We start from the raw sequence: 69540 nt of genomic DNA on the forward strand, positions 1-69540 counted from the left end.
GTGCAAAAAGAAACATCACTATAGATTAGACTTACCAAGACAATGCTTCGCAATATGTACCTGCTTCAGTCGTCTCAGATCTGCTCTGAATCAATGAAGACTTTTAAGCGCGCTTCAGACTCCGAGTATTGTACGTACAATATTGTATGTACAATATGTACGTTATTTAATCTATTGCCATTCTATTTCCAGTAATGTTTAAGTTCTAATGAATGTTTGATGACGAAAAATCGATAATATGTTACATGTAATATCTAGTAGAAATATATTATCGATTTTACGTCATCAAACATTCGTTAGAACTTAAACATTACTGGAAATAGAATGGCAATAGATTAAATAACGTACATACAGTACATACAATATTTTACGTACAATAAAAAGTCTGTATACTGCTTTATGGCGATCAAAATTTATAGCCGTAGCTTCAAACAATTAACTTAATGAAATCCTTATAAAAAAAACAAATACTGTTTTCCTTACCTGATTTGGTAACATGCATCTTTCAGTATCGTTTACTTTATAAACACAAACTCCTTTGTGGGAAACACTATTCAAAATAGGGATAATATTTTCTCTGTTCAGATTTCAGCTCGGTTTTTCGAGTGGGCAGACTTCCACATCCACTACTCCCTGATTATCATGATAACGCACTGAACATAATGTAACATAACATAGTATAAGGGGAGTCAAAAATGAGTCTTTTTGAATAAATACGAATATGACGAAAGGTCACAATTTTCAATTGATCGTCGGCATTTTATCCTAGCTACATACACTCTAAGTACATATCATTAGATTGATACAGTTTACTTCGAAAAAAATTATACATACCACAGTGGCGTAGCCGGGATTTTGGAAACCTGAGCTACGTCTTTGAATTAAAATCAGAGATGAACATGTTATTTTTATGGTGATATTTTAATGGCAAATAAATAAGTTTAATGTAAATGTTTGCCCAAAATGACCTAAATTTTTTGGTGTTTAAGGAAAAATTCCATATCTTAAATACGAAAGGTCAAAATTGTAATTGATCGTCGGCATTTCATCCCAGCTACATACACTTTAAGGTTAGCAACTATTTTAAGCTGTTGCGATTTGGTAGTTCACAGCATCTTGCGAATGGTAGTGATCTTTGGCAAAAATTGCATTGATCAATTCCCCGGGATCAATTCATAGCGGGTGTGTAGAAGAATTCAAATATCACAGATATACTTTAGTAGGTCATGTGGTTCTTGAGTTATGTTGTAAAGAGGGCTGAAGCAACACTTTTGTAAAAACGTACATAACTCATTTACAACAATAAATCAAGCAAGTTTTCAAAGCGTATGATTTGTAGAATGAACTTTTGCAAAACATCAAAGTGTTATTGTTCAAAAATATATTGATTAAGATAATGAAAATCGATATTTTGGCTGCTTCGACCAATAATACCGCGTCTACCTAAAGTACATTTCATTAGATTGTTAAAGTTTACTTCGAAAATGCCAGTTTTTAATCATTTGCGAATTGCAAAAAATATAAATTACTTGATATCAGGACATTCTTCGTATTCAGAATGCAATTCGATATGACTGATGTGCTCTCATGTCACACACAAAATACTGCGAGTGCCCAAACGCTGATAGCAGAGCCCTTAAAGGATAGTTTTATCTCTTTATCTGTATTGGATCTTGGGATGTGACAGCAAAGTACAGAAATACACTACTGTCAGTACCCAAAGACAGCAAACATTTTTACTATGTAAATTTGGTAACTGTGCCTTGCAGAACAATTTTACTGCACAGTAGTTAAGTGTTGTTCCGCATTTGCATTCAAATGTATAGGAAGAACACCCGCTATGTATAAAGCAGTAATATTGTACGTAAAATATTGTATGTAACATATCTACGTTGTTTAATCTATTGCCATTCTATTTCCAGTAATGTTTTTAAACATTACTTAAAGTTCTAACGAATGTTTGATGACGTAAAATCGATAATATATTTCTACTAGATATTTAACATATTATCGATTTTTGGTCATCAAACATTCGTTAGAACTTAAACATTACTGGAAATAGAATGGCAATAGATTAAATAACGTAGATATGTTACATACAATATTGTACGTCTAATTCTTGGAGTCTGTGCAGCGATTAAGGCACTTCGAGACTTACTCTATAAGCTGTTATGGCAGCGTGGAGGTGGTCACGTGCGTATTTATAAAAGCGCATTTATAAATATAACCGAAGTACCGCAGTGTTGGTAGCAGCTCACCATTACCGTACCAAGGGAAATCGGGTCCGCAAGCATAGGCATACTAAACTGCATACATGCACTATACATGTAATTTTGTGAATGAAGATTGAAGTAAATAATCTAAAATGCTTGGTTTCACTCGTAAATAGATATTTATGATATGCATGATGTTTTAAATGATAATATAAGGCCCAAAAAAAGTTTGTTTCATGTAGCACGCGCATTTTGTTTTTGACGGCTTATTGTGCGCATTTGAATTTTTTTCACGTACAAAGAAAAAAAACCGGAAAAATTGCAAAACAATAATATAAAACACTACTGGCGTAAACATTTACACATACACAACAAACGTGCATAGTGAAAAACTACTGCAGGTTGAAATTGGGTCATATATATTCTTGAATATAAAGAAATATGATTTCTTTTGTGTGTGTCAGAGAAACCCACTGTAAATTCCCATTCCAATTTGCAGCGAAAGGGGTATTTTTTTTTCTATTTCAAGACATGGATTATAAAAAACAAAAACAAAAACGCATTTCGCATTTGACTTTTTGAACCTGCTACAGGAAATAAACATGTTTTTTTATTGGCCTAACACAAAAGAAATAAAAGAACATCATTTAAACCAAAAGTATTTTATTATGATAAAATATTATTTATTAAAACAAAGCAAACCAACTGTGAAATTATTGAATGACAATGTTACAACATATCATATCAAAGATAATACTTTCAACTTGATAAAATTATTTCCCTGAAATAAAATCGAATGGAATTTTATACAGTCTAGTCCGTGCTTTTTCTGGTATTTTAAGGTCTTTAGCTTATTACTTGGTTACAAGTCTTGATGACAAAAAGGCACGACCTTTGGAAACCATTTTACTTTGCAACCGGACTACATCATAGGATAGTGCATACTCCGAGCTGTTGCTATTTGCCACTTGTACCACGTTTAAGTTACCAGCATCTAATATCTAATTTTAACCAATTGTATTGGGGTATAACGAAAAAAAAATTCTTCTTGTGCCAAACTCGTTTGATGAGTAGATGAGGGAAAATGGAGGGATCGGATGATAACTTTTGTACCGAGAGGGAGTGATCACTCAGTCTCTTCAACTGATCAACATAGTAATCAAATATAATGACTGCTTAAGGTTGGTCTGAACCCTGGAATTATGGAAACTTTCGGGCCTCATAACTTCTAAATTGTTGGTCTAAAGTATATAAAAGTATCATTCATATTTAGAATGGCAAAGACTTGGTAAGTTCATCTGTGAGGTCAAATTTGGGCCAAAATGCCATTTTTTTAAAATTAATTTCAAAAACTAGATCAAAATATCTAGGACCCGTTTTTTCATCAAAAAAATTTCACCAAAAATATTTGAAATTTGGGCCAAAATTTTTTTTATGATTTTTTTGACCATTTTTGGTGCAAATTTCTCAAAGTTGATCTTAGATATTTTTATCTAGTTTTTAAAAATTAATAAAAAAAAATTTGGCCCAAGAATTTTTTTGTTCCGATGTACGAAAAAGAAGTGGGCCGAAAACAGTTTTTTTGGGATTTTGGTCCAAAAATGGCATTTTTGCCCAAATGTGACCTCACAGATGAACTTATCAAGTCTTTGCCATTCTAAATATGTATACTTTTATATACTTTAGACCAACAATTCAGAAGTTATGAGGCCCGAAAGTTTCCATAATTCCAGGGTTCAGACCAACCTTAAGCCAAAATCTTCTCGGACCATTCGGGCCCTTGGGTTTGCAATTTACAGGCCCTCGTCAATTTTCGGCACGGCCGGAACTATTATTCGTATGTTATTCTAGTCCACATTCGGTGACCTTAATAAGACTCGACAATCAACACCAGGTAAATGCTATTGAATTGACATTGACGCGATTCTGTATTGAATCCCTCTTACTGACTTTGGTGACAACATTTCACGGATCCGCAGGTATAGGGTATTAAAGGATCCAAACTGACTTTCACTAGATTTTGGCCCGATACGTAAAGCGCCTATTTAAAATGCAAATTCCGGACTAGATGGAGCCAAAGCCTGGAATTAATTAATCTGAGAACCGTATGAGTAGTTTTGTTTCTGTTTTTTAGATTAAAACTATAAAAGGATCCGAATGTGAGAAAAGTGCTTTCCCCGCTATATCATTATATAAATGAAGACATCACGAATGCTCCGTTAAGGTATATAGTATTATTTCCTGGTTTTCTGGCAGCATGAGTCTTTACCACTTTGACCGCATTTGCATCTGGGGCAATGATACCCGTCATCACACTCTGAAAAGAAACAAGAACGTATTCTGTAATAAGAAATTTAACCGATCCACTTTCGTGGGTCTTTTGACATCACTAGCTGGAATACGTCTATATTACCCAATAAAAGCCATTGGCCACATACCCCACTATACGATCTTTTAAAATTAATTAGGTTATTATCATTATTATTAGTAGTAGTAGTAGTAGAAGTAGTAGTAGCAGCAGCAGCAGCAGCAGTAGCAGTAGTAGTAGTCGTCGTCGTTCCCACACATGTGTCTGAACATGAAAACAATGTAGCTTCCTAGCAAACACAAAAACGTTTTAAAAACGTTTTAAATAAGTTATATTTTGGCTTTTGGTTTAGGTAAAAACGTTTTAATAACATTAAAATGTTGGGTTATATAAAGGTCATGATAACGTTTTAAAACGTTTTGTATAAAAACACACTACAACAATATTTTTAAATGTTTTCAAAAATGTTATTTTTGCAAACATTTTTGGCAAATATTGTGTCAATACTTAAATAACATTATGTTAAAATATTTGAACCCAGCAAACACAGAAATGTTCTTAAAATGTTTTTTTTTTCAAAACCTTTTAATAACATTAAAATGTCGGGTTATATAAAGGTCATGAAAACCTTTTTTTTGGCGCCCTCTACGGAGGGCCACATATAGGCATGACTTTGTGAAAAGCTTCTAATTTCACTCTTGCTAGATTTACTCCTTAATTGTTTTGCTAAAATTATGCCCAGCTCAGAAATAAAACCACAATATGCTAGGATTTTATTTTATTATTGTTTTCTGATATGCACGGGATAAAATGATGTGTGTATATTCTTTGTTTCAAATACAAAATTAATGGACTTATAAAAACACCAAATAACCCGTGACCTTTGTATGGTTTAAACCAGTTTACCGCCTCTTAGAACCCGATAGACGGTGATATTTGACCATTCTAATTATGTATGTTTTGAACATGTTTGCACATGAACTAGTTGTTTACAGTGTGAAGAATCTACAACATGCTCATCTATCAGGGCACAGTTCTTTAACCCCAATACATTTGTGCATTCATTGAAAGGCCTTTGAAAATGTGAGTACAAAAATTCATACTTTGCAACTTAAGGTCAAATTTTGCACTATGATTGTTTAATTGAAGTTATTGATAATATGCCACTGGAATGAGGCCATTGTGGTCCATAGTGATTGCACACGGTGCACCTAATCCTTAAACCAACACCAATTAATTATAGTTGACCAACACAACCACTGACCAATCATGAAATCACTAATTGGTTTATGTGCTTGAATCGACTGCTAACTGATTGTGACCAAAGATATTAGAATACAGCTCAGTATCTTTGTGGTGACTATCTCTGATAAAAAACATTAATTAACGAAAATCAATTCTGGTCAGCAGAGAAAGGAATAAATTCGGAAGACATGACTGTGTTGAAGGTCAGAAGTGTATTTGCAAAAATAATATTTATTGTAATATGCCTAACTGCTGGGAAGGGTTCCTAGCAAGGTAAATTGAAAGAAACCCCAATGGCTATTTTGTCTGTTTAAAATAGAGTTCTATGGCCGACTTAAAGTCATAATTATGACGTAATTTTGTTATTTATTAATTAATTTTTAGCAGAATTAATAACATAAAAATGGGCTGTGCCCGTTTCATGAAGAATAAGTATTGTTTGATATGAAAGGAGGGTATGATTGTTTTGTATTAGTTTAAGTATTTCCTAGCCTCTCTTAGCCACATGGTTGGCTACAAAAGACACAGAGTATACCTTAGGATAAACTGGCATGAGTGCGCCGACCCCAAGTTTTCAATATTTCAGGATTGTTTCTGGACGGAGCTGAGGTCGGGTGAAAAACGAAATTACGTTTACATGACTTTGTCGAAATTCGTCGTGTGACAAGAATGAGTGTATTGATGACTAGGGGGAAGCTCACTTATTTGTGTATTCTAGTTATCCATCATATACCCTAGGCCCTGCATAACGAAATTCAGCAATATTCAATATCCAAAGCAATATCCTCACTACAATAGGCCCCCAAAACAGAACTCCCACCCACATAATCGCAAATTGATACGAAAGCTTCATTCCATGAAGCATTTCTCTCGCATTTGATCATCTTCTACTCTTCCCTAAAAAAAAATCATTATAATACCAAATCTAATCACATGGAATTCACCATATCCCGTCCAGCTCACATTGGGCGCCACATTACTTTTTTAAAGGAATTTTTATTAAATCGTTATTGAAAATATTTTGGGCAAACATTTTTCGCAAAATATTTTTCAACTAAAATAACATTCTGTTTAGAATGTTTTGTATCAAGTTTTCAAGAATGTTTTTGGAATGTTATTAAAACGTTTTTATACCCTTTATATAACCCGACATTTAAACGTTTTCTGACAACCTTTTATAACTTTTTGCGAATGATGTCGAAAACGTTTTGTGTTTGCTGGGTTACGACTATTTGGTGCGGACATCTTACTATAATTCACCGGAATCTGTGTGTTTGTTTGTTTGTCTGTCTTTCTTTCCGCCTATTTTCTCAGAGACTATGGGTCCCACCAGGTCCCACGTTACTCAAACTTGATGAGTGGATGCATCTTGACCCGAGAACAAGTTTGTTTTGATTAGTGGGTCAAGGTCACCCGAGCTGTCTGTCCACCTATTTTATCGGAGACTAGGGTCCCACGTTCCAGAAATTGGGTGAGTTGGTGCATCTTGACCCGAAACAGAAAAAGTTTGTTTTGGTTAGTGGTTCAAGGTCGCCCCGAGGTCACCCAGAGGTCATCTGATGTCAAATTAGTAAAAACTGCTTTTTCTCGGAGACTAGGGGTCACACGTTCCTCAAACTTGGTGATTGTGATCATTTTGACCAGAGACAGTAAAAGTTTAGTGGGTCAACGTCATTCGAGGTCATTCAGGGGTCATCTGAGGCCAAGTTTGTAAAACTATCATATGGGCATTAAACTTGGTGAGTGGGTGCATCTTAACCCGAGATGTAACAAGTTTGTATTGGTTAGTGGGTCAAGGTCACCCGAGGTCATCCAGGGGTTATCTGTGGTCAAATTAGTAAAAACTGTTTCTCTCGGAGACTAGGGGTCGTACGTTTCTCAAACTTGGTGCGTGGGTGTATCTTGACCGGAGACAGAACAGGTTTGTATTGGTTAGTGGGTCAAGGGTACCCAAGGTCATCCAGGGGTCAAATTTGAGGTCAAATTAGTTAAAACTGTCATGGGCGTGAAACTTGGTGGGTACAGTCAACATTTAGAGCTAAACTTTCGGAAAGTCATTTCGGGGTCACCAGGGGTCGTCTGAAGTCAAATTAGTAAAATCTGTCATATATGCAGAGCCAAATTTTGGAAAGGTCATTTCGGGGTCACCAGGAGTCATCTGATCTGAGGTCAAATTAGTAAAAACTGTGGTATGGGCATGAAACTTGGTGGGTACAGTCGCCATAAGCCAGGTAATTGCGACAGCCGAGAACCGCCAAATACGGGCGACCGCCTAGTTAATTTAACAAATGTGTACTCAGAACTGTAATGGGATTCGTTGGAAACTTAAAAATACATTTAAACCGCCGCCATTACTCCATTGCCACAAAAGTAACCACGGCGAAAGTTACTCAGTGAAAACAACACTATATTGATTGAAATTCCTATTATTTGATATGAAAAATTGATTTGAGGAAAAATGCAATTTATTGTAAACTTATAATGGGTACTGGGTATATTGACCACTTACTTGGTTGATAGAAGTCTCCTCCATCCGGTCTTTTAATGAGTTGCTTCATAAAGACGTTTTCAGAATCAGGCCGTTTTACAACACCACCTTCTGACGGGTACCGCTTATATAAGATGACCGGGGCAAGGAATAATTGTTCCTCCATATAGTCCGTGAACTCCGAAGATGATATATTAAAAATGCTTGCTATAAGCAGAAAAACTAACACTGGTTTGAAGAAAGCCATTTTTGATATTGCTTTCACCTTATGTAAAGTGAATAACTAAGCTGCCCTTTCCCGATGTCCTTCACAAGAATTTTACTGAATAATCAAGATGGCTAAATTCTGTGAAATAAATAAAATGAAACTGAATTAGTTTGTATCAAATAAAGTAATCAAACAAACAGTTGGTGGTTTGAAAGGCATTGGTAGTCAAAGAGCAGTAACTAAAAATAATTCGAGCGTCAGGTTTGGTGTTTGTGTTTGCAAATTATGATTGCAACAGATATTAAAAAGTAGTATAATATCATTAACTTGTGTGCCAATTCGGCGAAGATGTATTTTCGCCAGCCCATTTGCGGGCTGGTATCTGTTTCATAGATCGGGTTTGTATGCTCAAGAGATTAACATATTGGTATTGGAATGATTTATTTTATTTTACTTTTTGTGGTGGTATTTTTTTAAATTATTGTATAGTAAAGTATGTTTTGCCGTTTCAACGAACGAAAACGATTGAGTATTGCCAAAGTTATGTTTGAATTAATTATGACTTAAAAAGTTATCATAGGTTAGGCCTAAACAATAACTTGTTCAGCAATCAGCATTATCAACATGGTCAACAAGGTAATTGCCGCGGGGTATATCATCAATGAGGTTACATCAGTGGACTACTGAGCATAGCATGATGTTTGGTTGCCTGTGAGTAATTATTGATATGTTGATAACAGATCTAATAATGTTGTAGAATCAAAATCTTCATTATATCATAGACTTGTGATTGAAGTCAAAGTAATTATCTATCCTATCCTGTATCGTTTTATGGATAAAAATGACTCTAAATGTTATTGATGATTTTATTGCTATATTAAACATCAGTTTTGTCTTTTCAACGGGAAAAATCAGATGGAAAATAACGTTTTTAGGGGCTAGCTATAATATGGGCACAAGCCTATAGTATTGAACAATATTTTGACATGCATTTATAGAATATAAATAAATTATAAATACTGTAAAATGACATAAAACTAAAGTGAAGCCACTTTCTATCTTTTTTATTTGATTCATAAAATTACATTCAGCAAAAGACTGAGAAAACACACAATGCATACTATTACAGAATGGATAAGGTAAAATGCCATGTCCATAGCTTTGCAGGAGTTTTGGACTAACAATCAACAAGTTCAGAAAAATACAGTTTAAAAGTGAAGATTGTAGTGAGTGATCAGTCCTTTATCATGTGCTTGCCACTATCTACTTTTCAGTAAACTATACATTGCGAATTAATATAAAATCATTTAAAAATAAAATGTGCATGTAAGTTGAGTTTATATAGCGAATTAACTAACAACTGCAGTGTATATCTTGATTTTAATAATAAGCATGGGCAAAAAGCAGAAAAGACAAAAAGACAGAACAATTTGGAGTAATGAATTAAAGAGTTGACAGGATTTATAGGAATTAATGTGTTTTGCTATTTCGGTGTGCATGTTCTCATTGATGGTTTGGTGGACTGTCGTGTAACATGGATGTAAGCGTGATCCTAAAAATGCCTTTCACAGTGACCCAAACTAATTACAAGACCTCTTCCCTTTTAAAAGGATTTTTTATCTCAAGTATTATGTTGCTCCATTTAATTTTGAATAAAACAAAATAGACGCCCCCCCAACAACACCCCTCTCCGATCAGCCATATCTAACATCATACTGCAACAACTGCACGGAATACACGTTGTTTATAGCCGGGTGTTTGTATCCCCACTCTTGTAGTCGCACAGAGCAGGGTTACTGAATTAAGAGCTCGGCCCTTCGAGGTCGTTTTTGTAGATATCTTGTAGCTATAAAAAGTTTGTGAAAAAATTATCTAAATTGTCCCATTTTCATCTGGGAGCATTCCCCCGTCCAATATCTTTTTTCTCCTGTGTGGTATATACGATCTATTCCGGTAATCTACGCCTAATATGCTTTACATAACAAAAATCGGCACATAATGAAAGAAATCAAATTGATTTGTAAATCACTATAGATTAGACTTACCAAGACAATGCTTCGCATCATATGTACAGTATGGGGCCTACCTGCTTCAGTCCTCTCAGGTTTGCTCTATATCAATGAAGACCTTTCGTCTTAATTTATGGCAATCAAAATTTATAGCTATAGCTTCAAACAATTAACTTAATGACATCCTTCTAAAAACAAAACCAAACCCCAAAAACCCGCAAAATACTGTTTTCCTTACCTGATTTCGTTACACGCATCTTTCAGTATCGTTTACTTTCTAAACACAAACGCCTTTGTGGGAAACACTATTCAAAACAGTAGTGGGGCTACTTATGGTTATGGCTTGTTATCTGTGGGAAGTAATGGAACATTATATGATTTTGGTCTTAAAAGAGGATTTCGTGATCCTAGCATCCTCTTTTTATGACATTTTTCAGTAGATATCCACGAAAAAAGATTATTCCCAAAATATCAGTTGTTTCGGATTTTGCGTTTGCGAGTTATGCATGCTTATGTGTGTTATACAAGACACTGTTGTAATTTCGTTCTGGTATACCAGAACGAAATTCAAATTTGACGATATTTTTGCTAAACGAATTAATCTGCAAGAAATATTTGGTACATAAACATTATGTAGCCAAAGGTTTCCAGTGGTATAAAAATCTTATTTTGAGAAAAGTTGGGGGGGGGGGATGAGGCTGTGGATCACGAAATGCCCTTTTAAATGATAGATAGTTCCAGGAACTCAAATCAAATTGTTACCATTTCATTCTCCCAGCCCCTTGAATTTCAAAATGGCCGTCATTTTCTACATATTTTGGACTATAACTTGGTTTTTGAGCTCAAAGTCAAAATTTTCAATTGATCGTTGGCATTTCATCCCATTTACATACACTTTAAGTACATATCATTAGATTGATAAGGTTTACTTCGAAAATATAAATTTTCAATCATTTGCCATAAATTATATCGCGAATTAAAAAAAAAATCAACATTGTTTGATATCAGAAGGACATTCTTCGTATTCAGAATGCAATTCGATATGTCTGATGCGCTCTCATGTGCCACAAAAAATACTGCGAGTGCCCAAACGCGCATAGCAGAGCCCTTAAACATGTTAAATGATGGTTGTTATGTGTTTTCTATCTTGCATTAAAGCTATCTGTTTTTAGTTGCATTTTCACGATTTCAATGTACCCATAACCATATACGCCGTAGAAGTGACGTAGTTAATCGGATTAACTACCATAGCAATAGATGAATACAATTTTGACTATACCGCCCTGCACTACAACGTTCACGCGGTACTGATGCATTGAACCATAGATGTCAAAGAAAGGCTGATTACTCGCACCTGTAAGATAAGTATCTTTGAAAAGAACGGTATTGTATTCAATCTATGTTTGCTGACATACGCATGTGATTAGTGCAATCTGCTTGTAGTGCAGGGCGGTCTATTCAAAAATTGTATTCATCTATTGCTATGGTAGTCAATCCGATTATGACGTCACTTCTACGGCGTTATACATTATAGCAAGAAGCAGCTTTTGCGATTAAGGACCAGAATCAGCTTTAAGGTTATACGATATATTGTTGAGTCGAAGCAGCAGAAAAAAAGTAGTTCACAGCATCTTGCGAATGGTAGTGAGCTTTAGCAAAAATTGCATTGCTCAATTCATAGCATTCAAATATCACAGATATACTTTTGTAGGTCTTGTGGTTCTTGAGTTATGTTGTAAAGAGGGCTGACACAACAACACTTTTGTAAAATGTACATAACTCATTAACAACAATACATTAAGCTTGTTTTCAAAGTATATGATTTGTAGAATGCAAAACACCAAAGTGTTATTTTTCAATAATACATTGATTCAGATAATGAAAATTACTTTTTTGGCTGCTTCGACCAACAATACCTCGTATACACTTAATAGTATAAACCGCCCTAAAAGAATAGAAGAAAATTTGACGGCAAAAATGCATCTTGCACATTAACTTTAATTGTTTTTTACAAGACGAACAATTTGAGACTATTATGGTTAAAACCGGAACATTCGTTAGGTGTGCGACCTTTTACTTTTTTGCTTGAGGTCGCCGACTTAAGTACACTTTTCAGAATCGTTTTGACGAGATAAATAATGTGGTGTTGTTTTGAATAAAATTTGATCAATTTTGAGCCATCTTTTTGAGCCATATTTTTGTCACTTGTTTTTCTGGCATTTTAAGGTCTTCAGCAGAATTATTGCTTGATGACAAAAAATGCACGACCTTTGGAAACCATTTTACTTTGCAGCAGGACTACATCATAGGATAGTGCATACTCCGAGCCGTTGATATTTGCCACTTTTTATTACGTTTTTGTTACCAGCATCTAAATTTAACCAATCGGGGGCGTTAGAATTTATTGAGGTATAATGAAAAAAAAAGAGATTTCTCCTTGTACCAAACTCGTTTGATGAGTCGATGAGGGGAAATGGAGAGAGCGGGTGATAACTTTGGTACCGAGAGAGAGTGATCACTCAGTCTCTTCAACTGCTCAGCATAGTAGTCAAAATTATGTGAAGATTCTTCATAATGACTGCTCAAGCCAAAATCTTCTCGGGCTATTCGGGCCCTTTGGATCTATTGTTCAGTATTCTAAAACTTGTGAGTACACAATTTTTGGTCCTACATGTATGTAATCTAAAATTATGGAAAGCCGTGCCAGGTGCAATGCTAGTCATTTGTGACACGATCTGGTCCATGGGGGCCAAATGCGGCAAATTTGAAACTGAGATAATGGTAAAAATATGGAGTAAAAAACAATAGAATACATAAGAAAATAGGCATCAAAAAACTTCATAACTTTAGAACCAAGTGTGCTAGACCTTTGGTGTTTTCAGCAAATGATAGCCAATTGTATGTGTAATGTAATAATTACAGTAACCCAATTTTCAAAAATGCCTCCTTTGGCCCCCATGGACCAGATCGTGTCACATTTACACATAAACATTAAAGAAATCATCATGAGTTAATATTAGCACAATTATATTTGTTGCAAGCTGGGGGCACCTTTGTTTCCAATGGACAATTTATTGTGAAATTTCAGTGTACAAGGAATACATTAAAAAAAATTCCACATAGCCTCCGCATGAAAAGTATTTAATTTGAGCCTTTTTATTTTACATGGGGGTGACGATTAGAAATGGACGGCAATATTGAAAAACCCTCATTTTGGGCCATTTTAGACACTAAAATGTCCATAAAAAAAGAATAGCACCTAGTTCAGATGTAAAACACAATGCTACCTGAGTGAGTACAAACATAATTAAATACATTTCATTCGGGGGCTATTATAGCAAAAACAAAAAATGTCCTATACCTTAATGGTTATGGAACAAAGGTGGGAGGGGGCGGGTCGGTCATATAAGTAAACAAATATAGCTTTAAGTAATGCGTAATGTTAAGCCACAAATTATTTATTATTCAAGGTATGTCATCAACTCGACAACAGACACGCCCATGGTACAAACAGTTGTAACGTGTAAAAAATCGTGTTTATGGACAAAAAAATGATACTTTAAGGTATTGTTTTGTTAGTTTCTGTATTGCGCATCATACATACACATGTGTTGTGGTCAAAAAGGTAACAATCTTTATTTTGACCTTTGACCCATCTGCCATCAGAGGCAAACCCCTTAATTGACTGAGGGTGAGATCGTCCATTTTGTTCAACTCTTCATAATAATTACGGATCGATTGTAAAATGTTAATGTTATTCTGGTCCATATTATGTGACACTAAACTAAGACTTCAGATTCGCCAATCAACAACATAGTCAGACTGGTCCATTCTGGTCCACATTTTTGACACTTACTAAGACTTCAGATTCGCCATGCCCCAATCAACAACATAGTCAGACTGTCAGTGTCCATAGTTTTGTTCTTTGATAGAGTTTGCTTCTCGAGATCACCAATTTCAAAAATATATTTACTGGACCTCTATCAGCATTGAGCATTTTGAGATATGGAGGGTCAAAGTTCATACAGAGGTCAAAATTCAAAACTGCTCTAACGCTATTGAAACGTTCACCAAATCATTCTGCTGTCATAACGATCCAGAAAAAGTATACTTTTACACATTTGTGATATTCCCTTTAGGAGATATAGCAGAAAGGTCAAAGGTCGCCATTTAACCTCCACGGAAGTCAAAACCTGAAAAGACTCCGATTTGTATGCAAATAGTCTCAAATTTTTCGTCTGCTTCAAAAAGCTACAAAAAGGAATTGAAGCTAGGATGTTTCGTTACCATGGTATCATGGTGACCAAGGTCAATTTTCATTGAATCATACAGACCTGGCCCACAATACAAACTATTATTTTTCTGCATTGATTGCATGATGAACAATTTGAGATTTTTTTGGTGAAGATCGGAAATTTTTTCAGGTTTTGACCCCTGTTGAGATCAAATTGTAACTACAGAAGGGCATGTCACAGATAGGTAAATGTATGCTTTTTCTGGACCATCATGACGAGCGGAATAATTTGGTAAACTTTTCAACAACCCATTTTAAATTTTGACCTCCGTATGAACTTCGGCCCTCTGTATCTCCAAATGCGCAATGCTGATAGAGGGTCCAGTTAACTTATTTTTGAAAATCCACCAAAAACAAAACTATGAACACAACAAGCTTCTGTGGAAATGTTACGTTTGGCAGCTGGATTATCAGGTAAATGCTATGGATTGAATTGACGTCGACGCGAGTCTGCAATGACATGATTGAGTCCGTGTTTGATGACAACATTTCACGGACCCGCAGGTTTAGGGTATTGCCGGGTCCATAGTGATTTTCATGGGCTTTTGGCATGAGAGCCTGCCCGATTTCAAGCACTGTTGGCCCGCAAATGTCTGAAGCTCAATTATGTTCATTTTACTATTTATATATATAGTCTATTTATAAAGGTAAAGTCCGGCGCACACCGGATGGAGTCAAAGCATGGAATTAAAGCAACCTGGAAAAATGTTCTCCCCGCTGTATCATATGTAGATGAAGATCCAACGGCAACAACGAATGCTCCATTAAAATAAAATAGAGAACTATTTCCTGTTTGTGTGCAATAGACGTGAAACGTTAGCAGCATTTTCCACCGCAGCATCTGGGGCAATAATTCCCGTCCAGACACACTGAAAAGAAACAAGAAAGTATTTGTAGCACTGGAATTCTTTATTATTTTAGCCAAAATAAATTTGGCACAATGTAATCTTTTAAATGTACGATCTTTTTATAATTAATTAGGCTACTATTTTTTTAAACCTGATTATTTTGCATTGGCGTAGATCCCGGGGGGATAAATCCCCCCCCCCCCCAATATTTGCTAGGGGGTGGTCCATACAATCATCCCCAATGTTGACGCCTGTATGTGGATTGATTTCTGGCCAAATTAACCTCATATTTGGCCATTTTAGCCCCCAAAATTCCAATTTCTTGCGCGCTTCGCGCACATTTAATCCACTATTGCACAACATTTCATCAGTATAGCTTCGCGCGCATTTGTACCATAAACTTATACTGTAACCAAAAGGAGCTGCATTCACTATACTTCACTACTTCACTATTCCCGGCCGTATGGCATTTTCCATATACTCGGATAGTTTTGTGGGGTTCATTATCGAACCCCAACGGGTTTAGCTTGTATTTATATTATTTATTAACATAGGCCTATTTGTTTGTGTTTTTAAATTTCAAAAAATCCCATTCAATTACACAGTTGACGATGGAAATGTACTGAATTTAGAGTATGCACGTCACCACCTTTCTACATTAATTAAAATTCCTAATAATTTATTATGTGAAATTGATTAGAGCAACAAAAAAAAGAGTAAACTTTTCGTGGGAATTGGACATTGCCCACTTACCTTTATGAGAGAAATCTCCTCCACTCGGTCTTTTAATGAGCTGCTTCATAAAGACATTCTCAGGATCTGGCCGTTTTACAACACTACCTTCTGGCGGGTACCGCTTATATAAGATGAACGGGGCAAGAAATTCTTCTTCCATATAGTCCGTGAACTCCGCAACCTCCGAAAACGATGTATGGAAAATGCTTGCGATAACCATTACAACCAACACTGGTTTGAAGAAAGCCATTTTTGATGTTGCTTTTTCTTTATGTAAGGTTAATAACTAAGCTGTTCTTTTTTAAATATCAAGATGGCCAACTGTGAAATAAATAAAATGATACTGAATTAGTTTGTATAAAATAAAGTAATCCAATAATTAGTTGGTGGTTTAGAGTGGCATGTGCTGTCAAATAGCAGCAACTGGTTATTTTGGTTATTTTGAGCACCCTTTCCTCATCAAAACGCTGATTTTGAGTATCAGGGGAAATGTCTGTCCTATTTATCTCATATCTCACCCGGTGACATTTTAGGCCTGAAATCTGTTTTGATATTGCCATAACAACAAAAATCCGGAACCTATGTGTAGCAATCCCGGGGTAGCAATTTAACTTTAACTAAGTTTTTGGATATTATGGTGATGGGTCTTGATATGACGTAGTAAAGCACATTGTGTTAGTGTTACAATCAGACCACACGCCTTCAGTAGTAAACAAATACTTGAAAGACATAATTCCAATAGATATTTAAAAAAGTAGAATTCTATCATACACTTAGTAACTTGAATGCGAATATATATTTTCTCAAAATATTATGTTGAACCCTTTTACTTTCAAATAAAACGAAATGAAGGCAGAAACAAAGGTGTCCAATAGTCAAGACTACGGACAACGGTCCCCTCGCCGATCAGCCATGTCTTTCTTGATGATGCAACCACTGCACACAATGATATGTGTTGTTTGTATCCAGGGTTTGTATCCTTTCTCTTGGAATTGCACAGAGCAAGATATAAACTGATTCAAGAGGCTTTCAAAGTCGTTATAGTACCTGCGTATAATCATTGGTAAGTTTGAGATATCTTGTAGCCAAAAACAGTTTGTGAAAACAATTCTAAATTGTACCACTTTCAATTTGGAGCACTCCGTCCAATTTCGTTCTTCTCCGGGGTTCTTCTCCTGTGTGCTCAATATAGACGAGGTTAGGCTTGGTATTTAATACATATATATCCGATCTAACACAACATTAAATGTACCGGCTACATTAAAATTAGTGTTCTCAATCAATTTCCAGTGACTGTGGACTAAACTGCCTGGATACGGCACGGTTTAGGGAACATTCGATGACATTGTTGATCTAATCATCACCCTCATTCCTCACGTGTATTTAAAATAAAGCGTTAATACACAATTCGTAATCATTCACTTCAATTGAAACTTTAGCCATGAGATACATTCGAGCCCCACGTATTCAATCACTAAAGTATATAATACAAGGTGTCCCATAAAAAGGTTACATGTAGAAAATGAACCGCACTTTGCGATGGAACAAACCAAATACTGTATTTTTTTTCAAATTTGATTTATTTATCCTTTTTGTAATTGTCTGCTAAGTTTCAACTCCGTATCTTAAACAGTGGCGTACCGTGGCCGCCTCCCCAACCCCGGGGGCTGAAGAAGAAACAATTTTGCCGCCCCTTCCTTAACAGCCCGAAAAGGTTGACCCAATTTTTTTCACGGTCGTTTGAAAAAGTGAAGAGCAAAAAAAAAAAAAAAAAAAAAAAAAAAAAAAAAGGATTTTAGGCCCTAGCGCCCTAAAATCAACCCTTTTATCAACATTTTTAATGCTTTTTCAATTTTTGGCGCCCTTTTTCTTTTTTTCTTTGCTAATTCATTTTGCCGCCCCTTCGTTTTTGCCGCCCCTGTTTTTGCCGCCCCTTCGTCTAACGTCGCCCCTTCGCGCATGCCATACGCGCATGTTAAAGGCAATTAAACTTATGAGCGCAAGATGACAGGTGTGTCAAGAGTGATCAAAATATCGAAATGTGAACACAAAAGCGCATCTTTGTTTTCCTATTTTTTCTTATTACTTTTTTTTCATGGTTGAACAAATTACATTAAAGAAACATATTGAGAAATTTAAATTTAATATGACACATCAAAAAATATATTCAGGTTTAGAGCTTTTTGACTGTTGGTGGTAACAAATAAAGGAATGTGGTCATAAGAGAGAAAAACATTTTTGGTGAAAGCATCTCCTGCTATCAACACAATGAAATTAATAACAATCTTTTGCATAGGATTTGTTTGTGGTGAAATCGCTGCTGTGATATACTGTAAGAATATTGTTAATTTTCTGATTGAACTATTGACATAAAACTGAACGCAAGATGACAGGTGTGTAACACTCTCATTCTATGCTCATAGATTCTCAGAATAAAATAATGCCTCTTCCATGCTATGGTTGGGCGACTCAAATGCTCCACTAAAATGCTAAATACACGGTGGTAATGGATCTCGCGTTGCATTACGTCACGTAAACAGCTTGCTCAGGAATGCGTGGAATGCGGACTAAGTACGCAAATTTAACATTCACCGGCGGTTCTAGTAAAGAGTACATAGATTATGTTATTTTTGGGACACCCAGTACATAAGAAATGCAATTTTATGAAAGTGATGAATTGTCCGACGAGTAGATGTGTTTCCTATTAGTTAAAGATTCTGGTCGCTCAAGATTGATTGACCGCGAAAGTCCACTAACCGCGTCGCCCGATAGTGGACTTTCGCGGTTAGGCGATCAGAGTAGCTCAGAGTCTGATTAGATGATCTGGTAACTATTGAAGAAAAACAGGTCGTACTCGTCGGACTAGTGATGGATTGTAGTCTCACATATTTCGTCCATAAAAAGGGCATTTCGTGATCCACAACATCATCCCCCCACTTTTCTCAAAAAAAAGTTGAGATTTTTATATCACTGGACACCTCTGGCTACATAATGTTTATGTTCAAAATATTTCTTGCAGATTAATTCGTTTTATAGCAAAGATGTCATGAAATTTGACAATGTGTTGTCAATGTGTTGTAATTTCGTTCTGGTATATCAGAACGAAATTACAACACATTGTCTATGGAGCATATAAACACATAATCATGCATAACTCACAAACGCAAAATCGGAATCAACTAAAATTTTGGGAATAAGCTTTTTTCGTAGATGCTAGGATCACGAAATACTCCTTTAAACAATATAATTCATAAGATACAAACAATTAATAGCCAAGTAAAGAATGCGAGCCTCACAAATTTCCTCAAAGTGAGGAGTCTAGCCTCAATATTTGGCCGCCGCACTTTTCTGTTTTCCTAAATTGTGCCAAAGCTGTAACTGCCACACCCAAATTCAAATTATAGAGATAATAGACAGTAATATAATAGGCCATACCTACGTGTATATGAACGTGAACACGGTAGGTAACCTCGAGATGTCACGCGATGCCGTTGTACACCTAACAAAAAATCACCCACGCACGTACATGATCAGTAAAATGCGAATTTCAAAACGAATCCCCAATCGAGACCATCAGATCAGACTTACCGAAAAAATGCTTCGCAATGTGTCCCTGCTTCAGCCGTCTCAGGTCTGCTCTGAATATGTAAAGATCTTTCGTTTTATGGTCATCAAAAATTATAGCCATAGTTTTACAATTACCTTAATGACATCATTAAGAAAAAACGCGAAACACCTTCTTTTCCCTGTCGACGTAATGCATCTTTCAGTAATAAGTAATCGTTTATATTGCCTAAAACACAGATGCGTCTGTGCGGTAACATTATCCAATAAAGGGCCGAGATTTGACAGAAGTTGTCACCTTGTGTGCATCGATATCACTCATTTCCCCCCGAGTAGGCAGACAACCCATTCACCACTCCTTACAAACAACTGACGGAGAAGCAATTGGAAGCTCCTCCTTGGTAATAATCACTGCCCCCCCCCCCGCGATATGATAAGTTAGATGTCTATAGCCCCCTTTTTGACGATATTTGACAGATGATTTCACTCTTTTTTGCCCCCTCTCTAGGCATAGATCATTATACAAAATCTAGCTACCACTGGCACGTCAGACATAATGGGAAATTCCACGAAAAATAGCTTTAGTAACTCAGAAAAGATTTTAGAAAGGTGTTTTAAGTTTTCTTCTTTACACGTGTATCTGTGTAGCGAAAGCGACTGAATTGAGTTGAATCATAAACCATCTGGTCGTGATAGGTAATTTTAAACAATGGGGCATTTGAAGTAGTATTTTAATTTATGATTTTGAAATAAATATCATATTATTGAAAGCCATATTATAACATTTCTTTTTAAAATAGATTTGCATTTATTTTCCATAAAATGTTAGCTTTTACTACCAGATGTACCTACTACCTACCTATCCTCTTCGGGCCCTGTGGCCCATAAGGCTGCAGAACTTTTAATTTTGAGCCGAACAAGTGAGGTAAAGCAAAGAAAATTGGAATTTACTACTAGCGCTATTATATGTTACTCCGGCGGTTGTATTTATACAGTACGATCCTCTGGCGTGTGGGGGGGGGATCCCGCATGCCGTGTACGTAGTATGTCTATGGTGTTATGAACATCGCATACGCGTTCGACTAATATTTCTACCATAATAATAAAACGACGGTTCCGGCGGTTTATTCAAAATCTCGGATTTAGACAAAACTACGGCACCTAAAGTCTTGATTTTTTTAGAGAATCTTCATTTACTAAAGTATATTACCATGATTACAGTCGTGTAAAAACCTGAATTTAAATTTTTTTGAGGGCGTTCTCCTCAGCCAATGTTATAATATGGCTTTAAGTCAATTAAGTGAAAACAAACATGAAGAACCTTTGCTTTTGTTTTGACATCTTTGACGATAAGCACGAGACTTCATTTTATGCTGTAAAAACTTGATGTGCGAAATTAGCAAAAAGTAGCTCAACTCGGGCGATTAAGTGAAATAGAGTATAGCGTTTGAAAGACACTAGGAAAGACACCAAGTAAAGTTTTTCTGTACCCAAGATATTACCTATTCTACTATATATCACATTTATGCCATGATCCCTTTTATTTTTTCCGAAAAGTAAAAATACAATTGCTAATCATGAGAGTCATGCAAGCTTGATGCGCGAAAATGTCAAAAGTAGCCCAACTCTTTCTGGACGATTTAGTTAATTGAGCATAGCGTTTGAGCCTGAACTAGTAAAGAAGTTTTTCTGTTAGCCAAGGTGTTACTATACTGCTTCTACTGCTTATAACATTGTTGCCATGATCTCTTTTATTTTTTTCTGATAAGCGAAATTGCAATTGTATAATTTTTATTGTTACAGTCTGTATTCGATGTAGTAAAGTTGTGAACACCACTCCTCACATTTTATCCCGCCTTTGCGCAAAAGGATATTGATCGATTACAACGGCTCCAGAATAAAAGTGCCCGCTTAGTCTTCTTGTCGCCGAGACGCACTTCCATCAGTCCCCTGTTGAAAGAACTCCATTGGCTTCGTATAAAGGAACGCATTACTTTCAAAACTCTGCTTTATATATACAAGTCACTGAATGGGCTGGGTCTCAGGTATATCGATGAGTGCCTAACTGTTAAACGTCCTTATGAGGGCTCAGTCACCACACGTTCGGACCACGGTCTTAATCTTCGTGTACCAAGGACGAACAAGGGTGCCGGGGACAGGGCCTTTTCAGTGGTTGCTCCTTACAAATGGAACTCACTCCCCCTAAATATCCGCAGTGCCCAAACTGTCACCGGGTTCAAATCCCTTCTCAAAACATACCTTTTCTCATGATGTTGCTTTTGTTTGTTTTGTTTTGTTTTCTGTGTTTCTGCGCTTTGTATCCTCTGTCATTAGGCGCATTATAAATGCCGTGTTACTTACTTACTTTCTTACTTACTTACTTACTCACTCACATTTCTTCAAATGTTTCCAAAACATAATATATCCAAAGTAAAATTCAAAGGACATGAGAAATTCCTGTGGCATAAAAATAAATAGGATTCTGATGTACGTACAAGACAATGATATCACTGTGTATCACATCTATCATGGAGCCATCAAGCAAGGCTATCATTTTATCGTATCAATATTACTTTTATGATAAATCACGAAGTGCCATGTAATCGGTTCCCACCGCCAGTTTATTTGGGGGAATTGTCAGTTTACAAACGATAATTTAGTAACATGATCATACCCTATACGTTTCATGGGGAAGTGTATGATAAGCCACTTACATTACAACAATTTTGTTGTTGTTGTTGCTTTTATTTCAATGAAAATAAGATTTTTGGCGGTTCCACATGTTTAAAAATAATAAAATGAGTCAATTTACAAAATCGGGACTTGACTAGAAATTGAACAGTATCCGGTACCCCTGTCATGCCTGTGTTCCAGCACACATTTGCTGTACCATGGACAACGCCAGTAAAAATGAGCTGCTAGAATTGTGATTTTAATCCTACATGGTATTCACGAAACACAACGCACTATCCACTTGTACTATAGCAATCATGGTAATATCTCAGCACACATTTTTGACTTTATTCGCTCAAGATTAGAAAAGATTGCCAGAAAACGAGCAACTATCGGGGTATATAAACAGTGGCGTAGATTTCAATTTGAAATGTCGAGGATGAGGTTTGGATAAATTTCGGGAAAAATGTATAGTGAATGCAGGACCTTTTGACGACAGAATACTTTAATGGTACAAATGCTCTCGAATTGCGCCAAAATGTTTTGCATATTGATATAAAGCTAAACTAGTAAAATGTGGTGCAAAAGTGGAAATACATGCGCACGAAGCGCGCAAAAATTGGCACTTGTTAGGCTAAAATGGCCAAATATGAGGTTAATTTGGTTAGAAACACACATACAGGCGTCAAAATGGGGGGGGTGAGGGATGATTGTATGGCACACCCTGTTAAAATATGGGGATATCCCCATCCCCCGGGATCTACACCTATGTATATAAAGAGTATATGAAGGGTATAAAACGTTTTTATAACAGTCCAAAGCATTTTTTCAATCTACTGTAATAACATTTTTACAACATTTTAAAACGTCTCATGGCCTTTATAAAACCCGATATATAATGTTATATAAATGGGATTGCTTTTACCAAAACCCACCAAAGCCCAAAGTATAAGCCTTTTAAAACGTTTAAACGTTTTGTGTTTGCTGAGATACATACATCAATGCACAGGGTGCTGTATAGGCAATGTACACTGCCAGGTTAACCGCCGTCGTATGATCAGATGATAGATTATGATAATTGTGCAAACTGACTGACAATATTGGCCTGGCATATTCGGCGACCAGGTCAGCGGCGTACCGGGGCAAAATTTTTTCCGTAGTTAACATTTGATAGGGAAGCCTTTTAAGCAATACGCGGTGTCCCGCACACTATACACAATTGTTAATTACGGTCAAAATAATTCGCTGTCGGGGCCACTGAGCCAGAGGTGGAAAGATTGCCATGTAGGTCCGCAAAGACAAATAAGTCAGTAGAAGTAGACTGATTTGTACCACCCCCAGCCCCAGATTTTGTATCCGTCATAAAAATGCGCGTGTTTACACCCAAATGGCCTAAGCTAATCGTAGATTTACTCCATTAGATCGTTTACCCGGGCACCTTACCCGGGGGTAGAACCGGTCATCAAAAATGACCATACAGCTCTTTTAAAATTATTACAAGAGGTACTGACTTTTTACCTATTAGTTAGGTTGAAATGGTCATTTCTTTAGGAGAAAATTCTGTGACAATTGCATGTTCGTAGAATTTTTAGCCGAACAACAATATTTTGGTACATAGCCAGAATTTACCAAATTTGCATGGGCGCCCTCTCATTATGACGTCACAGCGGTACTGTGTGGGGAATGTTTGTACTTAATTGATACCACTGGATATAGGAGACCCATAGCTATTCATTGGAACCAAATATAATGATGTAATTTAAAAATAGAGGGGTTGCAACAACAACCTTCTTCGTAGTCAAAATATGGCACAGTAGTTCTAGGGTTAATTTAGCATTGGGTCAGATCTTATACTACCCAGCAAACACAAAACGTTTTCGACATCATTCGCAAAAGGTTATAAAAGGTTGTCAGAAAACGTTAACATGTCGGGTTATATAAAGGGTACATTAATGGTATAAAACATTTTCATAACATTAAATAACATTTGTTGGTAATTTACTGCACAGCAAACACAAATGTTTTACAGAAAACATTTAAATGGCGGGTTTTATGATTAAGGTTATAAAAACGTTTTAATAACATTCCAAAAACATTTTTGAAAACTTGGTACAAATCATTCTAAACAGAATGTTATTTTGGGGTTGAAAAGATATTTTGCAAAAAATGTTTGCCCAAAATATTTACAATAACGGTTTTAAAATGTTTTCACGAGCTTTATATAACCCGACATTTAAATGTTATTAAAACGTTTTGTAAAACACATTTTAAGAACATTTCTGCGTTTGCTGGGTGCAAATATTTTAACATAATGTTATTTAAGTGTTAACAAAATATTTGGCCAAAAATGTTTGCAAAAATAGTTTACAATAGCATTACGAAAACATTTAAAGAATATTGTTGTAGTGTGTTTTCATACAAAACGTTTTAAAACGATTTCATGACCTTTATATAACCCGACATTTTAATGTTATCAAAACGTTTTTACCAAAACCAAAACCCAAAATATAACTTATTTAAAACGTTTTAAAAACGTTTTTGTGTTTGCTGGGTAATTCTTTAGTTGTTTCTGACAATGTGGTTCTCATTCTTAGCCACTTAAGGGATCTAAAATGAGCGTTTATTGCGTTTCGACAGTATTTTTTGTGGCACATGAGAGCACCTCAGACCTATCGAATTGCATTTTGAATACGAAGCATGTCTTTCTGATATCAAATAATTTTCATTTTTTGAAAATCACAATATAATACAAATTTTATGACAAATTATAAAAATTTGATATTTTTCAAATTTTTGATATATAACAGTCCTCGAAGTAAATTATATAAATCTAATGACATATTCTTAAAGTGTATGTAGCAGGGAGGAAAAGCCGACGGTCAATTGAAAATTTTGACCTTTCATATTGAAGATATGGATTTTTCCCAAAAGACCAAATTTTTTTGGGTGTTTTGGGAAAAAAATCCATATCTTCAATACGAAAGGTCAAAATTTTCAATTGATCGTCGGCTTTTCATCCCACCTACATACACTTTAAGTATAAATCATCAGATTTATAAAGTTTACTTCAAGTACTGTTAAATATCAAAAATATCAATTTTAATGATTTGCCATAAATGTGTATTAAATTGCGAATTTCAAAAAATCAAAATTATTTGAAATCAGAATGACATTCTTCGTATTCAGAATGCAATTCGATATGTCTGATGTGCTCTAATGTCCCAAAATAAATACTGTCCAAACGTTCATACCCCAGCCCTTAATAACTACAGACTATTTTATTGAGCAAAAATTAAATCACCGTCATAAAACTCCCCTTGTACTAAAATGATAAAACTTGTTTATAACTTTAGATCTTCAGTTGGGCGCACTGTAAGCGTGTGAGCATAGACTCTGAATATGTATTCAGATTCTATGGTGTGAGTATGTTCAAAGCCCCTCGGATTCCATTCATTCATTCACTCATTCCATGGTTGCGTCGTAGATTTTTAAAATACCAATTATTCAGACTTACCGTTTGGTTAACAAGACGTCTTTTTTCGCATTTGCTGTCGGAATCTCTCATTTAGAGGTGATCAGAAGCTAGAAACCAGGTTTCGTGGTGACAAACCACGTGCTTACTCTTTTATCATGTTTGTTAATGTTGCGCATAATATTTGCCATAACCGCCTTCTACTAGATTCAGTATTGGATTAAAATGACCAGAATTTACAGTACTTAGAAGATGTATTAATATTAGTGATTTATCTACACATTAGTTTGGTATTATGTTGCATTTTGATATGGCAGTGTATTCCATAAGCACCGGAAATTAATCGGTAATAATTTAAAATGAACTGTACCCAACTTCAAAAATTAAAATAAAATACTTACCGACATTCAAATTAAAAGTTGTAACAGGATAGTATGTTTCCTATTATTGGTGAAAAAATCATGTCTTTACCTCTAATGGTTTCGGAGAAAAGTAAATTTTAGAAAACACACCAAAAACGATGTTGCACATGGATATGTATTTTATTCAAACTATCTGTTCTACATCATTTTGGTCAATTTTTACCACCATTTCTATTTGAATTCAAATTTCACTCTACAATTTCAAGTCAACGGGTCCTCTGTTCTGCATGTATTATTTAACATGTAATATTTGTAATTGAATATCAATATTATTGATTTAATAATGCGAAATAACATTTGTCTTGGTTTTGCTGTACATGTACGTAGTCATGGTAATTGCATTTTGTTACTGTGATAGAGAACACGGGTAAACTTAGTTCCATGTGTTGGTCTAAAAATGGAACGATAACTTGAAAATGCGATATCTTCTGACAAACAACACTTATAATCAAAATTCAAAATTTCTACTACAGAACACTTATGACTGCTTTCTGTGATAGTTTTTTGATATGTACAATGTCCGCAAATATATAAACAAAATTGGGTGAAGTTGGGTACAGTTCATTTTAAATCACCCTGTATTTGCCGTAGAAGTGATCATGTAACAGGATTAACTACCATAGCAATAGATGAATACAATCTTTTAAAGGGGTACTACACCCCTCAATAAATTTAGACTATTTTTGCATTTTCTCAAAAACTAATAACACCCTGGTAACAAAAGTGATGTATATTATAGGGGCAAGGAATCCAATTACTAAACTGGAATTTCAGTGACCCAAGACAAGCGGTTCGATACTTGTGATAGAAAATAAGGTACCTCTAGGATGTACCTCATTTCCTATCATATTTACTGAACCGCTTGTCTTGATTCACTGAAATTTCAGTGTAGTAATTGGATTCCTAGCCCCAATAATATACATAACTTTTGTTACCAGTGTATTATTAATTTTTGAGAAAAATGCAAAAATAGTCACAAATTTACTACAGGGGTGTAGTACCCCCTTAATATATCACCCTACACTACAAACATGTTGCACTCCATCACCTGTGTATGTTTGCAATCATAGATTGAATACAATACTGCTCTTTTCAAAGATACTGATACAGGTGGGAGTGATCATTTTATAGAATTACGATCCAGGTCTTTATCCCTGTTCTTTGACATCTATAGTTCAATGTATAGGTACCACGTGAACGTTGTAGTGCAGAGCAAGATATTCAAACATTGTATTCATCTATTGATATGGTACAGACTTGACATTTAGTATGGAATATGTCTTCGTAAAATTCCAAGATTGGTCTGGAAGGATCTGCATAAATCGCGCGGGCTAAATATTAATTGGAGTGTGTAAAATAATTGCTTGATAGAAAATGTGCTTTCCATGAGTTTACATTATGGCGCTTAAAATGGCGGATTTAAGGAGACTGAATTTGAGTTTTGTGGGGAGCGGGTTTTCCGAATTTTTACTAGATTATTCTTATATTATCAAATTGATTGATGTTTGAGGTGATATTTACTGAACCTTAATACCAATAAGTGTTCGTCAGAACTGAGATGCACTTGTAAACTACCAGTTTTGAAAGCGGGAGGACCTTATATATGTTTCTTAAAGGTGGTACGCACTCAGAAAGTTTGAATTGCCCCCTGGGGCCAAATGTTATAAACTTTGCTGTACACAAAGAAAAGGCGTGGGTTCATTGGACAACCAGGAATCCGCGCAGTTGTTTTTGTATCGTAAGTTTATAACATTTTACCAAAGGGGAGACCTTCAAACTTTCTGAGTACGTATAACTTTTAGGAGTCATATTTTAAGCTCTTCCCATTTTCCAAAAATTGAAAGTGTATTTCAGCTGTGATGAATGCCAATTGCTGACAGGAAATTAGGAAATATCACTTCAAACCACAATTGTGACTGGACGCGGCGAATCAGCCGTAAAGTCGGCCCGGTCAATTTTGTTTTATTTCGTGTTTAGAAAATATATACCATAAGCTTTAAAATGGTATATCATTTGACTTCAAACGATATCCAAAAGCGGGGTTATGATTTGTTGAACTCTGTTCCTTCGACAAAATCGTATTTTTTATCGGTTCTACGTGTGTCTCTTTTTCTACATTTCTGGTAATAAATATCCAACAGTCATAATTGGCGGTCATTTCAAATCATCCCCAAGTCAACGAGGTTCAGAAATATCCTCTCATTGTTCATTGTTGATTATACATACCTAGACAAAATACAATGCTTTGTTATCTACCACTTGAACAGGATTTAGCCAAAGCAAACAAAGACAAGAACTATTCTATAGAAATAGGTAGAAGCTTATTATCCTTTTCAGCAGTAGTATTATTGATTGATTTAAACAGCGTTTGATAAGATACTTGTCGCGTCGAATTGATACACCTATGAATACGACCTTCACATACATTTTACATGATGCAGTCATGTCTACAGTAGAATTCATCTCGACCTTTGCAGGACTTAACCCCATTTAAAGCTATTAAACCAAGATAACATTCATTGAAACAGCTCAACTGATTAAATCGGATCTTCTCTGGCTGTGCACATGTGACTGTTTTCATGTGCGATATCGCAATAAAGTTTGCGTATTATAGCTTCAGTTGGGTAACCGATTATAAAGGAAACGAAAGGAAACAATGGTATGTGTACTTTTGTTCACGAAATAAGACAATGGCGTGCATTTTGTAAACCAGCATTCTTGAAAATGAGCAACATAATGATTGTTGACTTAACACGGTTTGGAAATAATTTCTTCATATTTTTGGTGTTATCTGTCGTTTACATATCCTTCCTAAAACACAAAAGTGCGACCCTCTCCAAACATCTAAATTAGCTAAAAATTTAGGACATGTTACAAAACTTTATTTTCTAGAACCTATTTAGAACAATTTAAATGTAGCTTTTACCGTTTTTTGTGGCATCCTTCAGAAGTGAGCGGTCCGATACCAATATTTTCGGTCAAATCTCCATTCAATTAACACGGGGAGTTGGCTAGCTATGCCTTGCCCTCACTCATATTTTACAAAAGTGCGACCATTTCTGAACATCTAACCTAGCTGTAATTTTAGGTCATGTTAGAGAATTATATTTGCTAGAAGTTTTGGAGAATAAATAAAATATTGGCTGGTTATTTTTCACACAGTGATGTTAACTAGGCAAGTGTCCATTCTCCCAACATACATCATTTGTAGAGGTCACGCGACAATGGTGAGAGCACTGTGTATTGTGTATAGGAAAACGGACAGTAACTGCAGCATGACACTTTAACTCAGAATACAATTTGCCGAGTTTACGGCTGATTCGCCGCGTCCACTCACAATTAATTTGCTAATAACAAAACAATGTTGCCGAAATTCAGTTCACCCTCATAATGATCAAATTCAGCCCCCTAAATTCGCCATTTTAGGTAAATTCACTATATTCTAAGCACCATATAAATGTATTAACTCATGAAAAGCACATTTTCTATCAAACAATTATTTTACACCATCTCCCGACACACCCTAATTAACATTTAGCCCGTCGGTAATCTGTAGTTACACCATCACTTCTACGGCGAATGCTTTGCCTTCTTTATTACTTAGGCTATGCGTTATTGTCAATATTCTGAAATCACAATTTATTGTTTCACATTAGTTGCATAATATTATATGCATGTGTGTGCATATCTATTAATGCAAAGAAAAATATTCTACTTTTATGCAATACAGAGAAATAAATGTTATTTTTAGTTACATTTTACGTAGAATGACCCATTTGTATATTTATTTTCCCGGGATTTATTTATTATTATTTTATTTTGGTATAATGTAAACATCAGGGAATCAATAATACTCATTATAGAATAGACATAATGTATGCATTCGACTTTGTTTTATTCCAGTTCTGTTTACATTGAACTTGATATATAAAATTATATAAATAAAATACTGTCAGTTCAGTGTTAAGACCGCGTTATCGATATGGCTCGAGTGATAGATAGTATTCTTTATGAAAGCTAAATTACTACGAAACAAGTGAAAATATACCAATAGATTTGTCTTACAATAATACTTACAATAATATGCTTGGATCTATAATTTATTTGTTCAAAATCCATAATGGCGCCTGGGTTTATTTACCTTTCATCAGAAGCACAATATATGTTTGTAGACGAGGTTTTACGGTATGTCAATTAGCTGCAATATATTTTAATTACTTTCAGAAACTACGCTTTACTTTGTGAGTAGACTGATTATAGCAGGTTATAATCAAGGACAAAATTAAAAAGGGTAGTTTGCGTCTGACGTCAGAGGCGCGGCGTGATTCGTTGCTAACCTGCGCAGGACGGCATTTCGGTCAGGTTGACAGGACGTTTATATACACAAACTAATTTTTTTAATTCGGTCTCGGAGTGTAGATAATATCACAAATCTAGAACACATTACGTAACCAGCGAAAATTTACTTGTATAAATGTCTGTTGAATTTAGCAGCTGTAGGTATTTCTCTTTGATTGAATTATCGTTGATCATGAATCTTGTTTTGGAATATTCAACATGTAATATAAGTGTGAAGTGAAGATAATTGGCTATCATAATGACTTTACTTAAGGCACTTATATGTTCGATATCTGGATCGACCGTCGATGCTGCTTCGATGCTTGTTTTTAATTAATTAATTAACTAATTAATCAGAATTAACGCCAAATTTATATTGGTCAATATCCCTACAGGCACAAATTACTATTTTATCACAAATTAACAATTGTAAATTAATTGACTTCAAAAATAATAAGGATCGACCAAGCATCGATGCTCGATCGAAATATCGAACTAATTTGTTTCTATTGCCTAAGTTTCTTTAAACCTTTTTCCGATAATTGTGTATCATTCATAATGTGGTTTGCATGGTTCTTAAAGGAAACTACTATCCATCACCTTCTTAAGATTTATAGAACAACGGTAGTAAACAATAAGGACGAGTGCCATGAAAGGGCAGCACATTTAATTAGCAGAACATGCAAGAATACACGTGAATACCTTTCGATATCTTTCCCATTGTTTCTTGCCCTGTGGGCCATTATATATTGGAACGCCATTAGTTGCAATTTTCATTATAAAGGTTTCCGGCATCAGCCCTACCGGGGTTGCGGCCTTGACGTTTTTGTTGATACTGGGTTCCAACCCAAATAAACATCAAGGCCGCAGTCCGACAGGGCTGTGGCCGGAAATTTCATAGTGGAGTCTTGCAACTAATATATAATGGCTCCGTAGGGCACGAAAGCAATGCGTAACCTCACGTTATCATGGTTATTGGCAGCCTGTCATGTTCATTTTATGTCTTGTTCAAGTTCAAGTAGTCTTTCAGCAGCTGCCACCTCTGTAATATAGAACATCGTCAATATAAAACGGGCAGCAAGTTGTGAAATCTTGACCCTCTATAGTGCACGCCACTGAAACAAAACATACAAGACATTATGTAAGTTTATAAAAGGGATGTGGCATACGAAGGACAGGTGACGTTTATGGCAAGCCAAGGGGGCCAAGAGCGTGGAACAGCTACGCGTAGCTTCTTTCTCGTTACGAGCAGCTGTTTGACCAATCAAAATAGTCAAATTTAATTACGTGGTTGGGTCGTTAGCTGCGCGTAGTATAGTTATAGGTATCCTCTTTCACAATTATTATCTTGTAATTAATTTACGGAATTAGCATAGATAACGAACTGGTAAAGGAGGCCAAATCACAGCACGTGTCAAGAGAACATGTTGCTAATGCCTGGCTAAAATGACACAAAGCATATTTATTTAGTGTTTCCAAGTTTACACCGTGTTTAATATAATAGCAAGTAACTTTATACTCGGGCTGTATTAGCGGTGCAGGGGATATGAAGGTCAAACAACAACTACTAGGCCTACTGATGTAAAGTGCTGTGTAAAGATATTGCAGGGAAAGCGATATCACATGCCACTGTGTAAATATGGAGAGAGTAAAATGGGTCATCATTTTTTTCGGAACGGTGGGGGGGGGGGTTCCTAAATTTACAAAAAGTCGGCGTCAATAAATTGCGGCCGTCACTATTTCGGCATCAAAATGTTATGACCCCCGACTCCCACCACCGATACACCTTACCCCTAGACAGGCTAAAATTGTATTGAAATCAGTCTTTTTGAATACAATAAACACACTATCTGTAGTCATCTTGTGACTCCCTACATTTTGTCATTATCAATTTATGACCCCCTCCCCCTTATTTTTCTTTCCAAAAAAGTATGACCCCCTATATTTGAGATCCCCTTCCGAAGAAAATGATAGCCCCCTAAATATAGAACAATCATCATTCTGTTCAGATATTACTTTAATAGCACCTATACCATTTTTTGCTGATATACTACAGATATTTTCATTTACAAAAATTAACAACGTAATATTTGTGAGAGAGGATGTTTACATCTGCTCCACGTGCTTAAAACCGCGAATCTGATTGGTTAATAAGCTGCACGTAACGAGAAAGAAGCTGCGCGTAGCTAGTCCCACGTTCTGAGCCGCTTAGCTTGCCATAGACGTTTAACAGAAGCAGAGGGATGGGGAGAACGAGGCTGAGAGAAGGGTATAAAGAGAGAGGGAGAGAGGGGAAAGAGAGAGAGCTAGAGAAAGAGAGGGCTTTAGGGGGAAGAGAGAGAGAGGAAGAGAAATTGAAAGGTCTTTAGCGAAAAAGTTTGAAATCATGTATACTTCTAGCTTTTGCAATCATGCAGCTAGGCTTTAACTCTACTCTTAAGTTTCATCCAAGTTTATGAAGAGGACGTGTATATATAGGGCTTTAAACATTAATGTGATGTTAAATAAATATATTACGCTTAATCCCGTTATAGTCAGCCCGTCACCTAAATCATTCAGTAAGTATCACTATTAATAACAATTCATTTAAAAAGGAATGGGCGCCCAATGGGAGCTTTGATTCGATGTGTTGAAATCGGGGGAGGGGGTCACTCGCACTTTGGAGGGGACGCATATGGAGGGCTGTTAAGACCCCCTTTTTCACCATCGTTGTCACCCAAATACCCAAAATAAATAATTATTCTTCCAGTACTTTCCTAATTCCAAAGGATCAAATAAGTCGTCTATTTCTTTTCATATTTTTACCTTGTTCGTCACGTAAGCCCCCTATTATGTATTATAGCAAACTCTCTTCGATCTCATAGGGTTACTATCACAGCCAACAATTTTACGTTGTTACAACGTCGTATAAAAGTCATGTACTTTACAAATACGTAAATATGTGAACATGTATCCGTGTTGTGTCAACGTTGTTTTCGACGTTGATTTTCGGACGTTGATATCATTGTCACTATAACGTTGTTTCGACGTCAAGTTGCGAATGTATTAATCATACGTTGTTACAACATTCAACCGGACTTAATAGGGACATTTGAATAATACGTTCACAACTTGACGTCGAAACAACGTCATAATGAAGTTGATATCAACGTCCAAAAATCAACGTCGAAAATAACGTTCTCACAACACGAATAAATATTTACAACGTAGATGACAACCTAAGCATGCTTAGTACAACGTCAGCGAACCTCATGAAAATGTAGTTTGTTGTCTGGTAGATGTAGACACAGATGACGCATTCCATATAATTATGCGATTTGCTTCACATATTTTCTCCGTGACGCAAGGTTTTAGACAGGAAACACAATACCAAATGCCTATCCCTTTCCTCCTTCGTTTTGCCAACTTTAAACATAAAGTCACAGTCACGTGTTCCATGATGCAGTCATGGTCCATGGCAAAGGCGATTCGACCTTTGTGGCATTAAACCCAGTTAACAGGAAATTAATCCAGTAAATCGATTCAGTAAAGCAAATAAGCTCATGCATTCGATCACTAACGGCAACAAGCTTCGGTCGATTACCCCAGCTGCAGCGTGTGTAAACTCTAATTTGCATAGAGGCTGTACGTGAAATTATTGATTGGCTCCAAACAAAGGATTTGAACCGGTGCACGTAATCATGGCGCAGTGCAGTCCATTCAATCAAATGTTGTCATCAACCTATTTGATCGCAGTGCATTGTTATGTGTGTGAGACGAACTGTCGCGGTTGATTGCAATCAAACAAACGATGTCTTATGTATTACTTTGTTCCGTGATGAAAATCGTGATGTTTTATTCAATCACTCTTGAAAAATGTATTTCTTTTGTAGGCCTATTACTTTGTTTTGTGATGAAAATCGTGATGTTTTATTTCATCACGCTTTAAAACAAACGATTTCTCATGTATTACTTTGTTTCGTGATGACAATTTTGATGTTTTATTTCATCACTCACGAAAAATTGATTTCTTATGTATTACTTTGTTTCGGGATGAAAATGTTTTATTTCATCATCACGCTCTAAAACAAACGATTTCTTATGCATTATATTTGTTTTGTGATGAAAATCGTGATGTTTTATTTCATCACGCTCTAAACAATAATTATAGTTACATGCATTTCAAGAAAAAAATCTTATTAAAACGGTAGGCCCTATGTTGTTTAGAAAAGATGTAGAAAGTGATGATGATGATGATGTCGATGATGATGATGATGATGATGATGATGATGATGATGATGATGATGATGATGATGATGATGATGATGATGATGTCTCCAAAAGTGTCCCGGTTTGTTTTTCTTGCCCTAAATCGTGCGTATCTATTAATAAGGCACTTCAATAATCAATAATCAGTCCCGTGACGGCCTCCACTAACTAGCTACTAACTTGGGTTTATGGGCGCTGATATTTCATGTTCACTGTCACTTATTTATCAGAAAAGTGCGACCATTTGTCAATCACCTACAGTACCCAATTTCGGCATACTATATAAGAAACTCATCATGATGATTGCCAGAGAATAGTTAAAATGTAGCTTGTACCGTTTTTTTTGTGGCATTTTTCAGAAGTGAGCGGTCCGATACCAATATTTTCGGTCAAATCTCCATTCAATTAACACGGAGAGTTGGCTAGCTATGCCTTGCCCTCACTCATATTTTACAAAAGTGCGACTATTTCTGAACATCTAACCTAGCTGTAATTTTAGGTCATGTTAGAGAAATATATTTGCTAGAAGTTTGGAGAATAGCTAACATATTGGCTGGTTATTTTTCACACAGTGATGTTAACTAGGCAAGTGCCCATTCTTCCAACGTAGATCATTTGTAGGGGTCACGCGTCAATGGTGAGAGCACTGTGTATTGTGTATAGGAAAACGGACAGTAACTGCAGTATGCAGGTCTGTAGTATTATCATGATTATAAATAACAATAATGTAAATATGGGCACCAAATGCTTCTTATTGTGGCATCATTTTGAAAAACATTCAAACCTCTCAGGCATACATACCCTCTTAGACAACCCGCGTCGCATAAGTCTATTAGACCATCATAGCGTGGTATGTTTATTATAACAAATAACGAGGTAAAAAGTGCACCAAATGGCTTCAGTTTGGGATTCATTTCAATAACTCGGTTTCAATTGGGGCTTCGTGTAAAGTTACACTTACCAGGGCTCTGTACAACTCTTCCTCTCGCAGTTTTCATCGTAATGGCGCCATCCTGGCTCGGGCGTTTTTCTTCTGCATCCCTTCCTCGGGTATTGCCGAATCGTTTTTCTTCTGCGTCCCTTCCTCGCATGTTGTCGAATCGTTTTTCTTCTGCGTCCCTTCCTCGCATGTTGTCGAATCGTTTTTCTTCTGCGTCCCTTCCTCGCATGTTGTCGAATCGTTTTTCTTCTGCGTTCCCTCCTCGGGTTTTGTCGAATCGTTTTTCTTCTGCGTCCCTTCCTCGCATGTTGTCGAATCGTTTTTCTTCTGCGTCCCTTCCTCGCATGTTTTCTTCTGCGTCCCTTCCTCGCATGTTGTCGAATCGTTTTTCTTCTGCGTCCCTTCCTCGCATGTTGTCGAATCGTTTTTCTTCTGCGTTCCCTCCTTCTAATTCGTCTATGTTATCTAAGTAGTAGCCAGAAGAGATGTATAGAACACTCGCCAGGCAGAAGAAGGCTAACAATATCGAAGACATGGTTAGCTCTGTTTTCCTTTGATCTTTGAAGACGTGTAGTATCGGAAACTATTATATGTCAACGTAGATAATTTTGGCTTGCTTGTGTCTGGTCCAAATTCTATAGAAAGAAACAGAGCATTCAGATTTACAAATAAGAATAGTCATACATTATAAACTGTAAAGGCCACATAATCTAAAAATTTTGCGCGCATTATTTCATCGCAACAGACATTACAATTACGTTTCTCCGTGTGATTTATTGCGTGTTTGTCGCAACCGGGTGCATGGCTTCAAAATATTCTGAACCCTTACGACTTTTCATCAAGTTTTAGGAAGAAATATCTACGTGTAGGCCTATATGATGGGCTTATTGCAAATGAAAAAAGACAAAAGATTGTATGGCATGATATTGGTCATTTTCAAAATGCTTCAAAGAGGTATGGTGTTAGTGTACGTAACTTAGGCTATATTGACAAAAAGGGAAGAAATGTGTTTTTGTAAACATGGTAAATCTTACTCTTACGAAAAGATAAATTGGTTTGCAGCTTATAATTGAATATATGAATACAAAATCCACCCAAGTCCATACTTTGGCCCAATTGAGTTAAGCACGGGAAATTGTTGCTATACATAGGCCTGTCATATGTATGAAAGAACAACTCAAATTCATCCTCTGTGTCTATTGAGCATGTGAAAAATAGCATGTATGAAAGAATCACTCAATTCCATGATTTGAGTCTTGTAACACATTGATTGAAATCCAGTATGTATAAAAGTCCACTTGTAACACATTCATTGCTAGAGAGTGACTTTTGAAAAAAAAATGGGTTTAATAAAGGAAAGTGTGTGGTTTATATTACATGGCAGAATGCTTATCAACATTATACATACCTGTATGCTTTATTTTGTATTATCTTACTAGTGGTAATCTCATTCTAACATTGTTGTCTTTGTATATGATTCAAAAACCACCCAAGTCCAAAATTTAAAATGAACCCCACGAAGTCCATGAAATGCTAATCGTCATACTTAATACAGGTTAATGCACCCATTTGCACGTTAAACTTACCATATTGACCAGGTAAATCTAACTGAAGGAATTAAAATGATACACATGTTTTTCTCTCAAAATCACTTCCCATGGACTTGGGTGGCTTTTGTATTCATGTATTCAATTGCATACTCCCACAACGTCATTGTGGGGGGTGCTCGACACTGTGGTAGGTAAAACATCACATTTTGCACTTTATCACCACTTGCTGTTGAAATTTCTTCTTTCGGGAAACATGGCTCGCCACAGAGCCAGACGTCCAATCATAAATCTAAAATTATCATTCTCTTTCAAAAGCACCCAGCTTTTAATAAGCATGTGCTATTCTGATGATGTATGATAACGACATTGCCATTGTTAAATTATAAATTATAAGCAACATGGTTAAAATTACAAAACCAAACACATATCATTACTTTTGCATTTGGGTAAGAAGATGAAACAAAAACATACGGCGTTGAATAATCGGTATCATTACTTACAAAGTGTTATTAGTGTTTAGGTTTAACGCTTAGCCTCATTTGACTTCATATTATGTGACTTGTCCAAACTATATACTTTCGTTAGTAGATGTATACGTTAATATTGTTTATGTAATTTACAATGTATTTTAGGGCCATACATGGTATATACTGAATAAATTTCCCTCATTTGAGAGAATTGAATTGAACAAACAAAATTGTTCAAACTGAATTCCAGAAAAATGACATTTTACTAAACTTACCTTAATACAAGTGGCCTACAAGCTTCCACGACTGAACCCTAGTCTGTGCTCGTAACTAGAAATGTTTGATCTCAGTTTAAAATGTAACCGAATTTTATACTGGTAAATCTAGCATAAAGTTATGTTTACTGAGCTGTCACTTTTAGTGTGACATGTATGAGAAGCGTAGCTAAGGAAAAACACAAAAACCGAACCAATATCATTATATTTGTGTTTGGGTAAGAAGATGAAACAAAAACATTCGGCGTTGAATAATCGGTATCATTACTTACAAATTGTTATTAGTGTTTAGGTTTAACGTTTAGCCTCATTTGACTTCATATTGTGTGACTCGTCCAAACTGAGTTCCAGAAAATGATTTTACAAAACTTACCTCAATAGCCTACAAGCTTCCACCACTGGACCCTAGTCTGTGCTCGTAACTAGAAATGTATGACCTCAATTTAAAATGTCACCCAATTTTATACTAGTAAATCTAGCATAAACTTATGTCGAGCGTAGAACAGGAAGTATATAATTATAGCACCAATGACGAATTGATTCCACCCTAAATGCGCAACAAGTGGACGATTTATGAACGTCAAAGAGGATGTAAAATTATACAACATCATTATACAACTACCACCAGGGATATTGCCTTACACAATTAATCAAATTTCACGGATGTTACAGAAAGCAATACCATTTTCAATCCCCTGTGATAATAAATTATTCTGTCATTCAATGATGTTTAGTGAATGAAAACGCTTTAATTTCTGATTAATTCTAGCAACTAGGTTTCCTACATTAGTGGAACCAATGTTTTTGGCATCCTTAAACTAATAAAAATAGAATTGGTTCCATTTTTTATCCCCCTGATACCCTATATATCACACTAGGGGTCATAATGGGGCCAAAAGTTGGGATTATTTTTGAATTTCCCACCCTCATTGGAACCATAGTGGGCTTAGAAAAAATTGGAAGCAGTCAAATTTTTATAATTTCAGGTGTAATGATGCTAAAAAGCATGGTTGGTTCCACTAATTTAGGAATATAAAATCCGAAACCCATGGCGCGCTGTACTAATAACCATATCGACAAGGCTACCTTTAAAATTACAAAGGTCCCGTTCTGGCCTGGCCCAGGGCCCCCAAAAAGGCAAATCCGTCCATGCAGGGCCCATGTGTCACAAATTTAAGTAAAGGACACTACCCCATAATGTTTCTTTTACCTATTTTAGTGTGTAAATAGAGGTGCATTCTATAATTTCTACTCCTCAAACTGGCATCCGTTACTTAGTAAATAAAGCAGTTTCAGGGCTCTGAGTTGGTAAAGTGTATTGAGCATTATTTCATTGACACGATTGAATGAACTCCATAGGCCTAATGCTAAAACAAAAGGTCGACAGTTTCTCAGTAAATAAAATCAGGGCTCTCTTTTGGTACACTGATAGTCCGTGATCATTTTACATTGACACGGATACATGAGCTCCATTTGGTCATCCGTCTTTCGCGGATTTGAAAGTGCATCCCCACCCACCCTTGTATCAAGAACAATTTTACCAACTCCATAATTTATCAAAGATGACCAGTCGTTTCATTTTATTCATTTAAATCAACTTCTTTATTGTCTCCCCGTCTCCCCGCCTCGCCTCGCCTTCTTTCCTCTGTTCATGCTTATGTCAAATATCCATCTTCTCCCTCTTTCCTCTATTCCTCTTTTATCTGTCCCTCTGGCTTTAATACTTCTTCCCTATCAACTGCTAAAAAAATGTAAATGTGAAAACATAAAATGTATTTTTTTTTGAAAGCCACCCATGTTTCGCGGATTGTCTCCTTGTGATATTCCCGTGTTTATTCTAACCGGTTGCCTTACTCAATATGCTCACCTTAACTTCATTATGGCGCAATTAAAGAAGACAAGACCATCGCGTACATACCCGCGAAAACCAATGCAACCCGCGGTCATCGCGCAATGATACTTTAGATATACGCGGTTGCTTAGTAACCGTAAAGTATATTTTGGACCCTGGATAATGTATTTTAGGCTATTTTTGCTCATTTTTGGACTTTAATCGCTGAGATTGAAACAAAAATGAAGTGAATAGGCAGCGTAACTCGGAGTCGACGTGTATGATTAGCTTTGCAAAGATTTTGCATTAGCTTTGTCAAAATTGGGGCCCTACATGCAGGACTTGATACAAAATAATATTTATCTTCAATATTATTGAAGAGATCCAATCTTGTTTGATTTTATTGACGGTTGTTCGTGTGTACATTGCACAATGGTAGATTTTGTATCCAGGGTCTTTGATATTGATCAATTAGATCTCAATAATATTGAAGAGAAATATTATTTTGTATCCAATCCTGCATCTACGGTTCCCAATATCGATCAATCAAATTGATCGTATTATGGGCTGCATTAGTACTCTGGTAGCACTCGAGCATTATACCTAGATAAATTGGTTAAATATTATGAGCTTTAAGGACCCAAGTGTTAAAAAAAAGGTCCATTATCGTTTCGTAGCAAAACGGCGGCTACAGGACGCTAGGATTGTAATTTATAATGATAGCCCTTGAGCACAATACATTTGACAGGGGTACTTAAACAGTTATAATGGAGGCCCTCGGTTTTATTCTTCTGCTTCTGGTTGTTCCATATTTTCTCTAATAGATATTCTGAAATCACTATTGCTTCAATGCAGTTAAAGTGGAATGATCTTTCAATGATTTATTTATTTATTTATTTATTTATTTATTTATTTATTTATTATTTATTTATTCCTTCTAGAATAGAAGTTTCGCGAGTTTCACGCCTTTAAAGGCGATCGTCAGACGACAAGTGGAAAAATTTGGCTGGACGACCATCTTCTTGGAATGGAAGAATTTATATTCCATGGTGTCAACAGCCAAACTATTCCAGATTCGATCTGTACTATCATAGATAGTCAGAGAGTGCTCAACTGCATATAAACAGGAGCGTAATAACAACATGTATTCATAGTTAGACCACCTTTTGAATAGAGTGCTCATACATGTAGTTTGGCGTGAAACTCAAGTAACGACTTCTATTCTAGAAGGTCTAAACTTTGAATTTTTGTACGCTCTCCCTTCTTGGGATTGAGCACTCTATTCAAAAGGTAGTCTAACTATGAATACATGTTGTTATTTATCTATTTATTTATTTTGGTAAACAATAACATCGAGAATCAATCATTAATGAACTCGTTACTAGCTCCTTTTATATAGATAATCTTTATTAGAAGAATTTTATTCCAGTTTTCGTTGAAGTTTCTATTATAAACAAAGTACACTTCCGTGCTAAGACTTCTTTCTATATGGCTCAGTAGCACAAAAACAAGTCTATAGCAACAGTAATGACGTAGACAAGTATCTCCCAATTCGATTGAATAAGCGGAATCGTCATTACAAATTGTGGGACGGTTTTGGCAGTTTTGGTACGCTTTGAACTCTGACTTACCATGCTTACCAACGAAATTGCTTTAATTATTATTCACATATTTATTTAACATTATTACAATATTATCATTAAACTATTTTAGATAGTTTGAGAGATAACCATGATTTTTTAGTTTTTTTTTAATATTCCTAAAAAATTATCTCGATGGTTCAAAATTCAACATGTAACAAACTGCAAAAACTGCCCCACAATGCATTACGAATTTTAATGCCGATATGGCTTATTGCCATGGTCCGTATACTTTCCTCGAGAAAGTAAAAGCAAATACAATTTGATTGCAGGAATCTGTTATGCTAGTTGGATTCCTTGCATCATTTCCTTTCTGAAAATGTATACTTTTATATTCTTTTCATCAATACATTTAGAGATAAAAATAAAAACAATATCTAAATTACTGACTCAATGAAGGTATATTGACTATATAATGGGTACAGGTTACATTCTATACGTTTACCATCTTAGTAACCCAGCAAACGTTTTAAATAAGTTATATTTTGGGTTTTGGTTTAGATAAAAACTTTTTAATAACATTAAAATGTCGGGTTATATAAAGGTCATGAAATCGTTTTAAAACGTTTTGTATGAAAACACACTACAACAATATTTTTATAATGTTTTCGAAATGTCATTGTAAACTATTTTTGCAAACATTCTTGGGCAAATATTTTGTCAACACTTAAATAACATTATGTTAAAATATTTGCACCCAGCAAACACAGAAATGTTCTTAAAATGTTTTTTTCCAAAACGTTTTAATAACATTTAAATGTCGGGTAAAAAGGTCGTGAAAACATTTTAAAAACGTTATTGTAAATATTTTAGGCAAACATTTTTTGCAAAATATTTTTTCAACCCCCCCCCCCAAAAAAAAACAACAACATTCTGTTTAGAATGATTTGTACCAAGTTTTCAAAACACGTTTTTGGAATGTTATTAAAACGTTTTTATACCCTTTATAATAATTATAACCCGACATTTAAATGTTTTCTGACAACCTTTTATAACCTTTTGCGAATGATGTCGAAAACGTTTTGTGTTTGCTCGGAAGGCACTACATCCTTTTTGGTCCTATATCGCTATCGGTGCCCGAACAATAACACTATGCAACTGTTAATTATTATGCTTGATACAATTAAATTATATTATCTCCAGGGAGTGATGTTAAGAGTCATCGGTACCTAACCGGGCACCGATAGTTTTATAGGACCCAATTGAATGTGGTGACTAAATTACAACAATAAAATGAATATGAGCACTGTACAATTCATTGTAACAGCATAAAAGATAAGGCGCAACTTCAGAATCTGGTACACAATTCCTGACATACATCCTAAGTTTGGGATCGGTGCGTATTCACGGAGTAAAGCCCAGCTTGTTCGTGGCGCAATTTACTCGTTCAAAATTGGTTGTGTTCATTTCGCGTATTTTTTCTTAATATTGAGACTCTATTCTAGCGATTGTTTTATTTGGTATGATTTCATGAGATATCCATGAAATAGCTTATTTCAAAAATTTCAGTGATATTGGATTTGTGCGTTAAATACACATAATTACATGCATAACATGACCCTACTTGGCCAGTGGGTTAATTATGGGTTGTTGACAACCCGGAAGTAAATACCTATTGGATCATGTCCTCTACAAACAACGAAATCTGTAAGAAAGGCTATGTATACACAAACATACACAAACACATCCCGGCTTCTGATTGAATAAAAATCTCTTAACAGTAAGGTGGGGGATGAGGCTGTAGAGCAAGAAGTGTAAATTGGAAGATATTTACACATTGACATAAACTCAACCCAGAAAGTATCGAAACGTTTATAGAGAGGTTTTTGCTATATATGTCAGTTCCCGATATATCTGGCCAGCTATAATCGTTTCGATACTTTCTGGGTTGAGTTTATTATTATTGTTAGTTCACTCTTTGTATTCAAGTTGTAACATATGTTCTGTCACGTCATTTACCCTCCTGCGTGATAAACAAGTTTAAGTACTATGTTAGCAGCTTCCGCATTTGTAATAACCATCAGTCTTGCAGCAAGTTGTACAATCTTCACCTTCTATGATACAGTTCACTGCAATTAAACATACAAGACATCGTTTAAGATATAAAAATGGGTTATGACACAAATCATTTAGGAAGTTGGTACTTACCTGTCAGAGAGGAAAAGGGGAAAAGAGACAGAGAGATAGAGTTAGAGAGAGACAGAGACAGAGACAGAGACAGAGAGAGAGAGAGAGAGAGAGAGAGAGGGGAGAGGAAGAGAGAGAGAGGGATAGAGGGGCATAGAGGAGGAGAGGGAGGGAAGGTGGAGGGGGTAGAGCAGGCGGAGGGAGTGACAGAAGAGAGAAAGAGCAATGGAGGGGAATATAAATTGAAAGAGACTGTCTTTAAAGGATTGAAATTTGGCATCATGTAGGTTTAAACTTTCGATCTGTACGATTTTATAGTATGAAATTGGTTATTTATTTTCAAACCTGTTGTTTTGGCATATTTTTTATACACATATCCCAACTTGCACCTAAATACGGAGTCAGAATGGTTGGTTGTTATAATAATGACTTTAAGACCCCAATAGAATACCATGTAAAACGGCCAACATTGCTTTCTGTCACTTTAGAAAGTACAGCCAAAATGGTTTGCCGAGCTTAGGCAAGCTTTGCTGCCTTGCCTGAAGGTTCGGCTCCGTTAGAGACTTCAATACAAATAAGCGAACATTTTACAAAGTCAGCAAAGCAGCAGTATTATTAACACAGACCGATGCCACAACCATAATCAATTTCTTTTTCTTTTTCGTTTTTTGTTGTTGTTCACTACGTCATTTGTTATGGAATTTAGGAATGATAACAAACTCGGTTTCAAAACCAAAATTAAAGTAATAAGACAGGAAATCGATACACTTTTCTCCACAACGCAAACATTATGAGATATATATACGCTGAATTTGCGACCAATTTACGCAAGGCCGCATGGCTCGGGTTTATTATGCACTTTGGATAGTGGTTGGTAAAGGTTACACTTACCAGGGCTCCGTACCTCTCTTCTGGCAGTTTTCATTGATATAAAGTCAACCTGGCTCGGGCTTTTTACAACTGTGTCTCTTCCCCGGGTGTTGCCGAATCGTCGTTTTTCTTCGGCGGCATGTCCTTGGAGGTTGGAGCGAAATTGCCGTTTTTCTGCCACTCTTGACAACAAAGATGTTAGTACGTCATCTTCTAATTCGTCTGTATTATCCACATAATAAGCAGCAGAGATATATAGAGCACTTGCCATGCAAAAGAAAGCTAATAATATGGAAGAAGACATGCTCGGCTTCTTGGGGATCTTTGAAGACGCTTCAGTAAAGAGAACTATATAGATTCCAACGCAGATTATTTTGGCTTGTAGCATGAAAATGTTGAGCCTGGTCCGATATTCTATGGAAGAAAATACACGATTTTAAAAGTTTGCAACTAAACAAATATTAAGAAGTAGAAAGATTAAAACATTCAACTGCAGTCACCAGGTTATTTCCCCAAATATTTCGGAACCAACTGGTTCCTTCCTCAGTGGGTAATGGCGTGTGAGATTTGTTTTTGAAATTCTTGTTTACTGCCTGCACTTACACAACTGTATAAATAAATATTGTACATTGTCATGTAGTTCATGTTGAACGTTACATTTGAGCTTTTTAGTAATATCGCAAGAACGGTGCTTACTAGATAGATCAAACTATATATTCTATGAATATTTATGACTATATAAAGGAGTACATTGGTGTAATGTTTGAATTTTGTTTGAATACTATGAATTTGTAAGGGAAGAAAATGAAAGAAACATATTAGGGCTCATTTGACCTGATATTATTAGATTTGCCCAAACTCTCTCCGAGAAAAAACAACTATACAAGTGGGATTAAAACTCACCTTAATACAAGTAGTCTACCAACTCGTACCACTGAACTTAGTCTGTGATCCTGGTTTGAAATATATAATCTCAGTAAACGACGTCACCCACTGATATATTGTTATTTATAGTAAATCTAGCCCAAAATTATTTTACCAATCAGTCACATATGACGAGCGTTTTCGAATGAAGTAGGCATTTTTTATAACGAAATGATTCAACCTCTTATAATAATTATTGTTTGTATCAAGTGGTCAAGTAGGCTTTCTTTAAATTACGTTAATCGTGTAAGTGTAGCTAAATAACAATAACTATCAGCGTATTGTCTTACACGTGAGATACGGTGATTGAAAGAAAACGATACCATAATTTACTCCCCTATGACCCTATCGTGTCTTTCAATGACACTTAGTGATGACCGCAATGGTTCAACACCAATAAATCAGCACCCTATACTTTACTGTGTAAAATGCAATTTATCAACAGCAACTGGTTGCTTCAAATTTACATTTTCTTTAAAAAAACACGATCTATTAAAATGTCTATTCCAGACACGTTTTGCATATATTGTCCTGGGTCTAGTACCACTGTAGTAAAAAATGTTAATACCTATTTTAGGTCTAGTGAAATTAACGAGGTGTCACTTGGCTAGAACAAATAGGTAGTCATAACAGATGAAAATGTGTATTGTAGGAATTTTGAGAATCAATCTTTGTTTTGTAAGTGGTTTTTCTTCATAAATTAACATGTTATAAATAATAATATGATTTTCTTTAAGTGAGTTCCCATATTCCTGAGATATCATCATTGGTAAAAACTAAGAACATTTTTTTGCGTTCATAAGTACATAACAGGCGGTAATAAAAGTTTTAAAATTAGTTGTTCTGGGGCGACCACTATTGCCACCATTTCTGTTGGTACTCTTACCAAATTTTCATACTTCCCATGGTTATACGTAATTGGTAATTGTATGCCTTGAGGACGTGAGTTTGCAAAAAATGAGCTACAAACAATCTTATAGTTTCTGCTTCGCTTGACTCCGTGTATTTCAGTATGTCACAACCATAACAATACGCTCTTCCAACGTAAATGGGGTTGACGTGGAGTTGCGGCCATGATTCCTAGTAAATGAGGTTGTTATGTCAGTGCTTAGTTGTGACTTTCAAAACATCAAAGAGATACTCTATTATGTAATCATTTCTACCACTTCGTCGAATACCCCATTGTTTAAAATTACCTCTCATAACAGCCCCGACCAACCCTCGTTTAATCTTTTCTGTTTCGGGAGCTCTATTGTTCAGAAACGAAAACGCAAGGGATTATGTGAATTGATCTGCTCCTTGAATTCTCGCTATTCGCAATAAGGGCGCCGCCAGCGGTTTGCGATGTAACACCTTTATTTTGACAAACTAAAAAATATTGTCACGTGTTCCTATGTAATAGCATGGTAATATTCGTATTGCGCGGACTTGGATGTCGACCTTTTCCCATGATACATCACGATTACATCGCAAACCGCTGGCGGCGCCCTTATTGCGAATAGCGAGATTTCATTGAAGTACCAATCAGCTGATTTCAATAGGTAGATACCTGCATGCCTGTTGTTAATAAAGGCTGGATAAGACAAGAATGGAACACCCACAGTGTGTGGATGACCGGTGTTTTTATTGGTCTAGCGCCCCTTTCGCTCGCTTTAATGTCCTCTAATACCGATAGGCTTTTGATATTGGTAAACTGATTCACATGTAATGTGACAAAATGCCAATCCGAATGAAAAGGTCGACTTTTTCTGTAAAAACGTTGAAAATCAGCCCTTAAATCACAAAAGGTCCACTTTTTAGCTGGTTACACCTCAATAAATCATCTCCTCTCCTCTTCTTCTCTTCTCTTCTCTCTCTCTTCTCTTCTCTTCTCTTCTCTTCTCTTCTCTTCTCTCTCTCCTCTCTCCTCTCCTCTCCTTCCTCTCCTCTCATCCCTCTCCTCTCCTCTCCTCTCCTCTCCTCTCCTCTCCTCTCCTCTCCTCTCCTCTCCTCTCCTCTCCTCTCCTCTCCTCTCCTCTCCTCTCCTCTCATCATCTCCACTCTCTCAAATAATATACATTTAAAATAGATTTGAGTCTGGCAATTTTGCCTGAAGCAATTATCAGATTACCAATTCCAATGAAAGAAATCCTATTAGTTTCACTTCAACGCACTTCTCTGGTGTTGCATATTACCAAGTTTTAAGGTGTATTTGGGACGAAAATAATTCCCCGTTTAATCGCTACATAATAATAATATGACCGATTTTTGCGCGATTGCACGAACAATTCTTGGCAACACTGATTACTATTGATTAATTTATATTAATCGTGTTAATGTATATTTCTACGTTGGGCTTTTTTCACAATATACTCCCGCTTAGGCTGGAGTACCTATACACCCAACGCAAGTCAATTGAAGCCGTACAATTTATCGCGAATTTACGACCGTAAAATTTAGACACTTCTTTTGTCTGGATTAGCATCAACCATCTCATCTCACTTTTTTTCATGTCAGAAATTAACATAACTCCCGAAACCGAAACAGAAGTTACCTTCGTTCAACTTTTCTGTAGTCAACAAAAGACTAGAATAAAAGGATTGTTCACACGTACCATGATAACACTTCAAAATAACAATGAGATCCGAAACCGAAACCGGAAACCGAAACAGAAACAGAAAAGATAAAACGAGGGCAACTGTCCATGGTTCAACTCTTTTCAATCACTTTTGTCACACACAGACACCCCGTAGTATGCGGGTTATCTACGGTAAGCCAACGAATTAAGGTACCAGTTGTGTTCATCCCCTGTATATTTATCCTAAACAAAGACAAATATGTCATAATTGTAACCAGCAGCCAATAGCTGCATCTTTTAGCTCGCGGTGTTAAAACCTCGTTCGTTAAATTTGTTCAAGAAATAAAAACATGACGATCCAAAAACCCAAGGAAGATGCTAATTTAAAAGTTGCAGTTTGCTCCATTGCATGCCCTATTGATTTGTACACAAAGCGTTCGCGACAAAGAGAACTAGCGCCGTGCTTCCATTGATTAGAACACAAAAGTGCAACTTTTGATTTCGTTTCTTCAGTAGGTTTTAGATTACTGTTTCTTCAATTCTTAACCAATTTCAACAAATATGTTCAGGTATTGGCTGTTTGTTTTAATTTTGACATATTTGTCTTTATTTAGGATGTACAGGGCGAACACAACTGGTACCTTAATTCTTTCGATTTACTGTATTACAGAATGCGCTTATAAAATTCAATATACTTCTAGCTGTCTGCTAAGAAATAGCTGTGAAAGAAAGCCTTCACTATAATAACTGGTGACACCTTTAGATATCTACTGATAACAGTTTTGATACATAAAAAATGAAATAAACAAAATAAAAAAAGTGTTGATACATATGTGTATCTATTGAAGGTAACTTAAGTTAACTACTGAAGAGAACCTGGGTCAAAACAGTTTTATTTATTAACCCCACTTAGCTTTGAACCTACTAAAATGTGTCCAAAGGATGTCCAAAGGAAGACCTGTACCGTCAGACATTGTATTGGCATTGGGTTATTCCAGTTGAAAGCCACATTACCACTGTGGATAATTTTTTAAATACCTTCCACAGTTGGAATATGTTTTTTAATTGTATTACTACCCCTGTATTGTGGCTTTACCAATATCTTCCACAACGGGAGTGAGTAATTCAAATCGAAGTTACCCAATTGTCTATTCTATTCAAAACTCATAATCCCACTGTGGAAGACTTTAGCTTAATCTTCCACAGGGGTAGTGTGGACTGTAAATGGAATATTCCATTTTAGAGCCAATAGGGTAAATGGTACCTGATTTGTTACTGAATAACATTCTGTTTCTCTGATCAATCGCGATTTATTTCAGGTTCATGCTATCAAACAAGTGTTTGTTGTCTACTGAGGACAGCATTGATGACATTGGCAATATATTGAAATAGTTTAGCTACGTACAGAATATTTTTTACCAAAAATTCTATTATCTACTTATGGCTTTGGTGAACTATTTTAACTGATATTTACTATCTACTGAAGATAGTAGGCCAAAAAAATTGTTTGTTTGTCCACGTCCGACCGACCGTGTACTCTGGGCCCGACCGTGTCTTTTTTTTTTTTTTTTTTTTTTAATTTGCGTTGAATGTGCTGGTAAAACAGTGGTTAGTATAAATTTAAAGAAAGAAAATGTAAAGAAAATGAACAGTATAACATGCAGAACCATCTCAAGAGTTAAACCAGTAAAGTGCTGTGTGTTTGACTTATTTACCAGTCTTCAAATTGTCAGTTTCAAGTACAATATCTGTAAAAATTTTTTTTTTAAATCCGACCTACCGACCCAACTGTTTCATAATCCTCTATGGACAAACAAACAATTTTGTTTTGCCTAATAGATTTACAACCAATCTTTTCGTCCAATCATCGTTGTTCCAAAGCCTATTCCAAGAAATCATCAGAGCTGACAACATCCTGCTGATGACGCGAAGTTCCACTACAGCGCGCCCGGTATGTGAATTTGTCGTCATAGTTTATTTTATTTTTAGGCTATAATGTTTAGCTTATTTTAGATTGTTTCATTTTAATTTACTTTAATTCCATTTTTACTGGTCTTAATGTGGTTTGAATTCCATTCTATTCTGTTTAATTGTACTCTATTCTATTCTATTCTATTCTATTCTATCCTATTCTATTCTATTCTATTCTATTCTATTCTATTCTATTTCTATTCTATTCTATTCTATTCTATTCTATTCTATTCTCTATTCTATTCTATTCTATTCTATTTTATTTTATTCTATTCTATTCTATTCTATTCTATTCTATTCTCTATTCTATTATATTCTATTCTATTCTATTCTATTCTCTATTCTATTCTCTATTCTATTCTATTCTATTCTATTCTATTCTATTCTATTCTATTCTATTTCTCTATTCAATTTTATTCTATTCTATTCTATTCTATTCTTTTCTCTATTCAATTTTATTCTATTCTATTCTATTCTATTCTATTCTATTCTATTATATTCTATTCTATTCTCTATTCTATTCTCTATTCTATTCTATTCTATTCTATTCTATCCTATTCTATCCTATCCTATCCTATTCTATTCTATTCTATTCTATTCTATTCTCTATTCTATTCTATTCTATAATTCTATAATTCTATTCTATTCTATAATTCTATTCTATTCTATTCTATTCTATTCTATTCTATTCTATTCTATTCTCTATTATATTATATTATATTATATTATATTATATTATATTATATTATATTATATTATATTATATTATATTATATTCCCTATTCTATTCTATTCTATTCTATCTATTCTATTCTATAATTCTATCGTTTTAAATGGCACAGTAACATTGTAACACCATCAACTACACTTAAGCAACAAAACTCACATTGGCGATTTAAATTTAAATTTTTATTAATTATCCTAGGTCGTTGTTCCAAAGCCTATTCCAAGAAATCATCAGAGCTGACAACATCCTGCTGATGACGCGAAGTTCCACTACAGCGCGCCCGGTATGTGAATTTGTCGTCATAGTTTATTTTATTTTTAGGCTATAATGTTTAGCTTATTTTAGATTGTTTAATTTTAATTTACTTTAATTCCATTTTTACTGGTCTTAATGTGGTTTGAATTCCATTCTATTCTGTTTAATTGTACTCTATTCTATTCTATTCTACTCTATTCTATTCTATCCTATTCTATTCTATTCTATTCTATTCTATTTCTATTCTATTCTATTCTATTCTATTCTATTCTATTCTATTCTATTCTCTATTCTATTCTATTCTATTTTATTTTATTCTATTCTATTCTATTCTCTATTCTATTCTATTCTATTCTATTCTATTCTATTCTATTCTATTCTATTCTATTCTATTCTCTATTCTATTCTATTCTATTCTATTCTATTCTATTCTATTCTATTCTATTCTATTCTTTTCTCTATTCTATTTTATTCTATTCTATTCTATTATATTATATTCTATTCTCTATTATATTCTCTATTCTATTCTATTCTATTCTATCCTATCCTATTCTATTCTATTCTATTCTATTCTATTCTATTCTATTCTATTCTATTCTCTATTATATTATATTATATTATATTATATTATATTATATTATATTATATTATATTATATTATATTATATTATATTCCTATTCTATTCTATTCTATTCTATCTATTCTATTCTATTCTATAATTCTATTGTTTTAAATGGCACAGTAACATTGTAACACCATCAACTACACTTAAGCAACAAAACTCACATTGGCGATTTAAATTTAAATTTTTATTAATTATCCTAGGTCAAGGGTATTGAGTCGAGGGTGGATGATAAAGTGCCAAAGTGACAAACCTGCCCGAGGTAGGCTGTCTTACCAAATTATTAATCAATTGAAGATTCTGTAAACGAGTATATGACCCGTTACCACAAAACCCCTTAACATACTTTCGAAATAGGTTTTTCAAAGACACATAGATGATGCAATGAAGCTAAATCAGTCTGATGTTATCAAAATTAAAATCCAATTAAAACTGTCATTTTCAAAACTTCATTTTGCTGAAAATCCCATCATAAATAAATAAATATGTTCAACAACATCCACAAATTAGGTACATTTCTGTTGTACAAAATTGTCCTTGTAATAAGGTAAAAAATTGTTTTAACCTACCTTAGTAAAAAGGGATGTTTTATGCTCCTGAAATGTCGGTTGTTTGATATTTTTCAACCTAGATAATTTGTAAAAACATTTAAAGTACTATTCACATTCCTCATTTAATTACAAACATACAAAATATAACCATTTAAAACATATGTATGAAAGACTATTTTAATGTGATTAAAGTATTTATCAATAACATGATATCAAAGGAAATCATCATTGAGGTTGCTATCGCTTCCGTTTTCATTCCCTTTTAAGCTTATAGTAAACAACAACAACAACAAAACCGAACCAAAACAAGAAAGTAGAATGTGTCGTGTTTAACATAAAAGTACGTCATACTAATAAGATCTTGTCCTAAAATCCCTGTCCTAGCTTACAAAACGCAAGTGCCCTGCTTTGATGGGAATGGGACAAGTATTAATCTTCTTACGGATGGATGCCCACTTGGGAACTAAGACAAGTGTTGGCTACTCATAAGATGGTGCAATCTAGTTAATTGTATCAGGCTATGATGACTATAAATTGTGATGGATTCGAGATAGATTCTAAAATATTTAGTTACTAGTAAGTAACCAGCGATTGTTGAACGAATACCGGCCCAGAGAGAGTACGGGTAAGTCATTATACAATTTTACTTTTTTTTCGGTATTTTAATAGAAACTCATCAATTTCATAAAAATTGAAATAATAAAAGCGGTTATATCAATCTCCACGGATTTTGCCATGATGATATATTACTTTTCGACAGAACGGTAACTTACAATGTTTTTTTTTCTTCTTGCCACCAGTAGTAGCGACACGCCATGACAATGGCTGCAGTGAGTTAATTGCATTATCTCCCTATGTGGTCAGTTTGTCTGGACCTGGGAAGTCCATAAGGGTAGTAACCATTGTATATACGATGAATTGTATTCAGTTCATGCACCTTATCCTTTACTGTGGCAGATAATTTCCATCTTTGTTTTAATTTGAAATAGATACGGTCAATATTCTAACGCTTTATCCATTTTCCCGTTAGATCACCACATGGCGTTATACAACAAAATGATAGGTGTGACGTTGCATTGAGACTTAATATTTTTTACATGATATTATATGATATTATTTTGTTTTCCTTTCTTCATCAGATATTCCTACCATACCTCAAAGGAACTGATTACATGATGCTCCAAATTCATCCAGCATCTGGTAAATCAACGGACATTATGGTTACATTAAAATGTTTAGTTATTATGTGTATATTATGCAGTAGTATTTTATCTCTATCTACTGCTAATTACATGGATTACGTATACCTTGACGAGAAACTACTCTACCCTATTCAACGGAACAAACGAATCATTGACCACATGGACAATCTTGATGTAATTTCAAAACGCCTAAGCTTAGAAGATACAATTATGAGAATCGTCAAAAGATCAAGTATTTTCAATAGAAGACGTAAGTTGTTTATCAGCCGTCTTAGTCGTCTCTTGTTCTCTTCTAATTCCGCCTTTTGTTTTTTCTTTATCTCTTCGTTTGTCTGTTACATCTTCTTCTTTTACATATTTTTCATCTTCTTCTTCTTCTTCTTCTTCTTCTTCTTCTTCTTCTTCTTCTTCTTCTTCTTCTTCTTCTTCTTCTTCTTCTTCTTCTTCTTCTTCTTCTTCTTCTTCTTCTTCTTCTTCTTCTTCTTCTTCTTCTTCTTCTTCTTCTTCTTCTTCTTCTTCTTCCTCTTCGTCCTCCTCTTCTTCTTCTTCTACTTTCAAAATGTTTTTTTTGATAACATATTATAAATTGGGAATCCCCCATGTGAAATAATTTTGCTAATCAATTAATACTTAAATTTAATGATATTTATCTGCACAGTTTCTATCATTTTCTATATAGTGGTCAATGCATGAGTATTTGGTCATGCTTGCTGGGCTTGGTATGTCATGCCCATGAATCACGTGCGTATTCATAAAAGCGCTTTTATAAATATAACCGAAGTACACTGGTCACTAAATGAACAAAATGAGATGATTTCTTGTTATTAAAGAAATAAAAACTTTGCTTTTCTCACAATGACCATACTAAACCATTCACTGGTATTTCTACTTCCTTCTAGGAAAGAAATGTGCCAGACAAAGTTTTGTGAATGATTTCTTTCTTTATATGTTTATTCTTATTCTACATAGTGTGTGGGACAACGGCGGACCAATCAGCGGTTTACTGCAGAAATTGCTGCCATACCGTCGTAGGATGCTGTTAGATATACGATTTGCATGGGTCGGTGACGGACATGGAACTTTACAATACGCAAGATAAGATTGTCTGCTGAATAAACTGCGATCTAATAATTTATCTTCACAAAGATATTCAGCGAATAGAATGTCTCAACGATACTGTGAAGAATGTGTGTAGTTTGTTATTGCAAACTATGAAAACCTCGCTCGAAAATAAAACGCAGCAGACCTGCTTTTGCTACAGATACGGCGTTTTTACTTCGGAGACACGTGTTTTTAAATATTGCCTGTTAACAAAGTCAAAATGATGTATCTACAAGTAAATAACATAGCAGATACTTCCCTTTTCTCTGTCAATAGAAGTGAACTGGTTTGTCTTCAAGGTAAAGAGTTGGTAAGAGCAGCAGTATGTGGAATTTAGAGACCGTTGAACCCGGGATCTCCGATTTCAATTGGAAGTGTTTGTCCCAGCAAACACAAACCGTTTTCGACATCATTCACAAAAGGTTATAAAAGGTTGTCAGAAAACGTTTAAATGTCGGGTTATATAAAGGGTACATTAATGGTATAAAACGTTTTCATAACATTAAATAACATTTGTTGGTAATTTACTGCACAGCAAACATTAAAAACATTTAAATGTCGGGTTATATAAAGGGTATAAAAACGTTTTAATAACATTCCAAAAACATTTTTGAAAACTTGGTACAAATCATTCTAAATGTTATTTTGGGGTTGAAAAAATATTTTGCAAAAAATATTTGCCTAAAATATTTACAATAACGATTTTAAAATGTTTTCACGACCTTTATATAACCCGACATTTAAATGTTATTAAAATGTTTTTACCTAAACCAAAACCCAAAATATAACTTATTAAAAACGTTTTTAAAACGTTTTTGTGTTTGCTGGGTGTATTGACCGTCTATGCAAAAGGGGTTTGAGAAAGGGTAGTTCACTTCATCAAATGTGATATCTGTACTTAAAGATGAAGCCCCGCTTTTGGTCTAAGTTCTTTAGGGATTTAGTCAAGGTTAAAATGTATCCATGTAAATTCTGTTCTGTCTGTCATCAAAGTAACAGGACAGTTCGTCTGTGGAGAACTGGCCAAGCGGGGCTTCCTGTTTAAGGACATAATAAGGAAACACACATTCGTCCACGCTCAAATTTGATATTTCTTGAGGATTATCAACACTGCGATGTGTAATTTCACTTAAAACTGATAAAATATAACGTTTTAATATTTCTCCCCATTCCTTCTGGATTTAAAAATAAATAGGGACCATTCAATTTTGAATTTAAAATAATTATTAATCGTATAGATTTTAATTTTAAATCTGTAACATTTGATTTTAAATCTGTAAGATTTGATTTTAAATGTAATACTTTAAGTATTAAAATTAAAATTTGTCCCCATCCCTTAAGATTCATTTTATTTGAAATCATTGAAATTTAGAGTGTAAATGACTTGGGTTAGCCTATACCACCTTATTTGGATACAACGGTAAACATGGTAAACGATCATAAACTTCAGAGGATAGCGGGGTTGGTTCACTGACATTTATTTGAAGTGATAATGAGTTCCAATATTTGATATCAATTTGTAAGCGCTTCTTAGTCATTGTTCATTGAATTTACAACCGTCATGACAAAACAGGCCAAAATAGTAACTTTTTGCACAAGATTTGCAATTAAAAGAGAATTAGCCATTGCTTATTAAAATGAAGCTATTATATGGACAATATAAGTGTGCTCTTTCATTTAATGACATAACATTTTAAAGATATTGTAAGGAACACTTGAGGTTTTGACTTTTAAAACCTACATTTTGATCAAAAGTTGTGCTGGGATAGGTCGTTTTCAACAGATTTACCACATTCGACTTGCTATAAACATTGAATTGAGTTATCTGTTGACCTGATGAAAAAAGTGTCTTTAGAGGGAAGTGTTGGATGACTATTTTCTACTAGATCTCACATAGCTCTTAACATGATATGCACTCAACCGTGTAGTATAAAACAGATTGCGTAGAGGCTAGACTCGCTGTGCTTGGAAATATTTATCGAGGCGGAAACTGTACGTTGATGCATTTATAAGAGAATCGTTTTTGTAGTCAACCCTTTTTTAAATGAGACAATCATAGAATTTAGTCTTGGGACAGTTTAGGACCATGAACTAAAATCGATCCCCCTTCCCCCGTAACAATGTTGATCGGGGTCTTATCATCAGGCTCCGTGTTGGACTCTGCAACATTGATTGGTGGGGGAAGGGGAGGGATATAGCTTACAGGAGGGTTAAAGCTACACGTAGAACATTGTTTGAAAAACGTCCATCAAAATTTACGTGACAGGGGATGGAAACAAGGGGTAAAATTGACCACGTGTACCAACACAATAATTCTAAGATTGTAGATCTTTGTACGATTTGTTCAGATGTGATCCCAGTCGCTTCTCAGAGTGCTTCAAAACGTGTAATAAGATAAGATTTATACTAACTTCAAAGTTTGAATATTTCTACAAATTCAATGTCACCAAAGTATTTTACCCTTGATCTGGTGAAAATTTACCATGATATGAAATTAGCAATTGGTGATGATTAGCGGTATATTGTCTAATTAAACACGGAGGAATACATATTGTATACGAAATTAGTGGCATTCAACATTTGTTTGGTTGAACATTCATGGTGCAATTTAATTATGTAATATTGATTAATAAATTTGCAACTAGGGTAGAATTTGAATGAATCTAATTCACGCGCCACGTAATATTAACTTTTGTACGGACACTACGGATGTGTGTGGGTTGTGTTTGTTTGTGGTTGTGTGGTGTGGTGTTGGATGATAGCGATGTGTTAGCTCTCTTTTATAAATAAATAAATAAATAAATAAATATATAAATAAATAAATAAATAAATAAATAAATAAATAAATAAATAAATAAATAAATAAATAAATAAATAAATAAATAAACGAAAAAAAAAAAACTAGTGGCAAATGGTGGTCATAGACCACAAACCTAGCTGGGGCGTGTTGTGGAGGTATCTGACCTCTGCAAAATGTTTCAAAAATGTTCCCCTGGTCATCAAGTTTGTTGTCACCGAGTTTGAGTCCCCTTACAGATGTCCAGAAAATTCATTTCTAAGATTTGACCTCTGCAGTCTGCATGACCTTTGCCCTAACTCCTGCAAAAGGTTCCCCTGGTCATGAGATTTGTTGTCACTGAGTGTGAGCCCCCATACCCCTTACAGATATCCAGAAAATGAAATTATAAGATTTGACCCCAGATAACCTTTGACCTGACCCCTGCAAAGTGTTCCAAAACGTTCCCCTGATCATTAAGTTTGTTGTCACCAAGTTTGAGCCCCATACCCCTTACAGATATTCAGGAAATGCATTTCTAAAATTTGACCTCTGCATGACCTTTGACCTGACCCCTGCAAAATGTTCCCCTAGTCATGAGATTTGATGTCACCGAGATCGAGTCCCATACCCCTTATATGTCCAGATAATGCAATTGTAAGATATTACCCCTTTAATGACATTTGACCCCAATTCTGTATGCAAGTTATAGGCGTGTGGTAAAGCCGATGCATATATGCAAATGACATCATCGTACTATATAATATGTGGCAGAAGAAGCATTTTGAAGGTATTTGGTTATATACCGGAAATGCCCCCTTAATGACATTTGACCCTATTCTGTTTAGACAGAATGGGCACTGGATATAGCCGATACATATGTGCAAGTTACGTAATTGTAGGGTGTAACATGTAGGAGGAGAAGGAAGGCGCCATTATGTATCCTTAGCCCTGGGCACCACAACCCCTAGCTACGCCACTGTTATAATCTGCAGTTCGCCAGGTTGGTATACTGACAGCCATTGATCATAATACATTGGTAGGGGTACTTGAGCCCCATGTGTCAAATAATAATACAAGGGCTCTCTGTTTTCCTTCTTCTTCTTGTGTTTGTGTCATATTTTCTCTAATACAGACTTGGCATCTAATATGGAATTTTTTTTTCGCAAAATTCCAAGACTGGGTTGGAAGGGATCTGCATAAACCGCACGGGCTAAATATTAATTGGGGTGTGTCGGGATATGGTGTAAAATAATTATTTGACAGAAAATCCATGAACCGTTCCAAGCTCATACTAAAAGCAAAAGCCTGGATAGCCATGAGGAATGGTTCATTCTAACATACTGTAGCTATGTCTTATACTAGTAGTCCTGAGATAGAGCTTCATGTTTATGTTCAATTTGTGACAACATAAAGAGATAAGGTGCAACTTCAGAGTCGCGTTTACCACTCTTGACACATACACATTTAATTTAGGATCGGCGTACTCACGGAATAAAGCGCAGCTCGTTTGTGGTGTTCAAATTACTTGTTCAATATTTGCTATTAATCTTGGGATTGTATTCTAACGATTGTTTTATTTATTTATTTATTTATTTATTTATTTATTTATTTATTTATTTATTTATTTATTTATTTATTTATTTATTTATTTATTTATTTATTTATTTATTTATTTATTTATTTATTTATTTATTTCGAGTCCCTCAATTAAGGAACAACATTAAGGCCATCACCGTCATGACTGTTGATCGTCAGTGCAATCCTCCCGGCATTCACGCTTACTCAACAGTCTATACACAGGACAACCAATTCTTTTGAAATGCATAGTCGCGCTAAAAGTCGATCGATACAATGTTAAAATCAGCACAATTCAGAGATACACCTTTTTGCTATGAAATTTATTTTCTCGGTCAAATATAAAGCAATATTTTTTTTCTTCAGTAATGTCAGTTAAAAACATAGTGCTTGGATATACATTTTTTTCTAAAATCCTGGTGTTAAAATTCAAGCATCATATTTTGTCTTTTAGTGTGATATTTTTGATTTTTATAGGCCTTTAGTTCGCCCGCGAGCTTTTTACGAAATTCATTTTTTAGCGTCTCAAACTAATAATAGTTTGCTAAAGAAAGATATTTCCCACCTCTGTATGGTACATCGTGTGGGTCTATATATTATAGTTTTGTCAGAATTTCCGTTTTTATTTTACCCATTTTCCCTTCATGCTCCAAAAATGTCAAACTCAGTACTTTATCTCGAGAGCAACCAGCAGAAATTATCGATATTTCAATTGTTGTCAACCAGGTCCCTTTTCCATTGAAAACCAGGATTGCCTGGCCAGCGATTTGGTAGCCCAAATCCCGAATTGGATGTTCTGGTAAATGAGGTGAATTTTGGAAATTTGCTCCCGTGATAGCCTGCAATTTCAATTTATAGGGGCTATGAATTCGATGATTATGAAAACCATTTTGTCTGTCTGTTTGTTTGTTTGTTTGTTTGTTTGTTTGTTTATTTACCTAGGATGAGGTCCATGGGAAAATCCACTGTCCAAACCTAGAAAAATTCGCGTGTTATTATAGGGGATTTTAATTTTCTGTCCCTCCTATCTCCAGGTGAATTTTGAATGACCCCCCCCATCGCGGGTTGGCATTTTCATTACACCCCTCAGACTTGCGTTCGGGTTTGTTTTTAATTTGACATGTAGGCCTATTTGTCATAATTTAGCGCTATAGGACCTACTTTTTAAATGTATAGCTATAGCCGTGCTATATAAATAGTATTAGGTACCGGTATGTAATATTAGGCCTATGGGGGTGGGGTGGGTGCAGAGGTGTGTGAGGTGGGTAGGGGTGTGTATGTAGGGATGGTAGGGGTGGTACTCAACACATTTTAACCATGACTTACAATGCAAGGCTCATTGTTGCCATAAATGATTTTTCCTTTAGGTCATTATAATAGGTTGTTATAAACTTCCATGTTTAACCTTGTATTGTTTTGGCTGCTTCATTATGACTTTCGGTGGGTTTAAGCAATTTCAAACAAACACAAACAAAAGGCACTATACCCAGTCACCTTCATGACAATTTAAACACTAGGTAATTTCTTTGCTATATTGAAGTTCTGGCAACACTGTAGCCAGGCCGGGCACCCAGAGATATCGATCTACAATGCTAGTATTAGCCTACGATTTCACGTGTGGATTTGAAAAATGTTCAGCCGGCAGTAAAAGTTATGGAATCAAAACGGAAATTCTGACAAAACTATGATATATCGCTCACGGTGATGTGCGTTAGAAAGTTGGGAAAAATCCTTCTTTAGCGAACTATATTACTTTGAAAAGCTAAAAGGTTGATCCAAAAAAAAGGCTCGCGGGCAGAGTTGAAGCCTATCAAAATCGAAAATCTTACACTAAATGACTGAATTTCACGCCTAAGTTTAACACTAGGATTTGAAAAAAAATACAGTATCAAGCATTACAGTTTTTCCTGACATTTACTGAAAAAATGAAAATTATTGCTTTTCATTTGGCCGAGAAAATTAATTTTACATTGAAAAGGTGTAACTCAAAATTTTGCTCATTTCCACACCAAATTCGATCGTTTGTATTGCCTCATTAAATGACTGAGTGAGCCTTGCATAACAAAAGAATTGGTTGTCCTGCGTATAGACTGTCAAGTTTCTCTTCATCTCCATTTTGTTTGTTTAGCGCGTTATATAAGGGGCTGTGCAATAATTATGAGTCCTGGGGAGGGTAAAATTGAGAGGGGGTGACGCAAGCAATTTTTGGCAAGCCGAGAGGGGGGAAACAATTTTGGAACACATTCAGGGGGCACCTGTTAAATATAATGCTCTAAAAAGGCCTAGGAAAACAGTACGGAAACGCTTAAATATGCACATGTTCCTGCTCCCAACATGTATCTAGGCCATTTGAGGTTTGCCAATTGGGATCCCAAAATTTGGCATGTGCGAGGGGGGGGCAAAGATATTTTGGCAGGCCGAGGGTGGAGGGGGGAGGCAAGAGATTTTTGACGGGCCGAGGCGATTTTTGGCGAGCCGTTTGGCAATTTTACCCCATGGGGGCTCATAATAATTACTACACAGCCCATAATATATTTACGATTCCTAATGCATGCAACGGTCTATTGACGAAGGAGGGCTTTACAGCAGCAGGTTTCAAAAATTAGTCATAGTCCTCAATAGTAAGGGGCTATCATTTTCTTTGGAAGGGAGTCACAACTTTACAAAAAGTCGGCGTCAATAAAATTGCGACCCCTCTATTTCGGCAACAAGAATTTCATGAGCACCCCCCACCACCGATACACCTTACCCCCTAAACAGGCTAAAATTGTATTGAAATATGTCTTTTTGAATTAAACACACAATCTGTGGTCATCATGTGACTCCCTACATTTTGGTCATCAAAAATTTTTTTATTTCCAAAAATTCATGCCACCCCCACCCGTCTTCGAAGAAAATAATTGTCACCTAAGACAAAGTTCTGAAATGATATTTACTGATGTATGTAGACCGCATCCTCCAGCACGTATATTTCGGAAGGCTATTCGCAGTCGTAGTCCGACGTCACTTCCTGCCGAGGTCACAACTACTTCCGTAGTGATGGATCAAGCGGTTGCATAACAACGCTATCTACGCTGTACAAGTCGATGTTCTGCTGTTTGAAAATGAAGTTTTAGCCATTTCTTACGGGTTTCACTGCCTAGTAGGCTTTTGCAGGATGTTTTCCTTCTGAAATCATGAGGTTTCAGGTCTTAAATATGACAGGCAATTTCAAAATTTGATATATAAATTCCATACATACATCTCCATTGCAGTTCTCATGAAATCGTGATCCAGTCGCTATGGTAACGCCCGGGGTCACCAATATGACGTCATATCTACGATAGCGAATTGTCATGATTGTAGCAAAAACAAAAGTGTAGCTCCTGATAGATGTACACCCCAACTCTTGTGTGTATAAAAGATATGTCATGTTTTGATCTGGTTGAAAAAGGTCCAATTTCCCAGAAGTAATTTACAGAACAAGATGTACATATTACGGGGTGCTGTGAAAATCTTCTTGGGTTGGAACATTACGCCCTATCACAACTGAAGTTAAGCAGGCTTAGTATTTCTGCAGCAGCAATACTCCTTTACAGGACGACAGGTGCATTCAGTGTAATCTGTGCCATCGGAAGCAGTGCATTTTACTGCAATTAAACATATAATACATCGTTTATGATTAAAAATGGTTGTGACACAATAATAGGCAAGGTTAGCCTTAACGGGAGAGAGAGAGTAGAGCGAGAGACGAAAAGACAGACATATAGACAAATAGATATAGGGATAGATGGAGAGGGGGGGAGCAATGGAGGGGGATTTCTATCCCGTCCTAAAGAGACTGTCTTTAACGAAATACAGTTTGGTATCATACCGGCTTAAACTTTGTAGATTTGCACTATGTGTATGAAGAGGCATACTATATTATTATATGATATTAAATATAGGCAAAGGACCATGTTTCCCTTAATACCGTTATCATCAGCTCGTCACCTAAATGACGCATCACTATTAAAAAATACCAGAAATGGGGTGTGGGAATGGCATATTTTTTTAAGTGAGGCCCATGTGATTGAGGTCACCACATAAAGATGTCGTAAGTTTAGTGAATCGAACCTGTTGAATTGAAGAGAGCAAAAACGCCCTCAATCGCGGTCAGACCGGGCGGAAGTGGGTCAACTACTATGATCTCACTAGGCAACAGTGATTTGTTTTCCCACGAAAGTCTTCTAATTTGATGCTAAAGTAATGTCAAAATTAGGACTTACTGTCAACAATACAAAGGAGATGACATGTATCAATGACCCGAGGTCACACGGGGAATGTGTAAATATTGTGGCGCGAGCAGTGTGATCATGGCGGCGAACATGTAGCTTCTGTTTGGTAACTCTTGGGGTGATAAGCGTTCCAACGCATCATGAAGAGGCTGCTACTTCCGGTAATACAGGGCACAGTTTATCGTCGTGCGTATAATGCAAATATCTCGCGCCAATATCCTTCGGTTGAGAAGGATATCGATGTACGGTACATATAGATACGCCTAGTTTTTATAATGAGGAAGTTTCCAGATAATTTCTGACCGAATAGAAATTATACGTCAATGTACCGTACATCAACTTCCACTATAAGCACGCTGTAGAAGCGGATGGGCGATCGAGATTGGAGGGGAGGGGAAGAAAGATAAAGAGAAAAAAAAGGAAGAGGGTGGAAGGGGAGAGAGGGAGAAGAGCGAGGCAAGTGTAGGCATAAATAGTAATAAGTACAGAGAAAGGACATGAAAGTAGTGAATAATGAAAATAGTAATTGTTATTATTATAGAAACTAAACACAAAACAGCACTACCCAGCAGGGCCGTAGCAAGGTTGAGAAATGTGGGGCGGCCATCAATGTGTGGCCAAAATACAAAAATATGCCCAAATTGAAATATAAAGGGCTGTGCAATAATTATGAGCCCTGGGGGAGGGGGGGGTAAGCGATTTTTGGCGGGCCGAGGGGGGGGGGGGCAAGCGATTTTGGGTGAGCCATAGCATTTCCAGCCGCCCGCTTGCTACGGCCCTGTTACACTGCCATGTAACTTGAAACGGCACCAAAAAATTCGTTAAGGGGCTGTGTAATAATTAATGAACCGGAGGGAATTTTCAAACAGCCTGCCAAAAATCTTAGCCCCTACTCTGCCCCCAGCTCCTCTACTTACTGGCCTGCTTACGGCACACAACAACGTTGGCCCAACATTGGCATACAGATTGCCAATAAGGTTGGCTGGCTACGTTGGCTTAATGTTGGCATACTGTATAATTTAAGGTTGGCATAACGTTTCCATACCAACCATAAGGTTGGCACAACAACGTAGGTCCAACATTGGCTTAATTGGCATCGGCTTACCAACTGCGACCATGCCGACCATTGCCAACGTTGGGCCAGCATTGTCTGGGAGGGCTTTGAAACATATGAAGCAACATGAAGCAATGAAAATCCTTATAAACATGAACTTTGCAATAAAGCCTTCAAGTACACAAAGGCTAAAATTTCATTTACAGACTCATACCGAAGAGTAGGGCGAAACAAAGAAACAAATTGTGATTCCCGCGGTGCTTTTAACACACATACTTCTACATTGCTGGGTTTGTGAAGGAGAACCGGGACCTCCTATACCGCCACGTACAATTGCGTCGTCAAAATTGGGGGGTATTCGGAGACGAAATTTTGCGTCTCATCTGAAGCGTCTCTCATATGCCCCATCATCCATGTCGCGCTTGCATGATAAAAAATGCCTCAAGCACATTCCGAGGGAAACCGAATACCCCCTTTTTTTGCTCCATGACTGGTTCTCTGGTTTTAATTCTGTGCCTATATAACACCCTCACGGTTGTTTGATGGCATGTAAAACTGTGTAATTTTTAAGAAAAGTTGAACAATGATGGCGCTATTTATCTAAAGTCTTGTTTGCATCTTTAAAAGGGGTAGACACTTGCAAAATGGTATTAGAATATCAGCAAACAGACTAAAAAATGAAAAGGGAATTTTCAACAAACTTTTTACCATGAAATGTAAGGTAGAACTGATATTATTTGGCTAATTTAAATTTAAAATGTATGTAAATAGCGCCCTCAATTTGCACACAAATATAGAGTTTATAGAATTAAAATTACCACAAAAAAGCAGAAAAGGATCAATAATTTGATATAGAAACGAAAATCTATGTTAAATATTGCTAAAAAATATATGTTTATATACAGTTTATTAATGTGATAGCTGTTGGTATTATTCAGGTCTAGAGAGCATTATAATATTGTTTTGTTTAAAAAAATTAATAAATGATCCCATCAAACAACCGTGCCCTGTAGCCAGTACCTCAGGAAAAATAATTACCCTATTTCTCTTCAAACCATGTATTTGTATAATACAATTTATAGTCTGCAAAACAATTAGCACATACATATCATTACAGAAACAGAGACTTGACATTTTACAATATCCTTTTTAAATCCTCATTTCAGAACATGACTTCCAGAAGACCTCAAAACTTGTTCAACCTGAAGCCTCACAAATGTATATATTGCAGCAGGCATTTCCATGACACTTGTCTATATCTGAGTCACCTGATCAAACACAAGAAGCGGATTAGACCGTATTGGTATGAATCAGACGTAAAAGAAAAGCTTTATGAATGTCAACACTGTAATAAAGAATACAAAATTGGATGGACCATGAATGTACTCTGACCATTAGAAAAAAACATTTGAAGAGACGTTCACCAATTAACATACGCTCACCGATTAACAGACGTTCACCGATTAACAGCAAGCCTCATGTATGTAAAGTATGCAACAAGGGCTTTACACGTGTGTATGATTTGAAACGACACACAACGGCAATCCATAGCAATGAGAAGCCTTTTATATGTAAAGTATGCAACAAGGGCTTTACATTACCATGTTATTTGAAACTGCACAAACTAATTCATAGCAAAGAGAAGGGTCATGTATGTGAAGTATGCAACAAGGGCTTTATATTGGCACATCATTTGAAACAGCACAAATTAAGTCTAATTCATAGCAATGAGAAGCCTCATGTAAGTAAGGTATGCAACAAGTGCTTTACACGGGCATTTAATTTGAAACAGCACCAAACAACTCATAGCAAAGAGAAGCCTTATGTATGTGAAGTATGCAACAAGGGATTTACATACGCAAGTAATTTTAAACGGCACAAACTAATCCATAGCAATGAGAAGCCTCATGTATGTAAAGTATGCAACAAGGGCTTTACTAGGGCATATGGCTTGAAACAGTATTTAACAATCCATAGCAAGGAGAAGCCTAATGTATGTAAGGTATGCAACAAGGGCTTTAAGCTGGCAGAATATTTGAAACAACATGAAGCAATTCATAGCAATGTATATAAAATGGGCTTTACACAGTCAGGGAATTTGAAACAGCACAAAACAACTCATAGCAATGAGATGCCTCATGTATGTAAAGTATGCAACAAGGGATTTACATACGCAAGTAATTTTAAACGGCACAAACTAATCCATAGCAATGAGAAGCCTCATGTATGTAAAGTATGCAACAAGGGCTTTACTAGGGCATATGGCTTGAAACAGCACATGGGAATCCATAGCAATGAAAAGCCTCATGTATGTAAAATATGCAACAAGGGCTTTACACTAGCGTGGAATTTGAAACAGCACATACTAATTCATACCAAGGAGAAGCCTTTTGTATGTAAAGTATGCAACAAGGGCTATAAAACGGCACATTTATTGAAACAGCACATAGGAATCCATAGAAATGAAAAGCCTCATGTATGTAAAATATGCAACAAGGGCTTTACACTATCATGTTTTTTGAAACAGCACATCAAAACAACTTATAGCAATGAGAAGCCTCATGTATGTAACAGGAGGTATAAATTGGCACATTTATTGAAACGGCACATAGCAATCCATAGCAAAGAGGACAAGCAGCACAAAACAACCCATAGCAATGAGAAGCCTCATGTATGTAAAATATGCAACAAGGGTTTGGCAATGACACATGGATTGAAGCAGCATGAAGCAGTTCATAGCGGGAAGCATTATATATGTAAGGTATGCGATGAGGGCTTTTCACTGACAGGTGACTTGATACAGCACATAGCCATCCATAGATGAGAAGTCTAATGTATGTAAAATATGCAACGGCTTTTAGACAGGCATACAACTTGAAACAGCACACAAAAATGAAGGGCAAAGAGAAGCCTCATGCATGTTAAGTGGGCAACAAGGGCTTTACACTGGTACATCACTTGAAAAGGCACAGAATAATTTATAGCAAAATTCAGAAAGAGAAGCCTTTATTATGTGTAATGCATGTAACATATGCAACAAGGGCTTACACTGGCATCTAACTTGAAACGCACAGTAAAGAGTACCTCATTGTATGTAAAGTATGCAACAAGGGCTTTGCACTGGCATGTGTGATTTGAAATGGCACATAGCAATCCATAGCAATGACAATTATAACGAGCCTCATGTATGTGAAGTATGCAACAAGGGCTTTACACTAGCATGTGATTTGAAACAGCACAAAGCAATCCATAGCATAGCAGAAATCTCAACATGTATATGTAAAGTATGGAACAGGGGCTTTTACAAGGTTGAAAAATGTGGGGCGGCCATCAATGTGGGGCGGCCTAAATACAAATATATGCCCAAATTGAAATATAAAGATATAAAGAAAAACATAACAAATTTTTCAAAAAGTGGGGCAGTAGTTGTACTCCTTGCCCTTATAATATATACATATCTTACTTGTTCCCAATGCGCTAAAAAATTTTAAGAAAATTGCAAAAATAGGCACAAATTTGGGCAGGGGTGTAGTACCTCCTTAATACGTTACATATTAATAAAACACCCAGTCAGATGTATTCCACACCTGCCAAACATAAGTCACCCAATTTCGAAAACTGGAGGTTGAACGTACACTCTCATGAATATTGATTGGCAACATTTTCCAATTATGTCAGAGCTCTAATCGAAACGATAGAAGCATGGATGCTGTTTCCCCACATCGTCACCCTCACACATCGACATCGCCTGGCTAATAATTACTTGGTACAGCAGAGATACCCGGGATCGATACACGTGAATGTACTATGCACGATTTGATATTCAGACGATAAATCTTTGGATACCGGGATAGAATTTTTTTTTTGTTCTAAAGAAGCCATATTTAGATCCTTGCACTTGAACATGTGTGTTGAAAGGATATGATAGTCATTAGCTTGAGTATTGAGAAAGAAGCGCGCAAAAACTGACCAAAATTCTGATTTTATATTGCGTTGGTCCTGTATGGACTACATCGCGTAGGCTAGCTGCACTCACTACTCCCGTGGAGGCCGTATAAAAGTCGATGACCATTGACCTCAATGGCGTATACAAGCTTACTCACACAAACAGAGATCAATAACCAGGCTAATGCCAGTAGCCTTAGTCATGTCCCTCGGCTCATTATGCGTCTCATAGGTCTGAACAAAATGGCCATGCGTGGCTGTGGATTCAACCTACCATGGCAATTTCTGCCATGAAGATATCGGGGCGACACTGTGCCTCATAAGCAAATAACGTAAGTTTTATTTACACAAATCAATCTTTATAGCAATTGCCACTTTGTTACAAAATGACGTAGTCATTACTACCATAGAGAGCGCCTTCATAACAAACTTATAATTTTGTGCCTAAATCTGTGAGTGTGACTTAAGGCGACGTCACCCTAATAAACACATTGACATTTGTCAATTTTTGCCCTTTCTCAAAACTGCAAAAATTACTTGCTACGAGAGGACGCTTTTACATCATAAGATATGCTGAATTCGTGGGCAATTTACGCACAGCAGCATGGGTCGGCATTACTACGCGCTTTGCATAAAAAAGTTTACACTTACCAGGGGTTTTTAATCTTTTCGAAATGAAGTCAATCAGGCTCGGGCGTTTTACACTTAAGTCCCTTCCTCGGGTATTGTCAAATTGTCGTTTTTCTTCTGCATCCCATCCTCCGATGTTGGAGCGGGATTGTCGTTTTTTTGCAGTTCTTAACAATAAGGATGTTAGTAGGTCATTTTCTAATTCGTCTGTATTGTCCACATAATAAGCAGCAGAGATATACAAAACACTCGCCATGCAAAAGAAAGCTAATAACATGGTAGAAGACATGACTTCGTTTGCTGGGGATCTTTGATGCTGCAATAAAGCGACCTATATAGACACCAATGTAGCTCCCTGGGCTTGTAGTAGCAAAATTTTGAGCCTGATCCGAAATTCTATGGAAAGAAACACATCATTAAGATTTGCAACTAAGAACTATCGTACATTGTTTTGGAATTAAATCTAATACTGGAACTTACTTTTTGCAACTATTGTGACGTTGCGTCTGGGACCACCAGACTTCATCAGGCAACTGACCCGTTGCACGTGATAGACGGCTAGGTATCGCCCCGTGAACAGTCCAACGGGTCAGTTGCAGGCCTTGAAATAAGAGCAAAATTCCAA

General features: G+C 35.9%; 1 protein-coding gene and 4 long non-coding RNA genes across 5 annotated transcripts; 1 reads left to right on the forward strand and 4 right to left on the reverse strand.

Annotated features, from left to right (window-relative positions):
- Positions 1-3791: 3791 nt before the first annotated feature.
- LOC140170087 (uncharacterized) lies at positions 3792-10575 on the reverse strand. Its single transcript, XR_011861485.1, has 3 exons — positions 10508-10575; positions 8276-8600; positions 3792-4530 (listed from the first exon to the last, which is right to left on the reverse strand). It is a non-coding gene; the product is annotated as an uncharacterized lncRNA (long non-coding RNA).
- Positions 10576-13908: 3333 nt separating this feature from the next.
- Positions 13909-20018, reverse strand: LOC140170079 (uncharacterized). The gene is made up of 3 exons (XR_011861479.1): positions 19937-20018; positions 16367-16669; positions 13909-15634 (listed from the first exon to the last, which is right to left on the reverse strand). It is a non-coding gene; the product is annotated as an uncharacterized lncRNA (long non-coding RNA).
- A 10339-nt stretch (positions 20019-30357) lies between these two features.
- On the reverse strand, positions 30358-36351 carry LOC140170086 (uncharacterized). Its single transcript, XM_072193403.1, has 2 exons — positions 36027-36351; positions 30358-31932 (listed from the first exon to the last, which is right to left on the reverse strand). The coding sequence occupies exons 1-2, from the start codon at positions 36349-36351 to the stop codon at positions 31844-31846; spliced, it is 414 nt and encodes a 137-aa protein (XP_072049504.1). The 3' UTR covers positions 30358-31843.
- A 6311-nt stretch (positions 36352-42662) lies between these two features.
- LOC140169019 (uncharacterized) lies at positions 42663-45845 on the reverse strand. Its single transcript, XR_011861322.1, has 3 exons — positions 45669-45845; positions 44787-45179; positions 42663-43837 (listed from the first exon to the last, which is right to left on the reverse strand). It is a non-coding gene; the product is annotated as an uncharacterized lncRNA (long non-coding RNA).
- Positions 45846-52903: 7058 nt separating this feature from the next.
- LOC140169020 (uncharacterized) lies at positions 52904-54685 on the forward strand. Its single transcript, XR_011861323.1, has 3 exons — positions 52904-52998; positions 53513-53825; positions 54545-54685. It is a non-coding gene; the product is annotated as an uncharacterized lncRNA (long non-coding RNA).
- The last annotated feature ends 14855 nt before the right edge of the window (positions 54686-69540 follow it).

This window comes from Amphiura filiformis, chromosome 14 (assembly GCF_039555335.1).
Source record: "Amphiura filiformis chromosome 14, Afil_fr2py, whole genome shotgun sequence".
Taxonomy (NCBI): domain Eukaryota; kingdom Metazoa; phylum Echinodermata; class Ophiuroidea; order Amphilepidida; family Amphiuridae; genus Amphiura; species Amphiura filiformis.

What these genes read in the sequence shown, in the direction of transcription:
- LOC140170086 (XM_072193403.1), bottom strand. Translation starts at nt 36,351, where the DNA reads ATGCGAGGAAGGGACGCAGAAGAAAAACGATTCGACAACATGCGAGGA. An exon ending in AAGAGTTGTACAGAGCCCTG is followed by an intron (nt 31,933 to 36,026) that starts GTAAGTGTAACT and finishes GTTTTGTTTCAG; the next exon opens with TGGCGTGCACTATAGAGGGT.